This window comes from Ammospiza caudacuta, chromosome 6, assembly GCF_027887145.1.
Source record: "Ammospiza caudacuta isolate bAmmCau1 chromosome 6, bAmmCau1.pri, whole genome shotgun sequence".
Taxonomy (NCBI): domain Eukaryota; kingdom Metazoa; phylum Chordata; class Aves; order Passeriformes; family Passerellidae; genus Ammospiza; species Ammospiza caudacuta.
The window spans coordinates 40,640,124-40,701,071 of record NC_080598.1 but is presented as its reverse complement, the minus strand read 5'-3'; the positions used below and the strand labels follow the sequence as shown (position 1 = coordinate 40,701,071).

Genomic DNA, 60,948 nt, shown 5'->3' with positions numbered 1-60,948 from the left:
TAATGCTCTTCTCCCACCTCCTGGCCAGGCTGTCCCCATGGCACATACCATCTGTCCTGGCTGCTGCAGCAGGAACAGCAGGCAGCATGCACTGCTCCGCCAGTGGGGAGGAGCATGGGGAGAAAAGTGGGGCAAGACATGGGCCTGGGATAAGTTGATCAGGACAGGATGAAAGATTCGTATTTGTTTTAATCATCTTTTGGTTTCAAATTTTAGAGCCATAGTACCACTGCTGTTATGGAATACCATAGAATCACAGAATCATAGAATAGGCTGGGTTGGAAGGGACTTTAAAGATCACCTGTTTGAATGCCTCTGAATGCAGGGACACTTTTTATCAGACCAGGTCCCTTATGAGCCTCTGTGCCAAGCAAAACATGACCACACCATGCTCCCAGAGCCACACTGGAAAGCTGTATAACCTTTGGTCATCCTGCTAGATTCATACTAGTCAGCTGATCCACTTAGCTCTCCCCTGTAAGAAAAAATCGTGTCATTGTTCCACGTGAAGCACTTCCTCAACTTTTTGACCTGGATTCTTTGGTTCTAATAAATTGTATCAGCAGTAAATAATAAATATTAAGAAAGCAAACTCAATCTGTCCCCAATTTTTTTTTCCCCATAAAAATAGATGTTTGCTGAATGGAATGGCATATGATACTGAACCCAGAACGTGAACAGATACAGGTGAACCCCTAGAAATCAGTTTTCTGCGTGCTTTTGTCTTTACCCCTTCAGAATGACAAAGCTGGTGTTTAGCCAGAGGTCTTTCATACATCTCCATACTTCATAAAATATTTTTATTTCTCTCGACCTCAGAAGTAAGTTAGTATTTTGGATGATATTGCACACATCTGTATCAAGAGACAAACAGGCTGCATACTTGAAAATTGTTTAAAGAACAGCTTTTAAAATTATTTACAAAATGCATACTCAAATACATTTCTCCATATTAAGAACAATTTTCAAGAGACAATTTCCTTTTCTGAGTCCTAAAGCAGCCTTCTAAGCAGTGTGCATTCAGAAAGCATTATCTTCACTTATCTTGAGGCTACTCAAACACCGTTCTCAAGGTGCAGTTTCCTGATGGGCTTAATTCCACCTAAATACATGGTGCTGCTGTGGCAGTGCTCCTGCCCCACTCGCGCTTGTAACTAACGATGGATTTGGCTAGGGAGCCAGCTAGGATGGAAACCGCGCATTTCTTGCAGTCATAATTTGCAGGTGGGCTGGTGCCCTCCTCTGCGTGAGTGCAGGCCCAGGGAGCGCTGATGTCCACACCGGCCCGCATCCCTCGGCAACACCGAGATGGAGCGTGCTGATCACGAAACCCCACCCTGGGGCCGCTTCTTGACCGCTCTAGCTCTGATTCACACAAAAATGCAGCCTCGGGCATACAGCCCCTCCACGCTTACATGCGCTTTAGTGTACGGATGCTGACCTTTTCCACTGCCATTAGACAAAGCAGGATTTAAAGGCTCCACTCCATGGTGTGAAACAGGCAGCTGTCAATCTTAAACACGTAACTGCCTAAAGATCAAAGCCATATTATAAGCCTCTTAATTTCTCGCGCTGTCATCGCACAGTTTCACACCCAGGTTTGCACACACGTGCGCAGCCCGTGTCCCGCACGAACGCCGGGGAGCGGCGCAGGGCAGCGCGGAGGCCCGGCCTGCGCCCGGCGCTGCGGGTTCGGCAATGCGGGGCTCGGCGCGCCGCTTCCGCCTCGCTCCAGCGAACGGAGCCGCTCCCCGCTCGGGGCACGCCCAGCGCCCTCAGCAGCCGCGTCCCGGCACCCGCCAGCCCCAGCAGCTCACGGTAACACCGCGCGGCCGCCACACAAGCAACCACCGCCCTGGCTGCGGCCGGCCCCGCTCCCCTCCCTCGCCCGCAGCCGCCGCCGAAGCACCGCCCGGCGCCCTCTCTTCGCTTCCCTCCTCTCCCTCCCCTCACGGCCGCTCCCTCGCGAGAGGCGCCGCTCGCCGCCGCCGCCCCGCCCCGGCCCGCCCCGCACGCCGCAGCCCCGCCCGGCCGCGGCTCCGGCGGGCGCAGAGCGCCGCGAGCAGCCATGATGGTGGGTCCGGGGCGGCCGCGGAGCCGGGCCGGGGCGGGGCAGGGCGGGCGGCGCGGCCGGGCACTCGCTAACCTGTGCGCTTTGTCTCCCCTCACCCTCCCCGCCGACGGCCGTGCCCCTCCGTGCCCCCTGCCTGCGCCGCCGCCTCGCCCCCAAGCAGGAAGGCTCGGACGACGGCCCAGATTTCCTCTCGGAGGAGGACCGAGGTGTAAGTGCCGCGGGGAGGCGTCGGGACCCGGCGCCTGGGTCTGGGCGTGGGGGAAACGGGGTCGGCCCCTCTTCGGGGGCCTCCGGGCGCTGCTGGCCCGAGCCCGCCGTGTGGGTGTCGGACGGAGGCGGGATGCTGGGCTGCGAGCGTCCGGGCTGGCTGTCCGTCCGCCCGCCGGGATCTGCTCCTGGCACAGCCTCCCAATGATATCGGCGTCTGTGTGCGTGTGCCCTTCATTGTTGTGTCACCCAAGTTTTGGAAGGACAGTTGTTGGATGCTGTGGTTGGAATGGCTGGGAGGGGGTTGTGGCCGGAGATGGATGCTCTCCCTGCGGCCCCCGCTGCACACGCCCGGCGGGGCCGGTCCTGCCCAGGCTGCCCAGCCCCGGGAGCGCCAGCTTCCATCGCCAGCCGCGATCCAGGGCCTGGGTGATGCACTCCTGCCCTCCCTTCTCCCTTCAGGCCCACGGGGCTCTCCCATAGATAACAATGGGACATTTACACTGCAGGCACATGCTGCATAATAAATTCTTTATTGAAGAGAAGTTCTGTTGTTGGGACAGGATGCCACAATTGCGTTTCTTACTGAGAAAACCCTTTTCTCTGCCCTTCTGTTTCTGGCCTTAGTTTCTCTTCTGACTGCTGTGTCCATCTTTATTTAACTTGCCTGCCTCACTTGAGCAACAAATCAGCTAACCTAGTATAATTTAGTCAGACTGATTATCCCTGTCACTTAGTATCTTGAGAAAGACCAACTGTGAGCAAGGTAGGAGAGCAGCTTCAGGGTCGCTTCGGTTCCCTTGTCTGTTGGTGGTTATTGAAGTGACTGCATACAGTCTATTACTAAAAATACAAAAATCTGAGACACACTGTGTTGGTGTGATGTTTTATGATGCACACAATAGTCAGATGGTAAATTCAGTGCATTTTATGGTCCAGTTTTTGGCCAGAAATTTAAAAAGGCATTCTAATATTGTATCAGCCCAATCCTGGCCACTATAAAGCTCTTGCCTTTATGGGTACAGCTCCTTTACTAAGAATATTGGATAAAAGAGAGAGGAGGTTGTCATTGTTGTCCTTTGAGTGTCTTCAGAGCAAGGATTGAAGAGCTTAATAACTGTGAAATTTTATTTACGTAGGTATTTTACACAGGTTCTCCCTGTACTTAGGAACAGTCTTTGATGTGCTCAGTTAAGTTGCCTGTATCTGAAGGTGCAGGTAGAACATAACAATGTGGATCTGACCTCCTGTGAAACTTGTTTGTTTGGCTGGTTATTAGTTTTCTCTCTAAGGCCACAGGTCGTAGAGAGTTCACAAGGTAATTTGAAAACCTTAAGAAATCTCTTAGCAGTCTTGTTTTTATTGTTGTAAGACTTACCATCTCAGCTGGCCAAATGCAGTAATTTTTTTTTCTCCCCTGCATCTTCATCCAGTACTGAGGAATTAAACTAGAACAGTGGCCTTCTAGTTTCCCTAGATTTTTAAGGGTTTCTTGTTTTCAATCACCGATCACTGTGGGGGTTTAATTTTTTCTGTTCTGTCTAAATGCCTGGAGTTAAAACACAGGTTGTTATCTACATGATTTTGTTTGTGGTACAGGAAGTTAATCAAAAGCAATATGGCAGTCTGTTCATGAATGGATTTGCTATGCTTTAATATTCAAAACTGTAATACTTTTTTCTAAGTAGAAGTAGTAAAAATAAGCATATTTTCATAAAGTGATTCTCTAGTTCTGATTTGTTGCCTTTCTCTGCAATTAAATAATGAGTAGGTCAAGCCTTTACTTGAAAGCATGGATGGTGACTTCTAGTTGGAGTAATTGAGCTTTTAGTTTTGAAAATCAATACGCTTGCCTCTGTTGAATTCACATATTGCTGTGACAACTGTACTTCTACTGCTGCAGGAACATGTCTGTTGGCTCCAGTTGTGCTAAGTTTAATCTTAGGGTGGTGGGATGAAAGAGGGCTGGAATTTATGCTGATGCCACACAGAACAGTAATTCTCAGACAATGGTGTTAGACCATATGGAGCCTTTTCTGGAGAACTGTAAAACAGAGCACTGAGAATCCTCTTTGAGGAAGTAGCAGTGGGTGGTCTGTAGAAGGAACTTATTATAAATGGTCTGCATAGAATGAACTTGTGGGAATTGCTTTTCTGAATTTCACTTAGGAAATAGGATAGGATTGAGTTTGCTTGGTGTAACTTGGGTGCTGTTGGGATTTTTGTGCTCTCTCTAACATAAACAATACATCTTTGTAAAGTGGTGTAGTATTGCTCCATTAGTACTGCCTTGTGTATTTTATATCTGTATAATCTTTAGGTAACACTCATTCAGTGGAAATGAGCTATCCTTTAGAACAGGTCTGCTGGAAGCTTAATGCTGTGAAAACACTTCAAAAGCTTTTGTTGTGTAAAGGTATTCTTTGTCCCCTTGTTTTGTGTATTTGCCTGTAAAGAACCAGCTGAAGATAGGGTCCTTTTTACTCTTAACATTTTTGAAAGAGCTTAGAGCAGGGAAGTTACTGTTAATGGATGACATTACCTAGGAATGTAACACTTGGTTGTTTCCCTTGTCTGTACCAGATTCCCTCCATTATCATTTGAAGTATAATTGATCCTTAAGCAAGAGCTTAGATGTTAAACCCTCTCCTTGCATTTCGTTCTCAGTTAGTACTGTAACATCCCTTGGCCTGGGTTTTGGCTTCTGCCGTTTCCTAGACCCTTTGAAGAGAACAGGGACATTCTTGGTATAGCTTTGGTATAGTGTAGGAAACTGTAATGTAATTAAATCATGTTTTGTTTTGCAAGTTGTTCAGCATGGATGTAGATAACATATGTAAGCATAAAATTATTTTCCATTGTTGTATGTATTAGACTTGATGGGGCAAGATTACCCATCTCTATTTTTTCCTTACTCTAAAGTACTTTGATTTCAGTTTTCATCTGTATCGGACTTCTTTTATTTTTTCATTGTCTACTTCCTTTGTCACTAGAAAACCATCCATTGGTGGCAGTTTTATTTTGGAAGTAGTGATGCAGAGTTTGTTTAAGTTTGTGGTGTGGTGATGATGTTTATGAATTCAATTTCTAGTAATGCAATGTGATTCATTGTGTCACATGAGTATATTTAAAGTCCTTCAACTTTCTGATTGTCTTTGACACCTTTCATAAATGCTTCATTACCATTGCAGATGAAAACATTCCCTGTTGGCAGTCAGACTACATGGCATGACTTAACGTGTGATTAAACTCTTCAAGACTGTTACAAACTTAACTCAGTATAAATCAAACAAATAGTCCTTTACAGCTGTATGTCATGGGTGAAGTTGTCATATTTAGTTCTTAATTTTCTCAGCACAGATAGGACTTTTGTATATGAAGTTAGGAACAGTGCATAGGATCAGGCTGCGCTGTACTGGATATGCTCTAATGGCAAACTTGATCAGCTGTTACACTGAATTCTAGAATTTGGTATAGTACCACTTTGAAAAAAAAAGGAGGTGCAAAAGTATTTTGGTAGAAATATTTGTGACCTGTGAAAGATTAAAAAAATACCATTTAGATAATCCAAATTATTTGCTGAGAGTACTCAGTCTGTTAATGTGTTCTGGGGGGACCAGAGAAAAACAAACAGTACTCCAGACAGGGTAACCACAAAAACCTTTTTACATGCTGAAAAATGTGGTGTCATGACATAAGAGAGACATTGGTATGTCATTATATTTTTCTTTCCTAAATTAGATGGTAAGCACTTTGGAAGCTCAGTAGGAGCTAGGAGATTGTGCCTCTGAGAAGTGATCTGCAAGAAACCATGGCATGATAATAAGCCTTTGTGTGAGGCAGTGACCCTCTAAACCTTGGGAAAACAAAACAAAAGGCAGTGCCTGAATCACGTGTGTGAATATGTTACTGTGCAGTCATTTTAATGATTTCCAACTTCACTGTAAGGAAAAGCTGTGTGTCAGAGCTTTTGAACAGTTACATTTTGCTAGCCTTAGCAGAAAATGCTGGACTGCGCAATTCTGGTTTGCTTTAACACACTAGTTCTGAGATCCATGAGTCTGGTTGCTACTGCATAGGCAAGAGTTGTGCGTGTATTGAGGTTAACAGCAACACTAGATTGGGATCTGACCACTGTGATTTAATGTAAAGGTAACTTATGGGAAACAAGATGTGGCAGTCGATGCTTCTGTCCTAGAGCTGTTCCAGTGCCTCACAGTTACCTTCAAAATCTGCTTGTAACTTCCCTACTGTGTGTTGAGAATACTTAAAGCATTTTTGTACTTAAGTATTGACTTAAAAATGCAATCCTGAAGAAAATTATGGAGAAAAGTCCAAATCTCTGTTTGGTAAAGCATTTTTATACTATAGAATGGGATACTTGTACAAAAAAAGCAGCATCAGAGAAAACACCATGTCTCAGTAAAAAGTATGCCTTGTGAGCATGATGTTGAAATATTTTTTGACAATGTGATTGGAAAAACATTCCAAATGTCTGTTGGCCATGATGATGAAATTGTCATGGGACAAATTCCTCTAGAACAACAAGGTGCAAGGGTGAGGGGACTTGAATTTCCAGTTGGGCTCTAGATGAGGTTACACCAAGTACTGAAGCCTTTGGTCCAGTTACTGCCAAATATTGTGGTGCTCAGATAACGTTTCAGTTTTGCTATATTTTATCATTGTCTCTTTTTTTTTTTTTCAATGTGACTGGAATTATTTTGTGAAAAAGTTCAGGTTTCATGTCTTGTGGAAAAACCCACATGTATTCCTTGCACTTTTACCATTTCTCATGCTCATTTTGAAGACATCAAAGTCTTGGGTTTGAGTGTTTTGCTTTGGGGTTCTTCAGAAAAACAATATTTCCAAGAAGACTTAGCTCTATGAAAGTTCAGGATATTCTTTTAAGCTTTTTCATTGTATGATGAGATATGTTGAGGAGAATAGTGTAAGACAGTGTGAGTAAATCAGGTCTTTAACTGCTTTTGCTTCTTTGAAATATAGAACCACTTTTCCCCTTAAAAGTACTTTTCCAATTGTTAATATCTTTATAATTACCTTTGCAAGTATATTTACAGTAGCTTGTCAGTTCAGAGGAATGGGGACAATAAAGAGAAAAACTTAGCAAACTTGTTGCTCTTTGGAAATGTACTTTGTCCTGAGCATCTCAATTACTAGCAAGTTAACAATCTACAGAAATTAAAATAGTGCACTATCAAGGCATACTGTAAAGGTGATTATTATTTGTATGGCTGTTCATAAGGAGTACTACTGGAATTTCTTCTTCTGTTGGAAATAATCTTTTAATGTTGGGGGGTTTTGTGACCTGTCTTCAGCGTTGTAGGATCAGGGTTCATTTCAAAGGAAGAATAATGGAAATTTAGTTTACCTTTTATTTAAAAAAATTTAAGCTAAATATATTTTTCTGCAGCTAAGAGCAATAAATGTAGATCTCCAGACTGATGCTGCTCTGCAAGTGGATATCTCAGATGCACTGAGTGAGAGGGATAAAGTGAAATTCACAGTCCATACAAAGGTAAACCTGGGTTTGTACATGCAAAAATTCTTAATTATGTACAAAAGAGAGTTTTCTTAAACTGTTTGTTGAAACAAAGTGTAACACAATCCAGAGGAAATGAGAAAGTAGAATTATGTCATGTTTATGAGACTGTGTAGCTGCAGTGCATAAGAAAAAAATGACTAAGAATTAAAAAACTGTTTAGAAGAAAGTTATGTTCACTTTGTTTTTGTATTGATGTGTTGTTATGCCATTCCCATGCCTATTAATTAGTCTGTTTGCTGGTAGAATCTTTAATATACATGAATATACTTCAGTATAGTTTTTTAATTTGATTAGATCTTATACTTTGAGATTCTAAAACTTATTTTGTAATTGTATTACATTCAGGGATCATTTTTAATTACTGTTGTTTATGACTTTTTTTAAGATTTTAATGTTTATTGATTGCAGAGTGACAGAATAACTGAAGTTGAATAAAATATCTGGACATCATTTAATCCTATCTCCTCTCTCCCTCTCACCATTAAATTAGAGTGCACAAGAGCACAGTGCTCAGCATTTGTGCATTTGGGTTTAAATTACAAAATCATGGAATCACTTAGGTTGGAAAAGACTTCTAAGATTGAATCCAGCCATTATTCCAGCACTGCTGAGTCCACCATTAAACCGTGTAGGGACAAGTGCCACATCTCCATGTTTTTTAAGTACCTCCAGGGATGGTTGCTCAACTATTACCCTGGGCAGCCCCTTCTAAAACGTGACAGCCCTTTTGGTGAAGAAATTTTTTTTAATATCCAATCTAAACCTCCCCTGGTGGAGCTTGAGGCCATTTCCTCTTAGCCTCTCACCTATTACTTGAGAGAGGAGACCAGCCCCCACCTGGCTATGGCCTCATATCAGATACTTGCAGAGAGTGATAAGGTCTACCCGTGATTTTTATTCAGCCTGAACACCTCCAGCTCCTTCAGCCCCTCCTCATCAGGCTTGTGCTCCAGAGCTGCCACCAGCTCTGTTGTCCTTCTCTGGACACGCTCCAGCCCCTCAGTGTCTGTCCTGTCAGGAGGGGCCCAGGACTGACCACAGCACTCGAGGTGTGGCCTCACCAGTGCCCAGCACAGTCACTTTCTTGGTCCTGCTGGCCATGTTATTTCTGAGACAGGTCAGGATGCCACTGGCCTTCTCGGCCACCTGGGCACACGCTGGATCATGCCCAGCCACTGTGGACCAGGTTCTTTTCCACTGGGCAGCTTTCCAGCTGCTCTGTCCCCAGCCTGTAGCACTGTCTGGGGTTGTGACACCCAAGTGTGGACCTGGCTCCTCACCTTGTTGAACCTCCTACAGTTGGCCTCAGCCCATGGATCCAGCTGGTCCAGATCCCTCTGCAGATCCTTCCTGACTTCTGGCAGATCAACACCTCCACCCAACTTGGTGTCATCTACAAACTGACTGAGGAGCACTTGGTCCCCTCATCCAGATCATCAATAAAGATACTAAATGGAACTCCAGGATTAAGTTGATAAAGATGCTCTCATCAACACATACTAGATGTGTTGATGAGAGCAGGCACTCCACAACCTCTTATGGCAACCCATGCCAGTTGATTGCTGCTCTAATTAAGATGAGGGTAGTTACTGTGGTATGAACTTTTGTTGTTCCCTCAAGGTTTTTTCTCATGTAGTAATGAAAAACCTTGTTTTTTGTTGAGCTTTTCTTCCTCCGTATCTCCTTCCTCCGTATCTCCTTCCCCCCCATAATTCTACCTCCTTTTACCCTTCTAGAGTTCCTTACCAAATTTCAAACAAAACGAATTTTCTGTTGTCCGGCAACATGAAGAGTTTATTTGGCTTCATGACTCTTTTGTTGAGAATGAGGACTATGCTGGCTATATTGTAAGTACTGGTATTCTTTTGGTTTATATGTGCCATTTTCTGTGGGCTGGATCAAAACTACTTGAGACTGCTTTTAAATGCAGTGGAAACAGCAGGTGTTCACTCCTTATAAAATCAGATAAGCTTCTCTAATACGTAATTTTATGCAATTACACAAAATTAATGGTTGAAGCGAGCTTGGAAGAAAGCTACAAGTAGCTGTCATACTTTCTTGCCCTTTACTCCTAAGAAGTGAGTAGTTTAATTTGTCTCCAAGTTTTTATGCCACTGTGTTAAAAGTGTGGGAGAGTGTATCTGAACTGTATAACTTGGTGGTATTGTTTCTGCAAGCTAATGTTTAACCGAGTTACACGGGGAACCTCAATATAAAATAACTTACAGTTTGAAGTTAATTTCAGGCATTCCAGGAACAGAGGTCTCAAAACAGGCACCATATGATACTGCATATCAAAAATGGTGCTGCTTTTCATATGTTATTTGCAAATAGGAATATTTTTTATCTTGGTATGAAAGTTTGGTATTCATTTTGTGTTTGGGGGGTGTTTGCTGATTCAGAGGGTAAACAGGTATTTCTGATTGATTACTGGGTAAATCATAATGAGTATAATCTGTGATGGTCATACCATTATTGAGCTGGTCTTTTCTTAGTCAGAAAAGCTATTTGAAGTGACTAGACCTTCAGTCAGTGTAGTAATAACTAGTTTCAGACAGTTGACTGTCTAGATGGATTTTTCTTTTTTTTTTTTTTTTTGTAATATGTTAATGTATGGGCCCATATCAGTAAATTAAAATTTAAACATATTAACATATTTGGTTCTGTGTTCCTTTCCCAGCACCAATTCAGGTTTAGTTTGACTCTGATGTTTCCTCTTTCAGTGTTAATATACTGTATTACAAAATTAACCTAGAGTCTTGTTGACTGGGGGCTTTGTTACTTCAACACATATGTCTTTAATGTCAGCAGTGCTGCAAGAAAGAGCTAGTGCCTGCAAACAATAGGGAATGATTTTCTTGGTTTCAAGTTTTGGGAGTTAGAAATGGATGGTGTGAAAACAATTCTGGAATTCTTTTTTCTTCTTTCTTTAAATGAGAAATAATCCTTACCAAATAAGCTAAACCAAAACCAATTAAATTTTTTTTTTCAAGTTTTAAGTCATTGTCATGGGAAATGAAGTATTATTTGGCTTCTGTTGTAATTAAACTGAAGCCATTACTTTATACTTTAGTAATCTTCAAGGACACTTGACCGAAATTGGTGTAATAATGCAGCACGAATAACTCATGAAAAAGAGACTTTATCCAGAAATGCTGTAATGAATGATGAAAGAGAGAAACATGTATTAAAAAGCTGCAGGCAGTCTACAGTTCCTGTACTGTGAATGGGTGTTGTTTCACTGAGAAAATGAGAACTTAAAAAAATTGGATTAAATTCCAGATTCCACCAGCACCACCCAGGCCTGACTTTGATGCCTCCAGGGAGAAACTGCAGAAACTTGGAGAGGGGGAAGGATCAATGACTAAAGAAGAATTCACCAAGATGAAACAAGAACTGGAAGCGTATGTAGACTTGATTACTACTTTATTAATTTATTTATATTCCAGAACTTTTAATGCTGTTTGCTGTCCCATGTTTCTGATCTCACTGTAATGGTTCTCTGTGAAACACAGACTTGAGAATCCAGTTGTTATATAACCAAGGTTACTCTTAGTGATCATGATCAGTGCCATTAGGAAAATTGTAGAAATAATTTCATGGAAGATCTTCTGAAACAGGAAATAAATTAGCTTGTTCTTGAGCATTCTTTCATAAGAAGGAAAGTACTTAGATCCTGTTCTTCACAGAAAATCTGCAAAGGGAGGAGATAACCTCTATCTTTTTTAGTTCTGGTATTCCACATTTGATAAGTATAATTAGACTTCAGGGTAATACACGCAGTGATTGGGAGTAGGGATTTGTGCATGTGGTTGGTACTGTAAACATAGATGCCAACCTTCTGTTCCCCAAGAAATACAAAGATTCCTTTTTTGACACTTTTTTAAAAATTTTTGCACAAGGAGAATATACTTCCTGAAAATACTATTTTCCCTTACTATGAACTTAATTTATATTGAAATAACTGCTCTGAAGCTTCTTGTTCCATATTGAGTTACACAGTGAAGTTTCTCCTTGCTTCGTCCATTTTCTTTATCATGCATTCACTTCTTTGATCTTTTTCCTGTCATTGGTTTCAGTTTTCAAGTGTATATTTACGCTGCTTCTAGACTGCTTCTATCAAGAGCTCTGAATTGGCAAGAAAAGTACATAGAACTCTTACAACTGCTGCTTTCTCTCCGAACTTCAGCTGCTGTGAGCAAATGTCTTGAAAAGCTCTGTATTAGTGATATGTACAACATAATTTATAGCAGAGTAGATATACACTTCATATGCAGAAAACTGGAAAGGAGCAGAACACTATAGATTTTAAAGAATCTGGTTTTCCAGCGGCCCTGATCATGATTCTCTTGTGGTCTGGTTAGGGGTTGGATAACACAGAAAACTTTGGGTTTCTTCTACTGCCACCTCCATCCTCTGCATCCTCCTTTTTTGTCTTCACTGAATGACTACTACTCTCACTGAGATCAAACATCTCCCAACACTGGCCCTGCTGGTTTGCTGGTATGTAAATCTTAACCTCCTTGCACATAGTGGAAGGAAAAGCACTGATTTTAATTTCACTGTTTGACCTCAGAATGGGAAAAAGAGCCCTTTCCTCATTTTTAGATGAGTTGCATCTTACTCATTGAATTTGCAAAGCACAATGAATTCTAGCAAACTTGTATTGATAAGAGTGCCTTCCTCTTAACCAAATTGCAAGTGAGTGATTGCATTGAAGTTGAGTTGGCTGAACTGGGCAGCTATGTGATTGTTATGGTTAAATGGGGGTTTTTTGTTGTACCTACCAAAAGCAGCTCTTAATTTCACTTTTAGAACCACTATGAAGTGAGACATCAATGTAAGCTTTGGCTCAAAAAGGCTAAGTGCTTTAACATGAAATAAAAGACTGTCTAAACAGCTAACAAAACTACATAAACATATAAATAAGTAAGGAGGGTGCAAATGGGCAAGGGGATGGAGATGGGGAGGAAGGAATTTGCGCATCAATACACAGTGCTGAGGGACTGTAGTCTGTACCTTAGTTTCTTGAATTTTGGGGTGCTTGGAAAAGGACAATGAAATGAGGTTACACTTTCAGCAAACCAGTGTCTGTTAGCTAACCATAAAAATTAGAGTGCATTTGTTGACTCTTCATTAAAAGTCTCTCTGTAAAGTGTTTGGGCTTCAAATTTCTCCCTAGTATTAACACTGCAGTATTTATTTATGTCTATATCAAACATTGGAGTGATAAACACCAATATATTGGCTTGTAATTTTGTACCCTTTCTAAGGATCTCTTAAAGCTGTTCACGAGGTTTATCTCAATCTAAATTGCTTCATATGAAATTCTTATGTCCGTCTTATTTCTTGTTTTTAGTGAATATTTGGCAATATTCAAGAAGACAGTTGCAATGCATGAAGTGTTTTTGTGTCGCGTGGCAGCACATCCTATTTTGAGAAAGGACTTAAATTTCCATGTATTCTTGGAATATAATCAGGATGTGAGTATTGAAAACTGAATTGCTGGCAAGAGAAATCAAGATGTGCTTTTATGGTGGGATGGAAAACTGATTAAGAGGGAATTACCTCCTGGAGCAAATTACATCAATTCCTTCATGCCAGACATACTTGTATTGTAAAAGTTAGAAATTCATTTAGTCTGTAGGAGTTCATTTTCTGCCACCTGGGGAACCAAATGCACTCTGTGCTTTAACCTCAGCATCAAAAAGATTACTGGAAATCTAGTATATTTTGGATTAAAAAGATTAGCTTTTGGTGGTGATTTCACTTGATAGTATACTTTTCCACTCTTTGAATTATTTTTATTTACTGTGGGGAAGAATGATGTAACAAAATGGAACACTAATTTTTTAGCATATGGAACTTTGATGTAAATTCTGTTGCTAACAAAACTAGAGAGAATTTCTGATGAAATATTTTGATAATGCTAATGATGTGAGTGAAAATGGGGTTAATTTTTTTCTGAATATTGGACTAGTGTGGCTATCCACATGTAACATAATGAATTGAGATAATGGAGAGTACTTTTGGATTCATAACCTTTTGTTGTTGGAGACAGTGTTTGCTCTTATTCTGCAAAGAGTTTCAGTTACTTTTTAAAATTGCAGGAATCAACATTAAGTGGAAGAAATTATTACACAGACTGGCTCAACTGTGTGCATACTTAATTCAAAATATGTTACAGAGGTTCCTCTGTTGCTTGATGTAGAAATGCTTATAGATTCAGGCACTCAGTTTACTTAAACTGGGAGTAGTTAGATGGACAGAAAGAGAGAGTGTGAGGAGGCTTAAACCAGCATGATCCTCTGGAAGTCAAAGATCTGTCATTCACCAGAGAGTGAAACATGGTTGTGTTAACTCAACTATTGTTACATCAACTCAGCTATACTGTGCATGATAAATACTGTGTTATTGGTAACTGAAATGAACACTCTGTACAGCAGGTGCTAGAATGGTTGCTGATCTCTTTTTTTTTTTCTTTTTTTTTTTCCCTAGAATGGTGTTTTAGGTGATAAACAATCTAGTGAATGAGGTAGTCTTCATTCTGTATGCAAGGTGCCCTGTCCCCATTAGTGCAGAGTATAAGAATAAACAGAGAACAGTAGAACTGTTTTAAGTATAGCTGGTAGGGATATGTAGTTCTATTTGATTTTTTAAAGCTTGTATTACCTCCAGAATATGAATTAACATAAATTAATTTGTTTTTCAGTTGAGTGTTCGTGGGAAAAATAAGAAAGAGAAACTTGAAGACTTCTTCAAAAATATGGTTAAATCAGCAGATGGTGTCATTGTTTCAGGAGTAAAGGTGATTACTGCTTCACATAGCAAGATTTAAAATGTATTAACATTTGTCACCTTTTTTAATGAAGCAGAATTTTACATAGGTACAAAAATGGATTTTTATCGTGATATCTAACTTAAGGATTAGTGGCAGACCATGGGTGAGAACTTGTGGCCTGGATACAAATGAATTGAGAGCTTTCTTGTGGCCTTTCAGTACTCTGTGAAATTAAGCACCTTTTTTATACATAGATAACTGATAATCTTGTTGGGGTTTTTTTTGTTCAGGCCTGCCATTTTATATAGTGGAAAGAAGAACTAGGTCTGACAACTGCTTGTGTTCAGAAGTTACTAATGGAGTGAATTTTCCCAGTCTTTTAGAATCTGTCTGCTGTTTCAAAGAGCAGCAGTAGAGGTTATATGATTTTTCCCATCTCCTAGATGTAAGAATGTAACTGAGAAAAAAAAAGTAATGAAAATTCAATTTCGTTTATGCTTTTCCAAAAGCTACAAGATACTTTCATAGCAAGCAGAAATTCTGCAGAGAATGATTTTTAATCTCTTTTCTTTCTAGTGGTGACCTTCCATTTGGTAGCAATTTTTACAAGAGTTAAAAATGTCTAGGTTAAATTTTTTTTTTTTGAAACTGCTGGAAAGTGGATGTGACCATGGATTAATTATGACTTGGAGAAAAATATGAAGTCCAAACAACTTCCGGTTTCGTGATACTGTTCAAAGCCCAATTTGTAGGCTATTCCATGGTGTTGAGCATCTGTGTTATTTTAGAGGGTTTTTAAAAATAAGTATAAGCCAGTTACCTCAAATTATAATATGGACAATGTTGACATTTACCTTTGTTTACCATATTGAAAGAAGTCTGTCATTAGGATCAGTGTTCTGAGCCAGGAGTTCAAATCATCTTGTCTGAGACCTCAGCCTCTGTGCTGCTGGGTGACTTTCATCCCTTCTCCCCTTTTTCTGAGTAGATTGCATGGATTCTATTTGTCTGTCACCCTTGGTGATCCTTTGCTATTCCTTCATATTTAGTTATATAGACCTTTAGGGTACTTGTTGCAGATTCTTAATTCTTACTAAATTCTTAATAAAACTTAAGGTCATGATATAAGTGGAGAAGAAATCAGTTCATATAAATGGTGTTTTAGAGAATGAAACCAGATGCATTTCCTGCAGTGAATGTGCAAATTTACTCTGCAATTGCTCTGTGGAGAGTGGGTGAAATCCTTTTTCTTAAATGTTCCCTTTTTTTGTAGGATGTGGATGACTTCTTTGAACATGAGAGAACATTCCTTGTAGAATATCACAACCGAGTCAAAGATGCCTCTGCCAAATCTGATAAAATGACAAGATCACATAAAAGTGAGTTTTTCAGGGTGAAAATAGTACTGGTTAAAGTGTACATAAGTTGTTAGTGAGGAAAAGTCATTTTTAGTTTACTTTTTGCATATAAAAAGTGAATTCATTTCTCCAAGTGTAGCCTTCCCTATCTAAAGAAGTTCAGTCTGAATTTCAGAGTTTAGGTTTTGCTGCAGTAGAGTAGATGGAGTAAGAAGAGCCTGGTATTCTTCCTGCTGTCTGCTTGAAAAGAATTGCACTTTAAGTATTAAAATTTTTTAGAAGTCTGATTTGATCATTTAGGTGTAGAGGTGGGTAATATGGCAGTACAGGTGATTTTACTCCTAGTGCAGTTGTTCTGCATTGGATGTGGTTGTTTCCATTGAGGGCAGTCTCTTGGCAAACTGAGCATTGCATTACTTTACTAACAAAAGTTACCTTTGCTCGTAGCAAACTCCTGTTTGGGCCATTGGTTCTGGACTAGGATTCCATTTTTTAGCCATTTAGAGTGGGGACAGCAGTGTGTACATTGAGTAGTCTGGTTGGCAGGATCCCTTTTCTTCCTGAGACAAGATTTACCACTTGCCTGTTGATTTGTCTTCGTGAGCTGAGTGCTAGCCATTGTGATTTCTGAAAGCTCTAGATGGCCTTCTCAAGTGCAATTCATTTATTGGAGAAAATGAAAAATCTTTGGGTTAGACTATTGTGTTTGATTTAGGATTACTGTGCTTTGAGAAGCTCAGAAGAAATTGGCCTGTGTTGCCTTTGATTTTAAGTTTTTCTACCCAGATAAATCAAAACTGATCTTCCAGATTCTGTCTGTTCCTTGAAGTTTGGGTCTGATTTACAGATACTGTCTTTGCTGTCTACAGTAATATAGTTCATACAAAACCAGGTCACAAACCCTTCATGAATCTCCATTGATAAGATCTCTAAAATGGATATTGGATGAGATGTTAAACCAAGAATTTCCTGAGTTCTTCAGATGCATCTCTTGCTGTTGCATGAATGCTGAGTCTTTTGTAGTGTTAGTATCTGTGCTAGAAGATGGAAGGAATCAGATATGGCTCAATGAGCTAAAGGCCCTGTATCTGCATTCAATTCCCACCTGAAGTGGTTTCTGGTGGTTTTGGTTGCTTTCTTAAAATGAGAACTGAACTTCATTCATGGTAATGAAGTGCCAAGATTTATTTACAGAGTGAGAAAGGCTTTAACATTGGCTGTAGAAGTGGGAAAATCCTTTGAAATTAGGTTGTAGAGGATCTGATGGGAAAGGATTGATCAAAGTCATGACAAAGCTTCATTGGTTTCCAGGCTCAAATCACATACAGTGTTTACTGTCAACTTCTGCCAAACTGTGAATTGGGATAAATGGCACCTTTTGGAATTCTGGCTAGAGGAGTAGAGCAATGACCTGGGGAACCTGTTTTGGAAATGGGCAATCTGTAGTTTATGGATAACATGATCAACAGAGAGCTGCAGGTCTTGCAAAGACGCCAACTTGCTATTTCCAGCAGAAAAATCAATTTTTATGTTGAAATTGGAGGAATAGAAGGGGAGATTAATTGCTTCCTAATACCATTCTTCACTGTAACCAGCTGCATTGATAATGTATGTAGTAATGAATTATGTGCAAACTGACCCACTCAATCTGTTAAGGTTGTGTTATTAGGAAAAAATAATTCTACTTAAAGGCATATAAACTTCAGAAATAACAAACAAATGTATTTTCCTGTTCATTGCTTGGATCTGTTAGTTTTCGTCATCCATTGAGTTAATGTTTAAAGCTTTTTAAAAAAGGTCTGTATGCAAAGATTTGGTTTTTATGTTTTTTATATTATATAGCAATACCTCACTAGTGAAATTATGCAGCCTTCTTACAAATGTTGCTTCTAATTTATTGTTTAAAGTGATTTAACACTAATGCTACTTTAACCGGTAACTGGTTATTGAAGAGGTAAGGGTTTTCTAAAAACAGGGATTTGCTAGAAAATGTGTTGAGTATATAGTGCTGTATTTTTTGTAGTTTGGGGTTTGTGGTCAATTAACAAAGCTCTCAGGCTTTGTTACTGTTAAACTGTGATTTTTTTCCCAAATGGTTTTAAAATAATATTTAAATTCAGACTTTAACCATTAAGTTTGTACATCTTCCACCAAAATAAAACATTAAAAAATTTCACAATTAATTCACCTAGCAGGTTGTAATTGCATAAAATACTCCTAGATAAATTACAGACTGCACAATTTGGTGAAACCACTGTTTTTATTGTGTGAAGTTATCCTTCCTATTAAGTGATGAGATTGCAGTTTTATTTCTACTTCTGTGTTCAAGCATGTCCTTTTGGAAAAATACCTATTTTTGAAGGAAGGAATTTCAAAACTTTCAGAAAGAAGAGGAATGAGGTACTAAAACAAGTGCTTGTTTGTTTTTCTAGATGTGGCGGATGACTACAATAGAATTGGTTCTTCGTTATACGCATTAGGAACGCAGGACTCCACAGATATATGCAAGTAAGATATTGTTAGTTACCTATGGGGCAATTTACTGTGTAGCAGTCTTAATGGTGGCCTGTGAGATTGATAACTCTTGTTAGGAGGAAACCAGAACTTATTACAGCTGTATGACATTAAATCATTTTCTCCTCTAGTATTTCATTGCTTTAGCAGGCTGCATTTAACAGTTTTGTTTTAATATTTGTCTGTAAAAAAATGCCAATTTCTAAAGTCTGTAGAAAATTGGATAGTTGAGATGGAAAAGTCCTCATCAAATAAGGAAAAAACCCACAATTCTTTCACCATTTAAAAAAAATGTTCCAAATTCTTCGATATATGCAGCAAGCACAGGTCTCAGTCTGAGTATATGGATTTTTTTTTTTGAGTGTACCAACATCCTGAAAAATAGTTCTGCTGTTCTGGCAAGTTTATTGCCCTTAGGAAAACAAAGGAATCTTCAGGGATCCCCAGAACTTTAGAACAGTATCTCTATGTACAGATGTTTCTTTTAGTCTTTCAGTGATTTGCTTGAAGATGAAACCTGGTGTATCTGACTATAAAACTTAGTTACTAGCTTAAAGAAATCAGTGCTTGTCAACATACACACATAGTTAGTGTGATGTTGGTGTCGGTGTGATGACAGGTAGGACATGAAAGTTAACTTTCTAATATACCTGAGTTACAGTGATATACTTCCAGATGTGGTGATAGCTTATATACCAGGTACTTTGATGATGGTATTGATATTTGTTGTAGTCCATTAAGGTGTGTCAGAAATCACATCTGTCCTCTGTCAAAATAGTATCATTTGACTGTAATTCAGTCTGCTCTAGGACTGAAGCCCTGTATTGTTTCCTGCAGTGGAGATGTTGCCACACTGTTGCTCAGCATCCCTGAATTCCTAGTAGGACATATGTCATGTTTACTGGGTGAAGAAAAGTACATTCAGATTTGTGTAAAGGATACTTGATAATAGTGTAAGACCATTGACCATGGTGCTGGTGTTAGGGGTTTAATTCACAGAACCATAAAGAATTCTTGAGGAGCTGAGCAATTATTCTTTACTTAAAAATATCCATCTGTTGTGCTTTGTTTGTCCCTTGCCTTTCTTACATTGCCCAATTCCCACATGTTTGAAGTTTGATACTAGTATGTTTTCTGAGTTCTGTGAACTATAATTGTAAGCAATGCCTTTGCAGTCTTTATTGCCAGACACAGGCTATAGTGTGAGTTCTAGAAATTAGACTGTTCAAAACAATGTTGTAATATGAGCTGTTTCCTTTGCACAGGTTTTTTCTGAAGGTGTCAGAGTTATTTGACAAAACAAGGGTATGTACTGTGAAATGGACTCGTGTCAACAAGGCATTAATATGTGAATTAATATGGGTGCTTCTAGATAGAGCATTTAAGCAATGTCTGGTATGGGATGAGAAAATGTAAGATTTCAGTTGTGTTTTGTAAAATGAACCTTTGGACTCCTCAGTCCAAACATTTCTAGGCAGTCTGCTGTAATACCCTTCTGTTCCTCTAAAATGCATTGAGGTCTTCCATACTTGTCACTGGGAGTCACAGAACTTGTTTTGGATAAAAGAAATGAAGACATTGAATCCTTAATCCAAAACAATGGTGGTCATGCTGCTTTTTTCCTGGAGCCAAGATCTGTTTCTGCAGTTATTTGACTCAAAAGCAATATTGCTTATGCTTGTAACCAGTTTTTCATATATCTTCTCTTTTGCCTTACTTATTTGGCTTGGTCGAGAGAAGACGTATGCCATGTATCAGGAAAACTTCTAAATGAAAAATATGTGCATTTCCTAAACTGGCAATTGTATCTGCATTAACACATACTTTAAAGAAAATTGACAGAATTACTTGCTTTGACTCAAAATGTTGCATTTCAGAAATTATCTTTTTAAAATTAGAGTTTAAAAAATGCACTTGAAGACTCTATTTCTAATCTGTTTCAAATGCAAGCAAATTAGTTTATTGGTTTTTAGACCACTTAGCACATGCAGTCACACAATTAGTCTGCAAAGGTGCCTTAAAAATTTGTTTTCCTTTGATTTCAACAACAATATAAAACTGTTTGTGCAACTCTTAATATAAGTTTATTTCTCTACATCTTTTTTAGCATATGATAAATATAATTGCTATTGGGAAAAAAAACCAGTTTTTAATACAGAAAGCCAGTTGCCAATTACTGCTTGCAGAGTAGCTTATTCCTTACATTTTAATACAAAATCCTAATACTGCTTCTTTGCATCTTTAAGTATCCTGTCATTAAAGTTTGATCTTAGTTTTTGAAAAAGACCATCTGTTGTGTACTGCATATTGTACATTTAATTTGCATCATACAAATGAATACCCAAAGTCTGGTTGTTTTTAAGTTGATCCTTTTGCTTACTGTTTTTTGTTTGTTTGTTTGTTTGTTTTATGGTGGTGTTTTGTTTTGTTTTTCCAGAAAATAGAGGCTCGAGTATCTGCTGATGAAGATCTTAAGCTTTCTGATCTTCTGAAATATTACCTTAGGGAATCTCAAGCTGCTAAGGTGAATCTATGGGTTTTTGTTCAGTGAAACTGTGGGTTTTTAACATTAAAAAAAAAAAAAAGGAGAGAAAGTGATACGGGCTCATCAACTCACAATATAGATAGATTAAAATGCTGCCTGCTCTAGCCTGCAGTTTTTCCCTTGGCTGTAAAACCTGTTTGTATTGAGTATAAGGAGTAACAAAGTAGTTGCTGATGTGGGACTGACTGTATGGAACTGAGTAAGCCACTTGTCAAGGCCAAATCATGCAGTAACAAGAAACACTGGAAGGGCTGTTCTCGTGTTTGCAGTGTGTTTGGTGTTTGTAAGTGCAAGCAATTCTGCTTTTTTTTTTAATATTAAAATGGGATATTTCCTATAATCTACTAGTGCAGATATGAAAACGCGTGGGCTGAATTTGACATTCTGTGCTTGCAGAAAATTTCATTCTTACTGTTTGTTTGATGTGAGATGATTAAATTGTATCCCAGAATGAGCAAGCATTTGACAGTAAACGTCTGTAGTTACAAGATTACAAACTGTTGCACAAAAAATGTTACTACTGCTTCTTGGGCTCTGTGTGTATTTCAGATACATAATCTAAATGTAGTTTGTTTCTAATCTAAGAAGCTGTGAAATTTCCCATGGTTTGCCTTCTTTGGCTTTTTGGAGTTTGATCTAAGCCATCTGTTGCTAGCCTCTGTCAGACAAGATGGAGACCAAACAGTATTATGTTGTGGATCTATCTAGTATGGACATTCCTGTCACTTGGAGGATGAAGTAAAGTGAATGCAAATAATTTACTAAGAACTAAAATACAGCAACAAGGACTAAAATTAATTTGATTTTTTAAATTACTTGGAATATAATAAAATCCTTGGGTAGAGTCTTATAAACTCCATACAACCTTTGTTTTTTTAATAGGATCTCCTATATAGAAGATCTAGGTCACTAGTGGATTATGAAAATGCTAATAAGGCATTGGATAAAGCAAGAGCAAAAAATAAAGATGTGCTGCAAGCTGAAACTACTCAGCAAATATGCTGTCAGAAGTTTGAGAAAATTTCTGAATCAGCAAAACAAGGTATTTGGGTGGTCCTTGATCCTATGTTACTACTTGAAATTAACATAGTATGTTATTAATGAGAATTAATGTAATTAATAAGAAAATATTTTTGTACTGTTTCCTAAGCAGGAATATTATTTTTTAATTATGATTTACTTATTTTAGAAAGTTCAAATTTTATTTTTCTTTGGCTTCTTATAGCTCTGATAGGTAGAGCAAAGTCTAGGTGCAAATTGCTTGTTAAGCTTTTTTCCCCACATACATAAGCTAGGATACAAAATGATAACAGTTAGCAGTAATAGCAAATGAATATTTTAGTGTTAAAATTCCCCTTTTGGGGGGAATTATGCTTTCTTCTGTGAAGGCACCTGTCTGACCAGTCTGTCACAGATACAATACTACATTAGAGGAGGGAGAAATAATGAAATGAGATTTCACTGAATTACAGGGTTAGTAGAGAAAACGAACTTTATTTACATGTTACTTTTCTTCTGGAAACTCGCTGTCTTTTTTAGGCTAAACTTCAGTGAGTTAGTAGGTGTCTGAGTCATCATTTGTGGCAGATCTGTTCAAGGTTTAAACACTATGCTCTCCTGTTTTTATTATTGAAGAGTTGTTTGAGCCTGTAAATCTGGTTAATGATTCCTGTAAATGAGACAATGGAGAATGAGTGATCCTGTTAGCCACAATGGTATATGCAGAAGGCATACTGTTGTTCACTCTAGTTTTAGCTTAGTATATTCCCTGAAGACTTTCAAGTATCAGCCTTGAAAGAACAGTGCAGTGGAATAAGAGAAGTAAATGTTAAAAGCATCCACTTGGCAGACTTTTTTCAAAAGAGCTTAGTGTCCACAAAAGGTTACCTAGAGGTGAGGAGCTGCAGTGATGGTTTCCTTTCTTCCAAGTGAGTGGCAGTATTTGTGAGCCCAGAATGTGCTGAGATTAAACGTGAGGTTTTTCTTTGTTCCTTCTCTCACCCTTTACCTCTTCCATCCTGAAGGAATATCTATCTGTTAATAGCTGAGGTCACTAGCAGGGATACTGTTAATGAGTCCATTTTTATTTTCTATAGAACTGATAGACTTTAAGACAAGAAGAGTTGCAGCATTCAGAAAAAATCTGGTGGAACTAGCAGAACTGGAATTAAAGCATGCTAAGGTAACTGTGATCCTTTTTGGCCTATATTTCAAGTGATTTTAAATATTTGATTAACCAAAATGGCTTCAGTTGTTGTATGATACACACTTCACATTCAGGAAGGAGAATTTTAAGTTTTGTCCATAAAGATTAAATTTCTTTAATAAAGATAAAATGAAGTATAGATGAAGTGTCTCAGGGACTGGTATGCTTGAGGTGCCTCTGGAAAACTCATACCCTGGAAGAGAATTTTGCTTTCAGTCTTGTGTTTGTTTGATACTTACATCTACAGAATTTGAAAACTTACCTGTTTTTAAAACTTCATCTCTCCATTTCACTGTGAGAAAGGAAGTGGTTTCTCCTGTTAGCCAGATTTTGGGACTTGATGTATAGGGTATTCAGCATGAGATCACACTGGCCTGTCTGGTATGATGAGTATGCTTTTTGAACCTTTTTGCCTTTAAACCATTAACAAAAGAGGCATGTTGCAGATAGCCTTTTCAGGAACAAAAATTTTTGTGGGAAAATAACTTTAGGAGGCCTGTACTGTCTTTGAGTTTCACAATGTATTTGGTTTCATGGATGACTACAACAGTCTCTTGTTTGAACAGTCTTACAGCTGGAGGCAGCTTTCTTTTAAAAATCAGTTCTTTAGCATTTCTCTTCAAATCTGAAACTGCATTGGTTAGGAAGTTGTGAATTAACTCAGAATATATCTGATGAAAGGACTTGTTAAGAGGTGTATTGCTGCTTTACTTTCTTTTCAGCAGTGTTGATGGTGTCATTCTTCCTTCTGTTTGTAAAACCCATGTGCAATAATAAGGGTTGTTTGGGGGACTTCTTTAAAAAGATCTTTGTAGGTGTAAGTTCAGCTAAATGAGATATTTATGTATTGCTGGTAAAGCAATCAGTAATGTATGGAACACATGACTTTTTTTTCAGATGAACAGTCCTTACTTTAAATAGTCCTAGCAATCTTACTTGAACAGTTTTTATTGATTTGCCATATTGTGCTTTAGTAAGGGAATGCTTCTGTCCTGCTTCAGTCATTGACTCTTCATCATCTCTTGTAACTGACTTTTCTGAAGTCTCCACATGCCTTGAAGTGGAACACTTAGACAATGTCTCTGTCTTCTATTAAAGAATCACTTCTTGTAACTATGCAAGTCACAATGTTGGAATAACATTCTCTTTAATTTTGACAGCTAATGACTGTGGAATGCAGGGGGAAGATGCTTAAATTATGTAGCTTTCAACTTGATACATGTTTCCTGTGTCCTCAGTACCTGGAAGTTCTTGAAGATTTTTAGCTTTAGTTTGTTGCCACAGCTTGTGTTTAACGCTAATTTCTTTGAATAGTCTCTCTGTGACTTACCTTGTCTTAGTAAATTTAATAACAAGGAGCCCATGAAGCTGGATATAGAACCTCTGAATTGTAGTTCTGCTTTTGAAGATGAATTTTTTTTGCTGACCCTTTTCACCTACTTTATCATGGAGCACACCATTCACCAGACAGTTTTTAATCTTTAAAGCTTTACAATAATAAAAGGTCATTTTGACTAAGAATGATAAGTCTTGAAACATTAACAAATACTGTAACTTGTTGAATGAAAGATGTTTCATTTCTCACGAGGTTTGAAAATTCTCTTTTTCAATGCCACTGTTTCATATTTAAAAACAAGCTAAGCTACAGATGGATCAGTTTGGTTGCACTGTTTTTCTTTCTGTGAATTCTGAGTTTGATTATTACAAAATTTATGAGTACAGTGGGTTGTACTTTTCAACATTATATAATGGGAAATGTTCTTATTAATGCAGTAACCAAGGTATTTGAAGAGGGACTTATGGATAAATTTTTAATTTTTATTAGTCTATACAGAGTGTTGAAGGATGAAATGGTTTGATGGACACTTTCTAGGTTAGTTCCATAAAAGAAGAAAATAAGATATTAAAAGACTTGTTTGTTGGGTTGGGTTGTGTTTTGTTTTGTTTTTATATAGTATTGTGCCCTGATGTGGGAAGAGCAGTGCTAGAGGAATATGAAATGCAAATCATGAGCAATGCTTCCATTTCAAGGACTAGGTAGCCCTGGTTTTGACTGCGCTAAGCTGGGCTGTTTCTAGACACCTAATTGCTCTGGAAGACTAATGGAAGTGTAAAAGAAAGCTGTGTTTTTCATGTAGGCAGTCAATTAATTACATCAGCCTAAAAGCCCCCTCCTTCTAGGTTTTTGGCAAAATACTTTGCCTGATGCTGGCAGTCTCTGTCTGTGTGCTTTTGCACTTCCTGGAGGCAGACATGTGAAGTTTTAATAGCAACAAAATGGCAATTGCTTGGTCACTCGAGTGTGGAGCACAGTGCTGACAAACTTTGCAACATGAACTATTACCCAAGTGTACCTATGTGTGTGCTTCCAGCCAAGTAGGGAGGAGGTCTGGGGACAATGGATATACTGCTGCAGCCTTTTGCTAGAAGTCTTCTATTATGGGTCGTCTTTTTCAGCAGTGAGTGCCTCCAGACTAGATGCCATGCAGATGCATCTGTTTCTGAATCAGTCTAGCTGTGTATCTTCTGGACTCGGAGCTGCCTCACACAAAAACCATAGAGCTGAAATATGATGTAGCAGTTGTGTGTTGAGCTCACCTGAGAGGCTCTTCTGGAGGAATTTGGAGGACACAATGAAGGCTGCTGCTTGACTTGCAGTTTAAAGGTTACTTGCTCTGTGTGGAAAGAAAAACACAGAGGTTGCTGCACAGAAGAAGTCAAGAGTGACCAAAGAATTGAGAGAAGGTTCTGAGGCACAGCTTGCATTTTGTGAACTATACCTGCCTGTAGCTCTAGAAGACTTGAGGGCCATAGGGAAATAAACTCAGTAAATCAGGGACACTGTACATACAAATTCTAAGTAAACCCTTTCTGCCCAGTTATGTTCATACTCCTTCCCTATAACATACTTCTTGGAAGTATTAATATCCTCTTCTCCTTTTGAATAACAACTCAAGACTTTTGAAAAAGCTAAAAATCAGACTGTGGGTTGGGTTTGCTTTAAGATGATGAAAAGGCAGACTGCTGCCAGGAAGGATGATGATGCATGATTCTTCCTTTCCCTTATGTTGGCACAGTTATGTGTGCAGCTGCATAGTAAGAAGGGCTGAAGGTCGCTCTGGGTTTTCCTAAGCTTTCTTTGTCTTGTTTTCACAACATCCCTTGTATCAAAACACACAGTTTTGTCTGGGAGGGTCTGGTAATAAAAGAGAGCTGCTTTCTTAGCAGCAGCATGTACCCTAGATCTATTTAGAACACCTGCCAAACTGAAGCTTTAGATTATCATTGGTCAGTGACCTACTCTAAACATGCTGATATTTCTTTTTCTGTGGCCATTCTGGCTGATTACCCCCCCTAGGTAGTGCTTAGCTTCTGTTTTACTAGTTCTGTATTTCTTCATAACTTAATGCAGCTGTAGCTAATGTAAGACCTGAGTCAGTGTTTGGCCATTTTGGTGCAAAAGCTGCATTTGGTGTACACAGTTCAGCATTTTAAATGGTTGGATTTTGAGGTATTCCTGTGCTGGACTTTGTGTTCAGGAAGGGAGGTTTGATAGCTGCTGAAACTGCTACAGTTATAATCATATAGCATTCATAGCCTTGGCTGTACAGTGAGTCTTTTGACATTGAATTGTAACTGCGTAACACAGCCACCTCCTTCATGTAAACAAACAGAAACATTTATTTTCCACAAATACTAACATATACACTCTTGCCTCTCTGCGTTTTTTGGAAAAATAATTTCTTGTGTACTAGCAACAGATGTCTGTTTGGAGCCAATAGAAGAAGGAAGTAAGCAAAATGCAGTGCTAAGGGATTTGCTGAAATGTATTGTCAGTAATTCTTTCTTTCCTGAAAAGGGTGTTTGTGTCACTGTGGTTCTGCCAATAATTTTAATATCTGCAGCTTAGGAGTGTGAACTGGCAAGAAGCACTTTTCTGAATCTGAATGTATTGGACTTTCTCAAGCTGTGGTGATGTAAATCAAGTATGTCATATACTGCAGCCACAAGGAGTAATGGTTCACAGTTTCTATTGTCCTTGATTTATTATAATTTAAATAAGGTGGTTCTTGTGAACTTTGTAAATTTGATCTAATGACAATGAATTATGTGCCTGTTTGGAAAATTTGAGTAGACTGGCTGGCTTAGTCTGGAAATGACTGAGGTGTAAAAGATGTTTTGATGGTTTAACCTCAGCTGGCAAGTAAAACTCAGGAAAGTGAGAAAACTGGTGGGTTGAGTTAAAGACAGTTTAACAGGGAAAGCAAAAGCCATGCACACAAGAAAAGCCAAGCAAAGACTTTATTCACTGCTTCCCATGTTCATCCATGGAACATCTGTTCCCATGGCAGATGTTCATCCATCTCCAGGAGAGCAGGGCCCCATTATGTGTGACAGTGACTTGAGAAGACAATAGTCTGAATGCCTCCCTCTTCCTTCTTATTTCCCCCACATGATATACTAAGCATGATGTCATATGATCTGGAATATCCCTTTGGTCACTTGGGGTCAGCTGTCCTAGCTGTGTCCCCTCCCATCTCCTGTGCACCCCCAGCCACTTCTCCAGCGTGCCAGTACAAGAAGCAGGAAAGGCAGAGTCAGAGCTGCTTGGCAATGATTATGTCATCTCTATGTTATCAACATAATTTTCAGCACAAATCCAAAATATATCCCCATATAAGCCACTGAGAAGAAAATTAATTGTACCCCAGCCCAGCACAGATGTTCTGGTAACTGTTTTTTTTAGAGTGCTACATAATGGTCTGTAAATTACAAATCTCTTCATGCTTCTGTAAGAAGATGGCCAAAAGGTTATTGTCACACTTTAGTTACAGGTAATGTGTGCAGTCCATAAGTGTACTTCAGATTGAATTCCATTTGAAGACTGAAGACTTCAGATTGAAGTATTCCTTTCAATTCATTAGATCATTACGGTCAAGAATCAGCTTTTCAGTAGCAGAGACCTTAAATTTATGAATCCTGTACACCACAAAGATGGGTACATGTCCTCATGTATCTTGCTTATATAGAATTTATTCATGTCACCAAATTACAAGCATTCTGAAAAATACCTTGTCACTGTCCTCTGCCAGTCTAGACATAAAGAGACAAAAAAGCTGTTGAAGCTGTAACTGATATTGCTGTCTTCTAAATAAGACTGAGAAGTATTAAGTAGGCATAACTGGGAATCTGTTTTTAAGCCTTTAAATCAGTTAATTGCTTAATCTGGATTATAAGAACCTGAAGTGGGCATAGAATTATGATTTTAGCTTTTGAGGCTGAGGGATGAATGTCCTGCTTATCTATCACAAGTCATTGGAGTACTTTTAACTGAAGGAGTATTTACAAATTCTTAAGGACTTCTGTGGACTGTTTATGAAAGGCATGGAAATCACAGATACTTAGATGCTTTTGTGTGTCTGAATTTTTTATACGTTTCTTTTTTGTTCCAGAAATTGTTTTAGAAGTCAGCAGTTTCTTCCATGTTCATAACTGGGCATTCAGACTGCTTTGGTCCTGCATTTTATCTGAACCTGATAGGAATTACTCTTAACACTGTCAACAGCCCAACATTTTTTTCTTACATAGAGATTTCAGATTTGGGAACAAATGTAGTACAGGTATTTCATAGTGAATAGCTAGTTGTTTAAAGTGATCTAAGCATACATGAATGAACATACAAATACTGAGTTGTTTTGGTGGTGTTTTTTTCCTGCAAAGTAAATTCTGGCTTATCAATCACATCTGCTTAAATCAAAACAGTATCAGTTCTCTAAATTCATTCAGATACCTGAAAACCAGTCTGTATATTTTTATGGTAGAGCCAGAATGCTTTAAATAAGATTAAAAACTGTATTTGGAAAGGCGGCCAGAGCTTGGCTTAGAGTTGAGTTAATGTTCTGGTAATCACTGCTGTAGCTCCAGCTGTAATGGCTAAACTCGATGGCTAAAGCACCTGGCTGAGCATGTCAGTCAGTCTGCTGTCTTTCTAACTGGGCCTCCTCCTTGAACAAAGCTGTCAGCTCAAATGGCTGCTGTAAGTGAGGAGATCCCGAGTGCTATGAATTGTTTAATATTTGCTGATGAATACAGTATTCACAGTATTCAGTAACACATGAATACTTAGACTTAGGGGATCTCATTCTAGAAACAGAGCAATGGCCCTGCTATATAAAATATTTTAAACTTTGCAACTGTGAATTTCATTGCTGAGAGAGTGCTCTGCAATGAATAGATTTTGTGGCCAAACTAGACCTCCAGGAAGAAATGTGAAAGGGTGTTAAGTGCTTATTTTTGAATCTCAGATTGGCTCTCTTTATTTCCATGACGCTATATTCCTACATTCAAAAAAACTTTCAATACAAAAGTTACACATATTTTTCCATAAGTTCAAAGCCTGTCCATTCTTCTTTAGTTGTGTCATTGCTATTTAAAAAACATTGTTCTGTCACAAGCTTAAAAGAAAGAAGACAAATGTGGTGATATTTTTCTTTATTTTTACAGGGTAACTTACAGCTTCTGCAGAGCTGCCTGGCAGTGTTAAATGGTGACACATAAGCTACGGTCCGTCCTCCCACTAACAAGGGCTGCCCTCCTCTGGATTTTGTTTTCATGACTTTAAATAGGCATTTACAATTCCCTGGAGAAAACATTTGACAAAGTGCACATAAGCAAGCTTCTTCTTTCAAAAGAATTAAACATGTGAAAGTAGCTCCAGACTATATGAACAGCATACTTGTTATACATACATATTCATGTTTATTTAATCATTATACGCTTTCATTGTTCAGAAACCAAATGCTCGGGTTTTGTGAAAATAGCCAATATAATAATGTTCATGTTATGAATACTATGATACGGCTGCAATCTTATTTACCTTTGTAAGTAATTTCTGAAGATCACCATATGAGGCACATTGTTCAAACGGCCTAAATATTACCATTAGATATTTGAATATTGTTACTATAATGGCATTGTATACACTGTCTTAGTTTTTTTTTCCATGTACTTATAACAAAAAACTTATCTTTTTTTCAATTGTGAACATTTCTTAGAAATTTTGGAGAACTTTGTGTAACCTTTATAACTATGATTTAAAAAGAAAAGCAGATGCATTAGTATGTTTGCCTTAACTTGTAGACTAATCCAATTATTGTAAAATAAACCATGAAATCAGTGATTTTTCTAAAATGATGCAGACACTGTATCATATATAAGCTTAGTATTTTCTAGTAAATTAGATTAATTTTTTTCTCTATTCATTGTCTAAAAACCATTGACTAAGTATTGGATTGGTCTGACTCGCCCAGTACTTTTCACTTGCATTCTCAGGTTTTATCTGTTTGTCTGTGACTTTCCTACCCAGTGTTGTACTTAAATTGTTTTGAGCTTGGTGGCTGACTCTGCAATTTCTTTGGCAGAAATACATTTGAGAGAACTTCCTGGGTTTCTTCTGAGAAAGGGGAAATAAAGTAGCAGAAGGGAGTTCAGAAGGTGCATAAAAAATCAGTGAAAAGTAATACTGCCCCACTGTCACACAGATAAAATGTTTTGCTTCAGGAAAAAAGTGAAGGTATCCCCTGTAAAGGAGTGTGTTAAGAGGATCTCACTCTGCTAACTGGACTTAAGACTTAGAGCTATGAATCCAGTATTGTTAGTTGTCTTGATTGGTCTCCCTTCCTTGAACTATGACCCTTTTCCAAGAGGTGCTGCTATGTTGTGTGATTTCACAATGTCATAAAATGAGGCTTTACTTGATGAATCACTCTTCACAGTGGGATTTCTGCTTTATAAGCAATATATGCTGTTTGCAGGCCTTCAGTGGAGCAGCAAAGTTTGGGTGAATGGTATGGTTGAAAATGCAGATCAGTGTAAGTAAATGTCTGATTACAGATGCCCTGTACTGCCACACAGAGGCGTGTGGTTTGTTTTGTTTCTCTCAGATAGGGTAAATTGCACAGTGTTTTATACTTACCCTGCTGCCTTGCACATCAAAACATTGCAATGGCAGAGAAGTTTGCATTGTGCTTTGATTCATGTACCCATCACCTCAGGCTTCGATGCCCAGTGCCCAGTGGGTCTTGGCAACTTAGCTAGTACAGAGAGTATTCCCAGCAATGCCTACTGCACCAATACTGTGCTGTTCATCTTCTAGATATAACAGGTATAATTCCTAAGGAACTCATCTATAAATAGACTACAAGGGACAACGATGACAATGTATATATAGTTAACAATATTGTAAATATTTTAAGTAGGATGTGGGAACAGTTTTTCGATTAGTCCTCGCTGTTGAGTGTTAATAGCTCATTAAATTTTTTCCAAGCCTCTTGGTATTGGGTGTGTCTCTTAAAGCTCTAACTGTGGCTCGGTAACTCTGGTAAAAAGTGCTTAAAGCGTGACTCGAGGACCTGAAACTCCGTGGAGTAAAGGGAAGGAACCTGCCCGCTCCTCGCCGCCGGGCGCCGCTCTGGGCCGGCGGGGGCGCCTTTCCCCGCGGGGCGGGGCGGGGCTCGGCCGCCGGAAGCTGCCGGCCGCCCGGAAGGGGCCGGGCCGGGCCTGGTTGCGGCAGGGCCGAGCTCAGCGGTGGCGCCATGAGCCGCCTGCGGGAGGAGGATGATCCGTACGTGGTGGAGGAGCCCAGCGACGAGGAGCGAGCGCTCAGCAGGTGCCTGGAGCTGCCGGTCGGGGGTGGGCGGGCCCCGCTCCCCGCCTGGCTTGTGCTGGCCCGGGCGCGCAGTGACGCTGGCGGTGCCAGGCCGTGGGCAGCGAGCCCGGGCAGGAGGATCGGCCTCGCTCCATCATCCGCGGCGATTTCCGTGAAACCGGCGTATTTATATTTCTGGATGCACAGCTCCCTCCGCGGAGCGAGAGCTGCCGGGGCGTTGTGGTAGGCCGCACGCCGTCGGCTGAAGCTCCTTTGCGTTTAAACCAGAGTTTTAATACTCCTAAGCTAATAAAGTGTTTCAATATGTACATTGCCCATAAGCATAGGAGTAAGGGCTCTCCCGTGCACCCACACAATTCGGATGTTCATTCCCCAGTGACTATGTCCACGTTTTAGCCTGTTTGTAATAATTGGGTGTGTACCGCTTGGCTATTTGTAGCTCCGAGGATGAGGTGGATGTGCTCCTGCACGGCACTCCTGACCAGAAGCGGAAGCTGATACGGGAGTGCCTGACTGGCGAGAGCGAGTCTTCCAGCGACGATGAGTTCCAAAAGGAGATGGAAGCAGAACTAAACACCACCATGAAGACTATGGAAGGCAAATGGAAATCACCCGAAATGGGTAGATCAAGCTTAACATCTGCTTGCATATATGAAATACTGAATTATGTGTTAGTGGCCAAATAATCTTTAGGTTTTGGTTGTATAGTTAAGATTATGTAGCAGTATTTACATCACCACATCCATACAGCACAGAATAGGAGTTGTGATGCAGAGTGGCTTGGCAGTTCATGTTGGCATTTTTGAACTTCTGTGGCCCTGAAATTGTGGGGGACTTTTTTAGTGAATTTTATTGTAATCAAAGTTTGTGAAACAATGTGCCACGCCTGTATTTCTTTCACATTACTAAAAATGTCTTGTGTACTCTGTCGGGCACAGACAGGCCCTACAGAATGATGGTGGTGTCCTCTGTGTCTAAAGGGAGTGTTGGGAGAAACTGTCCTTCAAATGGTACCTGAGGTTCATCTTTGAGGGAGAAGGGAGTAGCTTTGCTCTGAGAATGCCTGTAAATGAAGTAACACAAGTGATGTGAGTGATAGGGGTGTGGGAATAACCTGGGAGAGCTGCTACTTAACACACCCAGGTAGAACAGAGCACTCTGAACAGAGTAACTTGAAAGTAAAGGTTTCTTTTGGGCTATATACTTGCTGTCCTTTTAGCAGGGTGTTCTTACCACTTCTAATTTCACCTGTAGGTACTTCCTCAAGTACTGGATCTGCCAGCACTTCAAAATACTATGATGCCATTTACTTTGATTCTGATTCAGAGGATGAAGATAAAATAGGTAAATGACAGAGGCAAGGGGAGGGCATCTTTATACTGCCACTTACTCTCTCAGATTCTGATTCAGAGGATGAAGATAAAATAGGTAAATGACAGAGGCAAGGGGAGGGCATCTTTATACTGCCACTTACTCTCTCAGATCCTGTAAAATGCTCTGAGGGGGCGGGGGTCAGGAGGCTGTTTTTGAAGGCAGCATTTTTGAGGGGAATTATCAGCCTATGTCATCTCAGCATAGCTCCTGCAATTTTATGATGTATCCCAGTGTAATGCTTTGGGGTCATGCACTTGGAGGAGAGATGAGCCAGCATGTAAGTTTCAGTTTAGATTAATTGCAAGGATGGAAAATGAAAATTGGAAATTGTATATTGTATATTTTGATAATTTGTGTCTGATGGATGGAATATGTTCTTGCACATTTTTTCCAGATACACAGGATGTCCGGAAAACCAGAAAACATCAGCAACGGCGGATTCTCTCCAATGATGAGCTGCTGTATGACCCAGAAGAAGACAGTAGAGACCAAGAGTGGGTAGACTCACAGAGGAGAGGGTAAGCAACCATAAATATTTGAATTGTAAGATACTTAACATCAACTGAAAATTTTAAAATGAACATGGTAAATGTAGAGAAAAAGCCAATGCTGTCAAATCCATAATATGAAACTAATTTTTATATATAAACTTAAAGCATAAGAAACTTAAAAGCCTGTAAAATGTTTTGGGTGTATGTAATAGAACTTGAGTCTTCAAAACGACACAAAACTTTAAAATTTTTTAAATCAAGATTTCAAAATTCTCTAAGCCAATTTTGTCTGTACATCTTATCTAAACAACCATGCTATGAATTAAACTGTTGCAAGATAATTTGATTGCTGATTAATATTTGTTCCTGATAAATAGTGAATTTCTGGTTTTGGAAAACTTTCAACTTAGCAAGCCACAAAATGTGCAGAGAAAACAGGAACAATACAAAGGTACTTTATTGAGGGGTTTTTGAAGGTTGAAGTAGAAAAATGACTGCTGCAGCAGAAGTAAAATTTTCCACCTAAATTTATTGATTAAGATAATGAATGTTGCCTGCAGAGATGGTACTTGAGATACCTCCTTTGTCAAAGGAGAGGGCTGTTAGGCACAAATTCTCATGCCAGATGTATTTGTCTCACCAAATGAAAATACTCTGTAAATCAAAAGATACTGGTATGTGTTTTCCCCTCGCTTCTCATTTATGTTGACTTAATGCAAAAGGTGTCCAGAATGAGCCAAGTATTAAATGGTGAATTTTAATGCAAAGAGAGGTTTGACATTGAATTACTATGACCAACAGCAAGGGCATGTAATTTCACTTTTTGTGTCTGCTTCCTCCTCTCTCGAATTGGTAGGTACCGGAACCAGAGAAGAGCACCACAGCAGAGGCAGGCAAAGCCCACAGCTGTTCCAAACAGTGATGCTGTTCTGAACTGCCCTGCCTGCATGACAACACTATGCCTGGACTGCCAGAGGTAACAACAGTGAACAATAAGGGGTCTTTTTGTAATTTCTTTTTCTCAGTCAGTAGTATTGTTAGCATCTTCAGTTTGATCTATGGATTTTTATCAACTGTGTCTCACAAGGTAGCCCTAATAACAAGAAGGCAGGTAGATGTGAGTCAGATTTAGGGTTAGATGCTGGTTTGTAAGAGTGATGATCACTTTAACCTGCAGTGTGGAGATGGGGAAGAATAGGGTAGAACGTTAGCATAGTGGAGTAGGTAAATTTTTAAAAAAAACAATAATTGTGAAGACTCAACAGGCATTTCAGGAAGATTGGGGATTTTAGAGATACCTATCTAATATATATTTTGGCTTGATGTTTGGAGGCATAAAACTATTCTAGGTTATTTTTGTCTAAAAATGTCTTGTTAAAAGAGGATTAAGCAAAATAAAGATAGTATATTCTTGCTTGGTTTGAGTCTCACCAGTTAGGTTTTAGTGCAGTTACATTTAAAAGTTCCAGGAAGGTATTTAGGTGAGAGTCCACAGTATGGTTTGCTGCTATTCAGTATCTGACTGCATTGTAGGCCTAGTGGGTGCTGCTGACCTGTGCTAAGGAAAGGACTCTAGAAGTGGGAGTAAAGTAGAAAGAAATCTTCTGAAATGAGGAATAAAATACCTGTCATTTACTGAGTATTTTTGGTGATAGAGGATGAAATTCCACAGCAGCCTGAAATCATCTAAGTACTGGCTGCTGTTTTTCTCTGTTTTGGCTTTGCTGGCTCTGGTACTCCTTGACCATTTTCTGTGGTTAAGTATTTCAATTTGCTAAGCTAACAGAAAACTGTATTTTTATTGTCAGACTGGTCTTTCCTGGGTTCAATCCACTGCAGTAGCTCAGCACAGTGTCATACAAGCAATAAGCCAGCAGAATTCCAGATTGGACTTCTGCAGCCACTGTTGTATTCATTCAGGCTGCTGTAAAATTGCAGCCTGAGGGACATTGAGTTAAATTGAACTACAGTACTGAATTTTGCTACATACTCCAGATACAGAGTTGTTAAGACTGATGACAGCTGAAATTTTATGTTTTATTATAGACATGCTGCTTCTAGCATGATATGTCAATGATATTACTTATAAATAAGGAATTTCAGACTTGCATGACATTGTAGGATGTCACTGCCAGCAGATGAGTCACTCACAGATTCCTGATCCTTTACTATTATGAGGTATATGTAGCAATGCATAATTCTGCAATACCAATACCATTGTACTCCAGGGCGTTTCTTTCAGCAACAGACAGTATTTTAAAAATGCCTTAAAAAACAACAGATGGCTGCAATTCTATGTTTTTATTATTTTTGTAGCTGTGACTTCTGTTTATAAAATTTCTGCTTATTTGGCTTTCAGCCCTTTGGCATGTTACTTCCTATCTTTAATCCCATACCCAGTGATGGTAACAGATTTCTTGGAAGCAGTGTTGTATGAGTGGTATGACTTGCATTTTCTCCCCTTCTCCATAGACATGAATCTTACAAAACACAGTACAGAGCAATGTTTGTGATGAACTGCGTTGTTAACAAAGAGGAAATTCTGAAATACAGAAAGAAGGTAAAGAGAAGTAAGAAAAGGAAGCACAGCAAAGAAATTGACTCTATACAATCAAATCAAGAAGAAGAGGAAATATATCATCCAGTATTATGTACTGAATGCTCAACTGAAGTAGCAGTAATGGATAAAGATGAAGTTTTTCACTTCTTCAATGTTCTGGCCAGCCACTCCTAATGTGGAAATGCAGGGGGGAAAATCCTGTGCTGTTTTTAAGAGCGTGGGAAGTGTTAGAAATACAGGCACACTTGCCTTTTTGAAAATGTGGTCTTAAAAATGTGCATTTTCATCTGAGAACTTTATAATGGTTGGACTTTTTGCAATGTTTATACAAGGTATACAGTTAACTGTGTGTATATGAGAGCAATATTCATTCCCACCATTGGGAGGTTGTATCATTGGGGATTAAATATTTTGTAAATACCATGTAAGATCTGTATATTATGATCATTCCATGTATATATACTATCCGTTCATCATCTCAGTGTGTATTAGAATGGCTTCTTGGAATAAACACTTTATAGTAACTGATTTTCCATAGCTGCATTGGTTATTTTCTAGCAAGGGATAAACAACATTCACTCAGAATGTTTGATGTCATTAGGCTGTTGTTCTTGGTAGGTTTGCACATGTGGTCTGTGTTATGGTTTTACCCTGGCTGGCAACTAGGCCACACAACTGCTTGCTCACTCCCCTCCACCCTCTCCCCCAGTGGGGAGGAAAATTTGGACCAGCAGACCCACAGCAAGAGGAGCCCACACTAAAGCAGGTGTTCTGAAAAAACTTGTGACCCCGTGGCAGGCCCATGTTGGAGCAGGCTGTGCCTGAAGGACTGCACTCTGGAAAAATGACCCACAAAGGAACAGTTTTGGAAGAAGTGTTGCCTGTGGGATGGATTCACGTTAGAGAAGTTAGTGGAGTAGTCTCCTGTGGGAGGTACCTCACACTGGAGCAGGGGAAGGACTTCTAGACCAGTGGCAGGAACAATGGGTGATGAACTGACCATAACCCCCATTCCCTGTCTCCCTGCACTTCTGGTGGGGGAGGAAGTAGAGCCCAAGAAGCAGGGTGAGTGAGCTCTCCCAATACTTAAGTCATGGACCTTTGTGTGTGTTTCCTCTGTCCATTTGCAGAGGGGAGAGACAGAGCAGCTTTGCTGGGTACCCGGTATCCAGCCAGGTCAATCCACCACAACAACACAACTGCTCACCACCTGCTGACCCAGAGCCAGCTTGTCCTTCAACAGTGATCATCTGCCTTCCAGGTAACTCCCCCAGTTTATACACTGGGCATGATATTCTAGGGTATGGAATATCCCTTTGGTCACTTGTCCTGGCCAGGCTCCCTCCCAGTTTTTGATGGCGCTCCTCACTGGCAGAGGATGAGACACTGAAAAGTCCTTGACTTATCCTAAGTGCCTCTTAGTGTTTTGCCAGTGAGCAGGGTCAGAGACACAGACACAAACACCAATTTAAGGAACAGTGTAATTTACTATAATGCAAAACTGCAAAGAATCACAAAAGGATAGGCTATGCAAGGCACATAATCCTTAGCAAAGAATTACAAAAGGAGAAGATAAGCAATGCACCTAATTGTTACTACTGAAGAATGCCTACAGTGATTAAGATACATCACTGGTTACCCTATTACTTGACCATCTAAGTCCTCAAAACATCAGCTGTGGGGAGAAGCTGTCACAGCCAAGGACTGGAGAACCATGCCCGGTAACAGAACTCCAGTGGTGTGTCCACCTTGCAGGCATCCGGGCTCCCTGACTTTGCTGTGAAAGTAGCCCAGATTGTATGCTGTTAAACAAACAAGCTGACATAATTTCTAATTTCCTTCTTCTATTGGCTTTTCCCTAAAGCCTCACCAGTACTCCAGAAGGAACCAAGGGAGTTGTCTTTGATCCTATACACCCCTAGTAAGGCATTCCCAGGTTTCTAGATATGGAAAGGTTTGCAAATAAATGAATACATATAACAGTACTTTTATATAGATAACTTTTGGCTGGACTGTTCACCTAGAGGTTAACTTTGGCTCAGGGGCTGTTGTTTAGACCTTAGTAGTTAACATAGCAACAACCAAACATCCTGGTGTTCATGAGAACATTATTCTCAGACTAAATCCAAGTTACTGACAAGAATATGAACTCCATCCCTGTAGGGAGATAGAACATAAGTAAATAAAGGTAGTAGAGAAAGTAAACTTACCCCCTGAAGAGTTGCAGCTGGGTTAATGATAAAAGATTAAGAGCAGGCCTGATGTTACCAGGCCACAGCTGTAGCCCATCAGAAGAGTGTTATAAAAGAGTGGATTGGTTGGCTGAGGGGAGCTGGAGTCAGTGGCTGCTGTGAGGGCAAGGAAGAGTTAGTGCCTGGAGGAGCTGCCTGCAAGAAACATCAAGGAGGTATGAAACTCTAGCAATAGGGAGCCCTTGCAATGTAATGACAATGGAACTCTTACGCTATAATGACAATGTGTCCCAGCCAAAACCAGGACACTGATAAAGAAAGAATTGTCATGATATTTGGATTTTTGGTTCATTCAGATCCCAAAAAAAAGAGACTTTACTGATTGGAAGATGAGCTTATGTTGGTTTTGCTGGCATAGACTGTTCTGCCACTGATCATGTAAATCAACAGGCCTAGTAATACAGCTAAATGATATACGTATAAATATGCGTTGCAGTGTGTTTTTATTTTGCAGGTTATTGTTTGATTTGTTGTTTGGTAGTTTTTTGGGCCCTTTTTCCACCTGCTTTTACAGCGACACAGACTTGTCTTTGTTATTCAATTGAGCCAGGTGTCGTTTATCTCTTTACTACTTAGCTACTTTTCTGCCAAGTTTCAAACCCCTTCCTCCCACATCCAGTTGTTAACCCCTCCTGTCCCAAGCAGTTTTTAACCCTTGTATCCCTTGCCCTTGTGTTCCACCCCCAGTGCTTTTGATTAGTTGAACATTGTGTCCTCCCTTGAGACCTGCCCCCCTTTATAAGCTGCTGTTTGCCCCCAGCTCATGCCTGGGACCCTGAGGCTCGGGGAGTGTAACATCAAATAAAGGAACCCAGTGCCACCCCAGGCCCGTGCTGCTGCTGCGGCCTTTTTGTTCTGCGTTGTGCCTCCACTGGTAACTGGGATTCTGCAGAGCCCCGGAAGAGGGGGACTGTCCTCACCCCACTGTCACTGTCTAGCCGGGACGTGTGACAAATATGTATATTTACATACATGTAGTAGAAGAAAGTACTGGATTTATTGTTGTTTTTCCTTTTGATGATACATTTTAAGAAGAAATTTACAGTCAGATCTATTACCATAGAACTAGTTTGCTTTTTCTGTTTATTTAGTACATTTACAGCTTCTTTATGGAAGCACAAAGAGCTTCTGTACTTGGTATTTATGTCTATGAAGCCACTGTATTGTTAAGTCTGGATCCTTCTCTGTCTTCATTCAGGTGTGTGCCCTAGAGGCGAACTCTTACTTTTTATTTGTAGCATCTCTTATAGCCAGATATTTTTTTAACTGTACCTTGAACAAGGGTCTGTGAAAAAAAATCTCATCTTTGTGTTTTTTCTTGTTATAGTACTAGGAATAACTAGTTATATGTGCTTTAAGGAATTGTCAGAAATATTTGAATTTAGGAGGTAGAAACCTGAATAACATCTTTTGTGCCATAGATTATAATAACTATTTGGTTACCTTTTGTAGTCCCTGGTGTGGTATTTTACTGATCTACACACACTCATTCTATACTGTTACATGAGATTAGGAAGAAATAAACATGCTGGTTCTTCTGTCAGGATTACATAAGAAAAACACAGAATTACTATTTTCAAATCAGCAGAAACTTAACCTCTGCTTGATGAAGTAGAGAACTGTTGATGCAGCTGCTGAACCTGGTTGGTCAGTATGATGTGCCTTCCTCTGCATATGCAACCTAGGAACAAAATGGAGCTCTGCTGGTACGGAGGCTTGGGGTATGCATGAGACAAGATTTCAATCTCATCTTTGCTGTTGAATGTAGGTACATTGAGACTCAAGAGTGAAGTATCTAACTTGCAGTATCAGATAGCTGTGGGATCATGTGAAGTGGGATAAATTCTTAGTGTGTGCCACGAGCCAAGAGGTGTACACAGGAAATTTTGAATATATGAAGAACTGTTTCTTGGTAGAAGTGTGGAGGAATACATGTAATAGGGAATATGGACTGTGCTCTGGAGCATGCTGGCCTTGATTTACTTCTCTTTATGTTCCAGATGAAACAGAAAGGCTCTCTGTAGTGCTGGGTTAAGGATGTTTGCATTGACCTGCTGGAAACATGAGCATGTGAGAATGTAGTTCAAGGGCTCAAGTGTTGATGCAGGTGGTATCAGGAAAAACAATTACATGATGACAGTCCCTAAGCAGGGGTAGAATGGAGCTGGTGAAGGAGGGGAAACTGTACAGAGGAATAATGTCTATTTCCATAAGGGGCTAACTAACAAAAAAACTCATGAGTATGCACCATACCAAAAAAGTGTAAGGCGCCATCTACCTGGTGGGTTAGGATAGGTGTACAAGACTGTAAAGCTGGCATGCCTCTAGGCATTACCTTTCCTCTCATCCCAGATCCTTAATTTTGTTTGCCTTACCACTTGAATTGCAGAGCATCTTGTTAGGAATTACAGGAACAGAGAGGACTGGACCCCTGTGCTCCATGTTGATACCCTTCCTGCAGCTTTGAATGGGAATAATGATTTAGTTATTGAACTTGTCCTTGAACTTTGGGCATGTTTATACAGAAAGGCACCTTTCATGATTACCACTGTTTACTCAAGCAGCAACACCAACACAGGACTCCTCCAGCAGAGACTGCAACAAGCAACAGCAAACTTGGATAGTGGCCACAGTTCCCATAGGCAGTTATGTCAGGGTATTAATCTCCTTGTGTTCAAATAAATCTGCATAGATAGGGTGTATCTAAATGTCTTCAGGGTGAATCAAGTCCTATTTCAAATTCTGCCACACAAAATAGTACACTCTTCAGTTTTCTTTGCCAGCTGCTTTTCTTTTCCACAGTTATCTCCTGGTCCTGTAGTTGTATTTTGCAGCTGTATAAGTAACTCAAATATGCATTGTCTTATGGTAGTACTTCCTTATTTTTCATTGTATAAATAGCACAGGTGAAGGTAGCGGTGGTACGGCTACAAGGACAGAATCACATTGCTCAGTGACATAATTGTAAATTGATTTACTAAGCAGAGTAAGTAAAGTGAGTCAATTCCAGTGCACACTTGGAATGTATGGTCTGGACTATTGGCCTGGACGCAGGGCCTGGAAGTTGCAACACACACTCTGCTCATTCAAGGTGCCTGATGATTGTGCACATCCCCTTCCAGCGGGTTTGCAAACCGTGCCTTCCACAGTGCCAGCATCAACTGCCAGGGGCCTTCCTAACCACACAGTCCCAAACCAGTCTCTGGGAATCTCTGGTTTCTGGATGCCACTGCCTTGGGCGTGCAACGTTAGGAACAGTCACAGTAAGCTGATTCATCACCTCTTAGATTTTCCTATTCATATGGATTAATCTCGCCAAAGCTGGCCTGTCTTAAGGTCGCATTTATCTGAGCCACGTTTTTGGGTGTGCTTTACGCTCTGACAACTGAACGAAGTTGAAGAATCGTGCAGATAATTTTTAACATGTCTCCCTTACGCCCTGCCAAGCACAGGCTTTGGCTCTTCGGTAATTCCCAGAACGTCAATTCAGATTAAACAGGATGAGAGAAAGTAGGTTGCAGCACCATCTCCTCGGTGTGACTCGGGCCGGGAGGTTACCAGCTCCAGGGTCAGCCGTATAATTTAATCAGATCGGGCCCGATGTCGGCGTTCAGCGGGGAGAACGGGGAAGCAGTGTGCGTCCCCGCCGTTCTCCCCGCTCCGGGAGCGCCCCGCGCCAGCCGCACAGGCCGCGGCGCCTCCTTGCCGCCGGCCGCGGCCGCCCGGGCCCGGGGCGGGGCCGGGGGAGGGCGGTCCCGGCAGCGCCGCTCCCGCCTCCGCTCGGCCTGGGCCCGGCGCGGGGCCGCTGGCGGGCGGGAGAGCGCCATGGCGCTGGGCTCGGCGTGGAAGCAGATGTCGTGGCTGTACTACCAGTACCTGCTGGTCACCGCGCTCTACATGCTGGAGCCCTGGGAGCGCACCGTCTTCAGTATCCTTCTGCGGGCCGGGCCTGGCGGGGCGGGTGTGAGTGCGGGGCCGGGGCTGCCCCGCTCCCTGTCGCGCTGTGTCCGGCGGCGGCTCCGGGGCTGCCCCGAGGCCGCCGGGCGGGTGTGGCGGCTCCGCCGGCCCTGCGCGGAGCTCGGGGAGCGCCAGGGCTGGGGTCGTGCTGGGGGCGCTGCCGCCGGCGGGGCTTGCTGGGGGCGGCGGAGAGTCGGGCCGGGCCGGGGGCAGCCGGCCTGAGGCGCCGAGCGCGGCCAGAGCCCGCGGCGGCCGGAGGAGCGGCAGCCTCCGCCTGGGACCGGGGCTTGACCTCTCCTTGCTAGCGGGGACTCAGCTCCTCACCGTAACAAACTAACATCCTGCCCGGGCTGGGAGTAAACCTCGCTGGGAATAAACCGGCATGTTTCACGTGCTGTGTCCGGGCGTCGGGCAGCCTAGTCAGTTTCTTTCTCCGGCATAAATTTATATCTTTGGACTTAGGGTAGTTGTGGCTTTTCCACTGAAATCCCGACCTTTCTGTTAAGGATAAGTGTCTTAATGATTTCTTTTGTATTTTGCCTAGAGGAAAGTAAATGTGCACGCTGCAAAACCTTGCAAACCTAGGCTTTCATGCTGCTTTGTCACATGGCTTTTATTACATGGCTGTTTAATCCTCGAGCTGATAAGTTTGCTTGGCTGTTTTAGAGTGGAAGAACTTGACAGATGCTTATGTAAAGGCGTCTCTATAAAGACTGTTTATAGGTTTGCTCCTTTACCTGGCCCTTTCGTACAGGCAGTGCATTTTCTTAAGTATTGCTGTGGCGTTACAAGTATTTTTCTCTGGTTTTGTTGATCTTGACTTAAAATGATGTCTCAATATGAGTGACCGTGAGCCATCTCCAGTTAATGCTGAGCGGTAGAGAGAGAAATTAATTAAAACATTAACATAGAGAAGGGTATAAGCAGTAGCAAGAAGCTGCTTTTGCTGAGGTTCTGCTTAGTTTTGTAAAGAAACTCACATTTCTTATGTAAAAGTGGTTGCCCAAGTTATAGCAGTGTGATCAGTCTTTTTTTTCCTGTCTCTAGTCAGTAGAAATGGCGATTACTGGAAAAGAGAAGTAGTATCTGTTAGAGACTTACTGTGCACAATTGTGCAGGTAGGGGCTCTTATGTTGTATTCCGTGTTAACGTACCTTCTTCCTTTTATGCCATGCCTGTATCACTGAGAAAATCTAATTTTTGTTTTTCTTCCAATTATATTAGTCTTGAGTACTTTTTTTTCCTTTTTACTTTGTGCGAAATGTTTAAGTAAATGAAAGCGTGTGCACGTTTACTTTCATAAAGTGTTCATATTGTAATTTCCACATAAGGTACAAATGTAAAGAGTGGCACAAGCATCACTTCTGATGTCAGACCAGCAAAGATGTTTTTTGTCCCCAAGCTGGATGCTTTGGCTGTAGGTGGGTCATGTCTGCTGGTGCTGTATGGATGCAGCGCGGGCACAGTGGCCTTGGGAACTGATGGTGCGTGGCTGTGCTACAGTATCAGAAGTGAGCACTGATATGGAAATGTGGATTTATGACCTGACCTTCATTTTAGTATCTCACTGTATAATCTTCTGGGACTATAAATACACCAGGCAGCTCCAGTAGGTGCACCTCATAGTTGTGCTGTGCCGCGGGTGAGTCGGGCGTGGAGCGCTTGTTACGCCTGTGCTGTGCAGACTTGGTCTCATAGAGCACAGAGCACGCACAGCTCCTCGGGTTTCACCTGTGGAAACTGAGTGCTGCTGTCTGGCCTTATCATGCTTGTTAATCTCCAGTGTGTTTTACAGTGTTTGGGGCTAAGTTTACTGAATCTCTGCAGGTAGTTGGATGGAATCAACAGCTTCTTTTATTAATTTTGTGTTGCCTTGTCAAGGCTGACCTAGAACAGAGGCTAGACAGAGTCAAAGAATAAAGTAGATATTTATTAAAAGGCCTCAATGGATACACCTTGGGCAGTACAAGAGCCCAGCCAGGGCTACACCCAAGATGAACCCAAAATGGCCACAATAGGGACAGCCATTCAAAAGGGAGGTCTCTCACTTTTATAAGTTTTGCTTCATTAGCATATTGGAGTTAATTGTCCAGTTATAGCTTTAGTTTATGAAGTCCCATCCTTCTTGTTTTTCTCTCTTCAGTCCACATTGTTTATGCTCTTGGGCCTGAAATTTGGATCAGTCGTCCTTGGTCCCAAGCTAGAAAAGGAATTGTTTTGTCTAGCTACTCTGTGAAGAGAGCTTACCATCCCTTGATATGAAGCTCAGAACTACACACAAAAGCAGTGCAGAATCTAAAAAATATAAAACCTAAAACCTAAGGCATTTTTCCCCCCCTTCTTTTTTGGGGGGGGGGGCTTTCCTGTCTCTTGTGATGCCAAAATTTGTTTAGATAAAGCTTCAAAAGCCCTAGAGGTTCTCTGAAGTCCAACTGTACATGTACTTTATAAGCTATTGTCTCAGTTCTCTATATACGTTTTACAAAAGCTCCCTGCTATGAGTTCAGCTAATAAAGTGGTTATCTGCAGATTTTTTAGCAGATAGCTTCACATGAAGTTTATTTTGCAGCACAACCTCCTAAAGCCCTAATGAGTGTGTTTATTTAAGTACACACCTTGCCTCAAAACTATGCTGATGCTCTGAGGCATTGTGAGTTAAGTAGTTAGAAAGCATCTTATGCCGTCTGCTTAAAAAGGCAGTCATCCACAAATAAGAATGGTGTTGCTCTTATTTAGTAAAGCTGCTCATATTATTGTAGTTTTGTTTTCTTTTTTATTTTTATGGTGGTTGATTTTTTTTCTGTTTGGCTGAATGAGACTGGCTTCTGCAAGACTTGCTCAACATCTGAGAAGATGAATGTGAAAATGTGCGTTTTCTCAGTGCCCATTTTCTGTTCTCCATCACACTTCACATGCTCTCGTCTGTCCTCCTGTGTCACTGACAAGGCAGTGGGGAACTTGCAAGGCATCCTTTGCGGTTCAGCTGATTGCTTCTCCTGGCATTCGGGTTTTCAGTGTTCAGTAGGTTCTTCTGTGGCTTGTAATTGCTGAATACAGTTGATTGTGTCTGTTTCAGAAACATAATGTTATAAGATAGTAATGACTAAAGTTTTAATGCTGTAGTTTGTGATGTCTTCTGTGGTTTCTGTTTCAAAAGCTTTTTTCCTCAACTGTAGTTCAGATTCCATGCTAGTTTCCATTGTTGGAATGGCACTGTACACAGGCTATGTGTTCATGCCTCAGCACATCATGGCAATATTGCACTACTTTGAAATTGTGCAGTGATGAAGAACATGTTTTCAAGAATAACTGGGCTTTGAAATCTGGTCTACAAAGAAGAATGAACCTCTCAGTTTTACCAAGATTTCTACTGATGTCCGAAAGACACAATTATGACTCTGAAGACTAGGAAATGAGATGTGTAGAGCAGGGACATGAGATGTCCCCTGTGTTGTGTTCATTCCCTTTAATTTTACAAGATATGCCCTTGTATAGTAGTTTTGTCTACTTTAACATTGTGATTGTACTTTGATATCAGTATTTTCTTAACTTTGTGACAGTTTCAATATTGCACTGTGAAAGCTTTTCTTAATTGTACTTTTGAGTAAATCTTAATTGCCTTCTATTTTTAATCAGAAAGTCATCTTATTAAATGGGGCTTAAAGCTTTTGTTATTGTATGGTATGTATTTGCCTAGATATTTCTATTAATGCGTTTTGTAAGAAAATACATCTAGATTCATATTAGAGACATGGATATATTCGTCTAATCCTATTTACAAAAGCTAGTTTGTATGACTGAACTCAGGTGTACTGTTCGCTGTCCAAACTTTGTTCAACAGTATATTTGTGCATATCACCTACATTTGGAATTAGCAGTTATTTCAAGTTTCTGTATTCTACCGGTGGGAGGAGGGAGGGGAGATGAGGCATTGAAGCAGAGTGAAGACTGCATTCATTATGTTTTTTAGTAGTGCTGTGGTTCTGGACTCTGTTTGGGTGGGGGGGAAATGGACTTTTCTTTACTGGCATTGGCCCACATATGGCTTTGGGATAGCACTTTAAACCAACCTTTTTTCTAGCTACCAATTCACTTTTACAGGATGCTTTATTATGTTTCAGGGGCTTTGGTTTCTGCTGGTTTTCACTCAACAGTGTAACTATGTCTAGGTTTTCAAGGGGTTTTCTATTGCTGCTAGTGTTCCAAACATGTTTTCGCTACAAACGACCAAAACATAGGGATTTTCAAGGGACTTGAGTTACAACTACAGCAATAAGTAGCTGAATACTTGGCTGAAGTCCTGTCTTTTTTTTAATAGGGATTTTTTTCAGTTTTGTATTCTGAAATGTAAGAGGGTAACAACTTAACTTTGCTAAGTGGACAATTTTTTTGTTGTTGTTGTTTAAAAAATAAAAGTTAAAAAGCAGAGCTTTGATGCAAAACTTTCTTGGAGAAGTTAATCGGTTTCCAAGTGCTGCTTGCTTTTCTCAGAACTTCCCAAAAGTGACACTTGACCAAAGACCTGTGATTTTAATGGCCCAATAATCAGTACTGTTACATCTTTTATGCAACATTTGTTGACATCAGAAATTGTAGATTTTCAGTATCTGTAGGGATATTGTCTTTCAGATTATTTCATTTTCTCAAACGTGTACTCGTGAGAAGAGAGTGTTTTTCCCTGTATTTAAAAACTTCATATGTATTTGATTAAAAACACTGCTGTTGTTTTGGGAACTAAAAACAGTGAGCCTTAAACTTCTTAGGTGAACCTGGGATTTCCTGAAGTTGGTAGGAGTCTCCCTCTAATTCAGTGCTTTCACTTCTTAATAACTGGCCAACAAAACATGGATGGGTTTCTGGGATTGTGTTTTTTGTTATTTTTTGTGGTGTTTTATTGTGGTTTTATTTAAATGTATCCAGAGTTGTATGTGCGCATTATAAGTGTATACATGGAGATACTGATAAGTTAATGTACTCGTTTTGAAGTAACATAGCATAAATCCAGTCTCTCTGTTAATTAAATCAATACTTGATTGTGATGTTTCCTTGCAAACTACTACCATGGTTGATAACCTCTTTTCCAGCAGTAGATAATGTTATTTGTATGAGGGTGAAAAAACCCCTTCTGTGTGGTGGCATTAGGAATGTTAAGCATGATTTTTTTAATTGTAAAATGTTTTTTAAAAGGCCTTTGGTATAATGACTTTTATTAGCTGCTTTTTGTTGAGAAAAAAAAGAGTAACCATAATTTTCCACTTACTTGCCTTATGTTGACTTGATAGATTCCACACTTAAATTCAATTTGCTAATTTGAGTACAGTCTTTTTCAGTATTTCTTTTAGTATAAATCAAGAATCTATTAGTCTTGGACAGTTCTTTTTAGATTCTGAATACTTTATTAAAGATGGAGTAATTTCATTAATAAAATATGATGTGTTTGCTGAAGTTTAAATTTCTAGAAGAAAGTTTTTGCAGTGTGTCCTTTTGTTTAGGTTGAGCTAGTGAAGAAACAGTTCAACTGGTGATAATTACAAAGCAGAGATTTCTTTTTTAAAGTAGGAGTATTGGTAGGGATTTAATTAATCATTACGTTTGAATAATAATAAATAAATCTGAAGACTACCAAGTTGTTTTCCCACTGCAGTCTGCCTTATTGTCATGTCAGCTATCATATCCTCTATGATAGAACCGTAAGTTTTTTTGTTGTTGTTTTTTTTTTTTTTTTTTTTTTTTTTGTGCAAGCTGGAGTTCAAAGGCAGTTTAAATATCATTTGGAGGCAGCTGGTCAATCATGCGTTTGTTCTAACATGTTGATAAAAATTGAGGCATTAGTAATTTAGGTAAAATTGGAAAAAAAGCAGTTGTGAGAAATGAGGAAAAAGTTACTTGAGAGACATGCAATTGGCTGTCTGTTATTCTTTTAATAGTAATAGCTCTTGGGGTTTAGATTGCATCATTAGAAATAAGCATTTAAAAATGCATTAGGTGTGTCATATGGCAGAACTGATAATTCCAGTTTGTGAGGCAGCAGACTGAGCCGGGTGACTCACTGTGCTGGAGGCCCTGGGGCTCCCAGAGCCAGCTCTGCAGAGGCTCTGCCTCCAGGGCTGGCTACTCTACAATTATTTATTAAAAACCTTTGCAGAAGGAGCTGCTCTAACCAAAACAGGCATTGTATTGCAGAATGTCAGGCTGGAGTCAGAAACAGATCCAGGACCTGTGTAGTGTATGTATGGCTTGAATCAGTTACATCTTTTTATATATATGCACAAACTCTGTTTTATCAGTATGTGTGTGTGTATATATATATGTAAATACTGTTTATTTCTTGTCAAAAATTATTACGTAGCAATTAGTTTGGAGACAGTGAGAGGCAGTGGAGTTTCTTTTCTGGTTTCTTCCCTATGAAGGAAAACACCAGAGAATCCTAAAGTGAGACTTTCTTTACAAAATTTTGTAAGAAATATATTTTGTATATCCATAAATATTAAAAAGAAGTAGGTGTGAAAGGAGCATAGCACTGCAAAGGGGAATCTTGGGTGATAGATGGACATTGTGTAACTGCAGACTGATGTGATTGCCTTGTACCATTCAGGTGAAGAAATGAAGTGTGCATTATAAATGCTGAAGAAGGGGTACTTGCTGTTGACTAACAGCAAATAAAGATTATATTGAGGTGAAGAGTCACAACTTGAAGAGAATTGGGTACCTTAGGCTGTGCACAAAGGTGTGGACAGAGGACATTCTGCTTTGGTAAAATACCAGAGCTGTGGACTCTGGAATTGGCACCCTAATAAAGCTTTTCTGTGCCAGAAATTCCTTGCACCTTCTTGTTTGCTTGTGTCTTCTACAACTGCTATTGTAGGAAGACAGTTTTTCCCCACTTGCTGACTGACATGTTATCTTGTTACCAGTGTGATGCCTTTGTCTTTCTTTTTTTTTCAGACAAAAGGAAGCTGAAGCCTGTATGCATTGTTTTTCTGTTTGATCTGCTAGGTCAGCCTTCAACAGTGGTCATCACCGAACACAATAGCTCCTGTCTTTTCTGCCTTTTGTTTGTGAAGTGATGACTTAAGAAGAAAATCTGGCATCATAGCCCAGAGCTGGATCTGCCCTCTCCTTGTAATGGAAAGAGATGAATATCTAGGTCTGATCTAGATTCCAGTGTAGGATTTGGGCAGAAATCCCTCTGCTTTTCATAACCTTCAGTGCATCACCACATCAATCCATCTTAACTAGCACTGCATGGTGGAACACAAGTTATGAAGAACCCTTTCTGAGAGTTTAGCTGGATAAGAGTTGAACAGGTCTTGATTTAAACCTTAGTGATCCAATTTCTAAAGTAAAAAAATCTTATCACATCATTGGAACTGATCAAAAGTGTTGATCACCTATTGTATGATGTATCTGGTGTTTATTTATGCCTGTATCTGCAGGTGGAATTGTCTCAGCATGTCTTGCATTTTGCATTCTCTGCAATTTGAGATGGATAACATCTCTCAGGCCCAGATTTTACAATGACAAGAAGATGCACTATATAACCCCTATATAAAGATTCACTATATAACCCCTATATAAAAGAACTTCTTTGGGGAAAAAATTGCCATGGCAATGATATTATTTGTCTTTTCTGTGAAATTTGTTTTTGTCTACTGAGGCAGAAAAATCATGTAGCTATGATCACACTGGAATTTAAACTAAATGTCTTCTGGCCAAGGTTTATGTTCCTTTCTTGCCTCTGTAGTGATTGGCTGTTGTCCTCTCTTCCAAGAAAATATTCAAGATGTTCTTCCTGCGCATACTTCAAAAAGGAAGAAACAAATGCCTCAGAACACATATCTCTGTCTTGCTATTAAATACACAGAGATAAGGTTGTGAAATTCTGGAAAATGTCTTTGAATAATATTCTTGCTGGAATAATAGGACTATCTTGTTAGCTCATCTGAGGAGTGATCCACAGGTATGCATGCACTCTGAAGTGGAATACCTAGTTGATACTACTGGCTAGTGCTAGACTGCTCACAGCTTATTATTTTGCTCATGTTATGTTAGCAGCTCAAAGTAAGCATTTTTGAGAGAAAGCCTCCTGTGCCTCATCGCAGGATCCAAGAAGTTTATATACTTAGGTAATACTTCCTGAATTTTAATCAGAATTAGCAAATAGTTCCCAAACTCAGGATAGAATCAGTAGATGGTTTTTTGTTAGACTTGTTTTCAAAAAAATCTTCAAAACCCTTTCTGTGTTGTAGAGTATTTCAGTAGGTTGGACAAAAAAGTAGTGCTCAGCTCAGTGTGACTGAGGATAAAATGTACAGTCTGTTTGTCTTAGACCACAAAGAGGGACTGTTGAACTCTTGATTTTCTAATCAAATGGAAAGGTTGACTTCACTGGAAGGGGATCAAGGGACTATCTGTACCCAGAGGGTAAGTGACAACTTCTGTGGACTGTGAGGCTTTCTGGGTCAGGACACTGCAGGGTCTGCCTGCACAATGTGATGGTGCCTAATGCTGAGATCAGAAGTGCCCTGCAGAAGGACTTATGCCACTTCTCTACATTTCCTTGAAAAGAGAGTTATATTAAGCTATGCTTACATTGAAAAAAGTTCAAGTGTTTGTGAGGAATCATGAAGAACTGGAAGTAAAGCATGGCAGCTGTGGTCTCTGCTTTGTGCTGTGTGGTGAGGCAGACAGCCTGTAGGTATCTGCATGACATGTTGGGTTTCCATGTTGCCTCTGACAATGCCACATGCACATGTGAGCACAAATGTTCTGTCTTGTGCCTTTTGAAAAATCTTAAGGCTTGTTCAAAAGGGTGGCAAGTGTGGTTCAAGTCTTTTGTTCCTCCTTTGCCTTGTGACTGCAATCTGGGGAGCAGGTGCAATTACACTGATTGGTAATCTCTAATTTGACAGATGATGACTCATTCCTTTTGAAACCAGTATATATACATCCCATGATATATCAATAATATGGATATCTCTACTTGCTGCAAGAAGCAGTCTTGCTGGAAAATCCGCTTTTGTCTGATATTTCAGCAACATTGGAACTCCATAAAACTACTGATAAACCATTTGCATTGTGCATTAAAGTGGTTTCAACCACTGTATGCTTTCTTAAATAGTTTCAGGCCTAGACAAGACAGCAGACATGCCAAGGAAACAGGGCTGAGAGAAACAGAAATCCACCCATGTCCATTTTATTTCACCTGCTGAGTTACCAGGTGTGTTTTGACTGTTGGAGACTGGAGTTACCAAGGGTAAAGCATTGAATTACATTAACAAAAGAAAACAAGACCTGGAAAGTATCACTTGTGATACTGTGGTGAGGGTCTGCTGAAGCAGTGGAAATAAGTAAGGACAGGCTATAAATGTGTAAAAATATTGCTTAGGCAACCAGATGGCTTTATAAGATTAGATGACTTGTTACATCAGCAAGGACAGTGGTGGATATTCTCACACACTGCCTTTAGAATGGCTTCTGACACACTCTCCCACAGTGTTTGCATGGGGACCAGAGGAACCATTAATAACATGAAAGGACTGGTGGTTTGAACTGGATGGATCACTGTACTCAGTGCAGTTACTCAATGTTAATTTGTAAAGTGGCTGTAAGCAGAGTACCCTGTAAGGTGATATTGGGGCTGATGTTAAGTATTTTCATAGCTGACCCTAATAATTAGTCAGTGTTCCTCTATGGGGAAGATAGAGCCTGGGTTCAGAATTTGGCTGACAGAAACCTCAAGCTCTTTGACAAGGAGAAGTGCAAAGTTCTCAGCTTTGCTGAGAGAGATCCTTGGAATCAGTGGTGTGTGAGCACGAGCCAGCAGTGAATTCACAATACAATTATGGCAGCTTGCATGCTAGACTATGGTAGGAGAATGTAGCCACCAAATTGAGGAAAATTTTTTGTCCTCATCATGTGCTAAGGCAGCTGCTGCAATACTGTGTCTGATTTTGGGCTCTTTGATTTCAGAAGTATGGTAAGAAACTATCCTGAAGAGACCATAAAGAAAAGGAGGAGTTAGGAACATGTTTCCTAGAGCAGTTGTGAAATCTTTCTCCTTGAAAGTATTCAAGGCTTCCTCTGGACAAAGCCACCTGATTAGAACTAGTGTTGCCATTAGTCCTGCTTTCAGAGGGAGGCTGGACTAGGTGATCTCAGGAAGCACTTTTAAAACAGCTTTTCTGTTGTCCTTTAAAGACAAGGAAGAAGTCAGATGAAGGAGTGTGAGAAAAGTATTTACGTGGCTCATAACAGCAACTGAAGGAGTAGGCATTAGGAGAGTGATACAGAATCCAGTGTTAGAAACTCATAGGATGACAGAGTGAAAGGATAGGGAACGTGCTGAGGTGACACTGGTGACACAATTCCAATGTGATTTTTCAGCAACACCGCATTTTTCTCAATGCTATTTTTAGTCAATGAAACATTATAAGACTGAAACCAACAGAACACGCCCAACTATTTTCTGAGCTTGAAATGAGGAAAAAAAATCAAGACAGGCATCTGCTGCAGTATTTTGCAAGCATGTTTCCTATGAAACTGAACAGCTTGCAAGCTGAGCAGTTATTTACCTTCTCATGAGCTCTGTTTCCAGAACAGGTGTCTCATAGACTTGCCCTGTAGTTTGTTGTTATTTTTGCCTTGGAATATATGTCCTGAGTTGTCTTCTGGGCTTCAACATTGATTCATTCTTACTCATGTTTGAGGACTTTTATATTTGAGACTTAACATGTCATAGTCTTGAATGACTCTGCTGCTGAGAAATCAAAATATTTCCTCTCATTTTCTGTAAAGTATTGTTTCTGGAAGAGAACAAAAAGAAGAATCTAATTCCCACTCATTCAGTTTGAGGCTGTTCCATGTGGACTTGAAAATAGCTTATTTTTGGGAGTTTGTTCTTCTCATGAAAGGTCGAAAACTGTAAACCAGGGAAAACAAGCTTGTTTTTACAGTAAATATTTATGGACTAATTTTTTTCTTTCCTTTTGGTTATTATAGAATTGCTGTTAATGTTCTTTTGTGAATTCCCAAATGATATGTGGTTAAGAATTGTGTAAAAAGAATGCTCTGTTATCTCCCAGCCCTGGATCTTCCTTAGCAAGAAAAAAAGCATCTTGTAAAGAACTCTTTTGTTGTAGGAGTCAGAACACTTTAAAAATGCCACCTAGATGCCTTCTGTCGAAGAGGAGCCCTTTATTTTTTGGCTTTTTGCAGTAGTTGAAAAGAGAGAGAGCTTTTCTTCTTGCTAGAGCTGATTTTTAGCTTCTTTGGACTATAAGGTCTCTGAGATCTTGGCAAACAAGGGAATCCCTATAACCTGAATTCCTCTTGTCTTTATGTCCAGTCTAATGGGTATGGGATGTGATTACCCTTTCTAGCTGAAGTTAATGTCAGCTTTAACTTAGGTGGCTAAAATGCAGTAATATGGTCACTTATCTGGGGGAAACCCAGCTTCCAGTCATTGGCTTTCACATCCAATTAAATTTAGAAGAGTGTCAGGGAGACTGTAGCATCCTTCTTAGCATGTGTCCAGGCTAGGTATCCCCCGACCACACTGTGTGTTTGGCCTCAAGTACATTAGCTTCCAGTTTTTCTTTACAGCTTGATTGAAAATTTTACTCTGGGAATGAGACAGATTTTCCATTGACAACTCAATTGATATACCTCAGGGCACCTTTACCTGATCCCTGCAATGCCCCTGGCAACAGCTCTTAATTCAGTGACTTGTTTTGAATGACAGCACTCAAGGAATTAGAGCTCACCCCTACAGTGTGGTGTGAAGCTTGTGAAAATAGTCCCTGCTCTTCGTTTAATTAGCCTGTTTGTCATACCATCTTGATGTTCTGGTATAACAAGCCAGGATGTCAAGTAGATTAAAACCATCAAACAACTGCTGCGCTTCTAAATGAGCTGTAAGTCTAAGATTTCTAGTCAAAACAACCTTCTCCCAAAGCCTTCAGCAAATGACATCTCTGCAAGAATTATTCTTTAACAAGGATGCTGTCAAGTGAGCCGTGGAGTTTACACTGGTGAAAAGGAACTGGCACCTGTCTGTCTGCAAGTGGCTGATTCCCCAGCTGCTCCCAGCTGTGGGCCTTTGCAGAGCTCTGTTCCAATTAGAGATTCATTTTGGGGACTGCCAGCACAGCAACATGCAGTGCATGGTTTTGAAGAGAAAGGAGACTATTTTCATGATCAGCGGGATCTTCTGTAGCTTTGGAAGCTAAAAAGCTGGAGATCTCTATCCTTAGGGCACATCAACTGGTGACTTCTGATGCAAGGTCCTTGGCTTAGCAGTTCAGCTTTGCATAGGGCTGAGAACTTCAGATAGCCTGAGCTGACTACAGTACAGCAAATGGTTCAGTCTATGGCAGCACAGAGCAGTTCCGTGAATTTTTTTTACCTTATTTCTTATAGTTAGGTAGACTGAATTTCAGTGAAGAATAAAATTAAAATATGCTTTCTGGTGGGAGTCCATTTGCTGTACTTCATAAGGAGTATATCTCTGGCAAACTGCCTAAAAAGCTGCTCTCCATTTAGATTGCACTTCAGGCTGTGCTTAGGGAGTTGTGTGGAAAAGGCTTCTTGCCTTCCCTGGGATGGTGTTCAAGTAGGGCTTACTCCCATAAGCTTTATGATACAGTTTGAGACCTCTCAAAGTCAGATGAAACTCCATTTTATCCTTACTTAATGTCTCCCCCTTTCTTATTGCACTGCCACCTCCATGCTGCACCACAGGTGATGGTGTTACCCCATGCACACCCTGCAGCACAGCCCAGATATGAGGGGTGGGACTGGGGCATGCCCTGCAAAGCTGGGAACAAAGATTCCTACTGCTCATCTTCTGCACATTGATTTCCACTAGTTTTAACACTGAGCTTGGCAGCAGCTGAAGAAGTGGAAGGTAATCAGGGATAACTGAGAAGAAAAAATATCAGATTTTTAATTCCTGCAGACCTGTAGTGGTGCTAAACACAATCTGTTTTGACATAACGAAGGGGCAAAAATTGGGTAATCCAAATTAAGTCCATACCTTTTTCCCTGCTTCTGGTTGGGTAATAGGATGATTCAACCCTGAGTTGGGCCATTTTATTTATACAGAATTGAAAAACTGGTGATAATCTGAAAGATGGGATTACCTGGTATTGAATATTTCTGTCTTCCTGAATGGAAGCTCATAACTATGACAGTACCACTGGAAATTGTTTTGAAATTTTGGTCCTTAGATACTGTTTTCATTATGAGCCACTATACTTGTATACCACTGATAGTTGCAATGATTATCTGTGTCTGAGGTCAACATTTCCTGTTCACAAACTGCTTCTGAGGGGAGATGGCGCCTTCTAGAAGGCATTACTGACTCCTTTTTCCTAGAAGCCCCTTCTGGAGGCCAGACCAATGGGCAGCTGAAGAAATTGTTTAACTGGGTGTGCTGAGTTAGAGCCAACCCTGTGCCGGCCAGTTTCTGCTGAAGGATTTGTGGATTGTTCACAGTGGTCTGATTTGCTTTGGGGACAGAAGGGACTGACATTCTGTTATATAATGACTTATCCCAGACTCTGTGTCTATTTTGTTTTTAACTGTGGTAATTAATTTTTGCATTCTGTGAGAATGCTATTTCTATGCTGAATCTACTGTACACACATCCACATGCTGGCTGTCTTGGGTCTCTTCTTAAGCACAAGAAGCTGAAATAACCCTTTTTCTACAGGATCTTCTTAGTTAGCCACCACCACCTTGCTGTCCCTGGCCAGCCTCAACTCCTGCTTTGTTTTCTAGAATTTGTTATAGATCTATGTATTTGTGGTCAAGCCTGAGCAAGTAGGCACTAATGAGAACCTAGGTGATGGAACAAAGCATGGAAGTGTGTAGCATTGCTTGGTAAGGAGGGGTATTGATGTGAGGAGTAAAAACCTTGGCTCCTGGACTGTAAATTCAGGCAGATAGTATTTGTATAGTGCCTATAATTGTGCTTTTACCACAGCCAGTGAAACCTCAGCAGGAGAATATGGAGCCAAGGTCTGTGCTCTGAGGATGGTGCACCTGAGCGAGGATCACCTGTGCCCACAAATGCACTCAGCTTTTGAGCAGAGGCAGAAGCACACTCCATGTGTATTTTCTTCTTTGTGATGCACAGAGACCAGAAAGGTTATGATTATTTTATGGCTTGTGGGATTAATGAAACCTTTGATAAACATGGTCTTTTTCATCCTCACTTAAAGCTGACTTTCAGTAATTTTTTGTTTGAAATGCAGATTGGCATTGAAAACCTGTTCCAGGGGAACAAACTCATACTTTTAGATGGTTTGTTTCAAGTCAAATCTGGACATAGCTGCAGTACTTAAAAGGTAGGTTTGAAGCTAAGCTAAACATGATATTATCTTTCACATCTTTCTCCTTTTCTTGACCTGGCACACAGTAAAAGGGAGACACAAGAATGACCATGCCTAGGCACAGCACAGAAGAAAATACTCTCATCTCATCACTATCGCTGTTTTGCAAACGATATCCCAGGCACAGTAGTGACAAACTCCTATTTATCTGGTTCCTAATTCCCCTCTGAAATGTGTTACATGCCAAAGTTTATCTGGAGTCTCCAATGCCTCATTTTAGGTCCAAACAGACATTAATTAAAGACATTAAGCTCTCTGCTGCTCCTAAGCTTTTCATACATCACAGCTGGAGTTTGTTTGTATTGCAGCTCAGTGCCAAACAAGGCACACCCAAGTGCAGGCTCTGCACAATCAAAATCTTTAATAAACAGAGTGAGGTTAAGCCGTTCTTAAAAAAAAAAAAAAAAAAAGAAAAGGAAGAAAAAGAAGGAGGAGGGGGAAAGTATTTTCAGTCTTGAAATCCTGTAGGTTTTGTTTGTTTGTTGGAGTTTAATGTCATGGTGTTTTGGAGACAGAATTGATATTTTTATAAAGATGAAAGTTGACAAGACTGCTCTTTCTGTTGTCTTCCTGCTTTTTTTCTGCTGTTGGCCCTCTTTCCCCTCTTTCCTTACTATTTTCACTTTCAGTTTCCATGCTGTTTTAAATTTGTGCTCTTTCTGATTGTATTGAAAGTCTGTTTCCTAATTCATCCCATTTTCTAAGTCTTTGGTTGGTTATACTCTTCCTTATTTTAAGGCTATTAATAACCAAGGATAGTAATACTTATGGATATCCTCTCCATATTTATTACTGTACTGTTCTGGTTTTATTTGGTCTGATTTTTAGCATACCCTGTAACAAATAAAGCCTAGAATTTTTAGCTTTCTCAACATTTCAGTTTACACTTGTGTTGTGTTTGTTTGCTGAAGTCATTTTCATACAGTAGCTGTGGATATTTTGATTAGGAAAGAACTGGAGAGTGCTAGTTACAGATTATTTAGGAGCTCTCCAGATGAGTCAGGGTCCATATGTTGTTTTGGCTTGGTCTGCCATAAAATTACTCCTGATTATTACCTAGTGCTGTCTCCCAGCTACAGCTTCTGGGTATTAACAGAGGTCTAATTATTAATAATTGCTATTATTAACTATAATTATTAATTGTGAGGGGAATTTGACTTAATAATTGGGAATTGTCAGCGAATGCTTGTACCACCAGGTTGCTGGCTAATTTTATCAGAAGTGTTTGGTGTGGGGAAAGAACAAACACCTGCTTTTGTAGTTTTCAAAGGTCCATGTAAATCTTGCCTCCATGATGAAATGTGGCAGAAGTAGGTTGTTTTACTGTGTCAGATGCGTTTGCTGGGCACCCACAGTGTTGCCTGGGTATGCTCCTAACCACACCTCTAATTGCACTGTGGTTATGTCTAATCTGGAAGGTATTTTATCTCCTTGAAGTGTTTCAGCTACTCTTGGGCAATACTCCCACATCATTTATTGCAGACAGGACCAGTGTGTGACGCTGTTCCAGCCTCGTCCAGTGCTGAGGTGACCTTGAGCAGACTGGCCAGTGCAGTCCCCTTTAATTCCCTTTCTTCAGACAGTGTAATGATGGGCTTGCTCAGGGTCTAAGTTAGTCTGGTGTAAGGGGGAAGCAACTCTCACTGCTCTGCACGTTTGTGGGCTTTAAAGTCAATAAGCGCTTTGTTTTGATGAACAGACAAAAGAAAAATGGCAATGTTAGGACAGCAAAATCTGAGTTCCACAGAAAAAGTTACAGTGAACATGGCTTTGCTCTTGTCTCATCCAAGTGCAGAACCATTGTGCAGATCAGCAGCATCTGCTTTGTTGAACTGGACTCTAACCTATCTAACCTATGCCAGTCTAACCTGAGATACCCCCAGTGCTGATTTCATAACATCCCTGCTCCATCTATTCCCCTTTGAATGTGCATTTATTAAATTAATGAGTGGTGATTAATAACAGAGGTGACTCTGAAAAGAGGAGGTTGAATCTACACATGATTTTGGGTGCTTACTGCTTTCTGAATGTAATACTGAGGCATGGTCAGCTCAGTAACGATGAATATCGTGGAGCTTATGTTCTGGAGGCAGATAGACAACATGCAAACACTTGTTCCTTGCCAGCATGATAGCAATAATGGGGTTACAATGTCAGCAATGCTAATTGAAATTAAAACAAAGCCAGGTGTACAAAATACAATGCAATAATCTAGAGCAAATTAAGCTTCATTGTAAACTGTCAATGAATTTAGCTGCAAATTATTCAAAACTTCAAATGATGTGACAGTGGGATTAGTTTGTTTCCATTAGTATATCACTGTGTGTATCAGGCTGGCATGAACAGACTATTTTTTTTTAAAAAACAAGAAACACTTTGCTAAATTTGTCTTTGGTTGTTAATTTGTATCTCTTGAATGAGACCCACCTTTTTTACAAGATGATTGAAAAATATGTATCACCACCTTGTCAGTTTCTCACACTGCCTAATTTTTGCTTTGATTAGATTGTTTATATTCAGACTAATCCCCATTCCTGGGTTATACTAGATGAATAGGAAAATAAAAAGGGAGACAATAATCCACAATCTCTAAATGAGATTTATCGCATATAAGACTTGAAATGTACTGCTGTTGTGGGATACTGAGTTTGTGACAGTTCTCACTCTTTCCTATTTATATAAATTTTCACCTTTTTGGTCCAGTTGCTAACTCAGTTGCCTGAAATAGTGCTACAGGACAGACTCGTGGAAATGCTTAATTTCAGTGTTTCAAGTTTAGCAGCATCATGCTTCTGTCTCAGTCTCAATGACAATTCATAAGGATTCAAACCTTTTAGAACAGAGGGAGGGTGACAGCTGTGACTCATGGCCGGCGTATCTTGACATTTACCCTTGTGAGGAGATTTTTGTGATTCATTTGGGAACGGCCTGAGTTGCCTGATGTGCAATCACTGTACCTCTGAGAGTGAACCTTACCCTTCTCAAAATAGGTTTCTATACAAATTGTTCCTGTGAGAAGTGCCTCAGTGCTTGGGTGACTCAACAATGAAAATAGCAGTGGGGTACAGAGCTGGCTCAACAGTAAGTGCCACAAAGCCTGAATATCTCTCTGCTCATCTTCTGCCTCATGTTATTGCTAGGAAAGAGCTCCCTTGACAAAACTCCAGGAGACACCAGAACTATTACTTTTCAAAAATACATGAGAGGCAGCTACTCACCAATAGATTTATTTAGACCGCAATACTTGTCATTTCTTCAGAGTATTGACATGTCACAGTGAGCAAAATAAGAACTCATCTTTCCAAAGATGTGCCAGGAACAGAAGAGCTCACCCTTAAATGAGCACCTCTTACACTGAAGGTCAACCTTATGTGCCTGAGTCATACAAGAGGTGAAACAGAGCTCTTCCTCATGTTGACATGGGACACTTTTTGACATTATAGCAGAATGGATCTGTTATGATGAAGCAGTGTTCGTGCTAGGCGGTTGTTTGGGCTGAGTGGTTGTTGCAACCACCTAATGCTGGTTTTGCCTTGTTCAGTTCCTGTAGTTCTATTTCCCCCTCCTCCCTTCAACATATTTGATCTGACCTGAGGCTTCTGCTCATTACAGCCTTCTAGGCTTCTGTCTTTGCTTATGAATCAAGCTCCATCACAAATATCTGCAGTTTTAATGCTGTGATGGTAGCACTCCTGACATGTTGTTATAGCAACAGTGCATACTGGATATCTCAGAATATCCCACCTTTATATCCCTGAAATGAAATATTTCATGTTCTATCAGGTACATAGAATCTGTGGTGCTTTAAAGGATATGTTGTAGCACTCATCTCCTTTCTGAGATAACAGCTCCATTTCCTTGCACTTACTCTACACTTCCTGGGTTTCTAATCATCCATAGCATTTGTCCCAGAAACACTGTCAGTGCTGATGTTTCCCTTTTGTACTGGAGCAAGCAGAAATGTGTGCCTGCCTATGGCAAAGGGCGGACAATTGATTTATA

At 40.0% G+C, this 60,948-nt stretch overlaps 3 protein-coding genes across 3 annotated transcripts; all 3 read left to right on the top strand.

Moving 5' to 3' along the window:
• The first annotated feature begins 2,051 nt into the window (after positions 1 to 2,051).
• SNX6 (sorting nexin 6) lies at positions 2,052 to 30,641 on the top strand. The gene is made up of 14 exons (XM_058806321.1): positions 2,052 to 2,074; positions 2,235 to 2,282; positions 7,713 to 7,817; positions 9,581 to 9,691; positions 11,127 to 11,248; positions 13,204 to 13,327; positions 14,557 to 14,652; positions 15,899 to 16,004; positions 18,416 to 18,491; positions 19,763 to 19,802; positions 20,935 to 21,021; positions 21,925 to 22,084; positions 23,139 to 23,224; positions 29,753 to 30,641. Exons 1-14 carry the CDS (start codon positions 2,069 to 2,071, stop codon positions 29,804 to 29,806), a joined length of 1,221 nt encoding a protein of 406 aa, XP_058662304.1. The 5' UTR covers positions 2,052 to 2,068; the 3' UTR covers positions 29,807 to 30,641.
• Positions 30,642 to 31,791: 1,150 nt separating this feature from the next.
• Positions 31,792 to 36,847, top strand: EAPP (E2F associated phosphoprotein). The gene is made up of 6 exons (XM_058807382.1): positions 31,792 to 31,916; positions 32,356 to 32,537; positions 33,171 to 33,260; positions 33,685 to 33,808; positions 34,638 to 34,757; positions 36,254 to 36,847. The coding sequence occupies exons 1-6, from the start codon at positions 31,843 to 31,845 to the stop codon at positions 36,513 to 36,515; spliced, it is 852 nt and encodes a 283-aa protein (XP_058663365.1). The 5' UTR covers positions 31,792 to 31,842; the 3' UTR covers positions 36,516 to 36,847.
• Positions 36,848 to 42,355: 5,508 nt separating this feature from the next.
• Positions 42,356 to 47,977, top strand: SPTSSA (serine palmitoyltransferase small subunit A). The gene is made up of 2 exons (XM_058806842.1): positions 42,356 to 42,521; positions 45,732 to 47,977. Exons 1-2 carry the CDS (start codon positions 42,419 to 42,421, stop codon positions 45,833 to 45,835), a joined length of 207 nt encoding a protein of 68 aa, XP_058662825.1. The 5' UTR covers positions 42,356 to 42,418; the 3' UTR covers positions 45,836 to 47,977.
• The last annotated feature ends 12,971 nt before the right edge of the window (positions 47,978 to 60,948 follow it).

Bases quoted from the DNA above. Each gene is read 5' to 3' on its own strand.
- SNX6 (XM_058806321.1), top strand. The intron at 13,328-14,556 runs GTGAGTATTGAA...TTTGTTTTTCAG, and splicing joins TCTTGGAATATAATCAGGAT to TTGAGTGTTCGTGGGAAAAA. The intron at 23,225-29,752 runs GTAACTGTGATC...TTATTTTTACAG, and splicing joins TGGAATTAAAGCATGCTAAG to GGTAACTTACAGCTTCTGCA.
- EAPP (XM_058807382.1), top strand. From the start codon at position 31,843: ATGAGCCGCCTGCGGGAGGAGGATGATCCGTACGTGGTGGAGGAGCCC. The intron at 31,917-32,355 runs GTGCCTGGAGCT...GGCTATTTGTAG, and splicing joins GAGGAGCGAGCGCTCAGCAG to CTCCGAGGATGAGGTGGATG. The intron at 34,758-36,253 runs GTAACAACAGTG...CCTTCTCCATAG, and splicing joins CTATGCCTGGACTGCCAGAG to ACATGAATCTTACAAAACAC.
- SPTSSA (XM_058806842.1), top strand. From the start codon at position 42,419: ATGGCGCTGGGCTCGGCGTGGAAGCAGATGTCGTGGCTGTACTACCAG. The intron at 42,522-45,731 runs GTATCCTTCTGC...ACTGTAGTTCAG, and splicing joins CTGGGAGCGCACCGTCTTCA to ATTCCATGCTAGTTTCCATT.